General features: G+C 39.8%; 3 protein-coding genes across 4 annotated transcripts; all 3 read left to right on the plus strand.

The window, feature by feature from the left end:
• The first annotated feature begins 35037 nt into the window (after positions 1–35037).
• On the plus strand, positions 35038–42353 carry HOXC13 (homeobox C13). Of its 2 annotated transcripts, XM_084610689.1 has the most exons (3): positions 35038–35759; positions 38273–38487; positions 42165–42353. In XM_084610689.1, exons 1-3 carry the CDS (start codon positions 35105–35107, stop codon positions 42231–42233), a joined length of 939 nt encoding a protein of 312 aa, XP_084466815.1. In that variant the 5' UTR covers positions 35038–35104; the 3' UTR covers positions 42234–42353. The 2 variants fall into 2 exon arrangements, with proteins under 2 accessions (XP_084466815.1, XP_084466816.1); XM_084610690.1 differs by lacking the exon at positions 42165–42353 and having other exon boundaries at positions 38273–39424.
• Positions 42354–47466: 5113 nt separating this feature from the next.
• Positions 47467–49457, plus strand: HOXC12 (homeobox C12; the record flags this gene model as incomplete). Its single annotated transcript, XM_084610700.1, has 2 exons — positions 47467–48031; positions 49219–49457. 2 exons carry the CDS (start codon positions 47467–47469, stop codon positions 49455–49457), a joined length of 804 nt encoding a protein of 267 aa, XP_084466826.1.
• Positions 49458–67913: 18456 nt separating this feature from the next.
• Positions 67914–70603, plus strand: HOXC11 (homeobox C11). The gene is made up of 2 exons (XM_084609845.1): positions 67914–68625; positions 69830–70603. The coding sequence occupies exons 1-2, from the start codon at positions 67950–67952 to the stop codon at positions 70060–70062; spliced, it is 909 nt and encodes a 302-aa protein (XP_084465971.1). The 5' UTR covers positions 67914–67949; the 3' UTR covers positions 70063–70603.
• The last annotated feature ends 1486 nt before the right edge of the window (positions 70604–72089 follow it).

Below are 72089 nucleotides of genomic sequence, written 5' to 3' on the forward strand. Positions count from 1 at the left end.
CAGTGGAATTAGTTTGGATCTGCCTGTCCTTACAATGGTTTGTATGACGTATTAGATTGAGTAGTAGGCTACACGATGAAAGAAATCGTATTTAAGGGGATTGTTTAGTTATTTAGTGCCACCTAAGCGGTCTCCGTGGTTGGCAGGTCCTTAGAGGACATGTCTACTGAGAGGCAATGGGCAGGACCTAGATTTTCCTCACCTGGGACCCTCCCCAGCACTGGATTTTGGAAATTTCTCTTTGGCTATACCCAGCAGCAAGCCCCTGCACCCTTCCCTCCGCCTGGCTCCCCCTGAGCAGAGGCAGCTTGCCAAGCAGAGCGGAGAACCCAATCAAAACAGGAAAGTGTCCCAGCGAGGGAACTGGCGTGGAAGAGCGAGCAGCTTGTTTCTGTGAAAGGGAAAGCGAGGGTCGTGGCCAAGCGGAGTCAGCCTAGAAAGTCGGTGCCAGGATGACTCAATGGTCACTTGGCTCAGAAGCGGCCTTAAATTTTGCGGTACAACCGCTGCCTGCTTCTTGCTATTTGTAGCCTTCTCTGGCTGTCACCTCGGAGCTTCTGAATGGCCAAAGCCGCGCCACTGGGATTGGCCCCCTTCTTCCCTTTTCAGAGATAACTGGGAGTGTATCGCTTCTTCCGACGGTTTTGGTTTGGAAAAGAGCACTTGGCTGGGTTTCTCCCTTCCTGTCTTGTGGTCAGACTTGATTCCCAATAGTCTTCCTTTCTGGCCCTAAAAAGCTTTATTTTTCTGTGGCGCTTTATTCCGCCTCTCCCTCCGTGCAAAGAACAGAGGCCCGACACTGAATTGCCCAGAAACCGCCCTTGAGGTAAACTGAGCATTGAAACTTCTCCCGGGCACGAATAAAACGAGCAGGGTAGGACCTATTGGGTTCGTTTTTCACGTCTCCCAGCCAAGGTACTTTGATTTGGTCGTGGACTCACTCTCGCTTGTCTCATTTCGGAGTGACTCCGCATTGAGGCCAAAGGAGTGACTCTGGAATGATAGGGGAGTAACTGGGATCAGAAGCTGGGTTGAGGTTCGAAAGAACATCGCGGCCAGGCGAGGTATGGAGGTAATGAATGGAGCCTGATCGTCTGTCTTTATAGACTCCACTTAATCTCTCTTTGTTATCCAACCCCAACAGTACCAGCAACAGGCCCCTTTTCCATTAGCACCCGGTGGCAAATCTGCAAAAGCCACTTTCTCCTTTTGCAAAACTGCTCACCGGGCAATGACTTTTGATTAATAATTATGGGCCAAATCGAGTCATCAATTTGGAAGCAAAACTAGGTGAAGGGGGGGCTTTGCTTAGACACAGAGGCTGCGCTATGGCCTGATAATACCTTGCTTTGTGGTAAAAAGAGGAGCGCTTCGCATCGGGCTGTTATTTTCCGGGTTGGAGTGCTTATTTTGTTGAGTTTCTGTCTAACTTAAATTTAGGAGGCAAGAAATTATGTTGAGAAACACTTAAGGGTGGGGGGCGATTCTTCATAAAGAGCTGGAAGTGAAGGGGAAGAGACTTTAAAACAGAATAAATTCACCGGCTAGCCAACTTTAATTGCAATGGGAAAAAGCAATGGGGGGGGGGGGATTGAGGGGGGCCATTTAAATGAGCTACGTTTTTCAAAGAAACATGGCTTCTGGAGTCAGTTTTGGCAGCCTGGAAAGAAAGAGCCACAACAAGTAAAGTGGAACCTTCCCACCCAGAAATAATTTATCCAACATTTCAACTGCATGCGCATCCAAAAGCAATTAAACCAGCCTCATTAAAATTATTTATTGAGCCACCGCTTCATATAGAAGAAAAAGAAAAGTACAGAGCGAAAAGAAAGCTATTTCTCAGCAGGCGAAGGGATAAAAAAAGACACTTAAAAATTAATTAGAGGACAAAATAAGAAATAAAATCAAATAAAAGCCACCAACGCAACCACTGGTTTAAACAAAAAAATCTTTGCGCGCGGGGAGACATAAAATCATAAGGAAATAGAAAAGGCATTAAATGTATTTTAGACTGACCGCGCGATTCTTAAAGGGACAAAATCTTGCTTGGATCTTTTATGAAGCAAACATTGCCCGTGCTTCTGGGTATTTTTCAAGAGTTCCCTGGGTTTCGCGGAGTTTGCGCTTAGGAGCAGAATATTGCCAACGTTTGGGACTCGCTTGAAGAATTATTTACCATGTCTCCTAACCCCGGATATGCTCCTCAAACCCCCGCTTTCCCCTTCCCTCATGAAATCTACAAGGAAATCATTTCCCAGGATTCTAGTCCTGCACTTCTGCCTACGCAGGCAGCATCCCTATGAAAGTCCATGAGAGTTTTTGCCTTAGCAAAAAGAAAAGGAGGATTTGTGGCACCTTAGAGACTAACAAATTTGAAGTGAGCTGTGGCTCACGAAAGCTTATGCTCAAATACATGTGTTAGTCTCTAAAGTGCCACAAGTCCTCCTTTTCTTTTTGCGAATACAGACTAGCACGGCTGCTCCTCTGAAATTTGCCTTAGCAAAGGACCGAAGGCTTGAGTCAACTCTTAGCATTTCCACGTAATTCAGCTAGCGCCCGGTCTATCGACCGTATAAGACGGCAGGGGGCCAGGACTTGTTTCCACTTGATCAACTCAGCGGACCATTGACCTGAAAAAGACCAGCTGAAAGAAAAGAGAAATGTACAGAATCGATACACCATTGTCTTACACGTGCAAGCTAACCACGGAAGCCTTTTTGCTATATTTGGATAGCAACTAGCACAATGGGGTTGGGAGTAGGGCTTCTGGATACTACAAGAAGAAGAAGGAGGAGGAGGAGGACAACTGGTCCTTCACAGAGGAATTTCCAAACACTGATTTTATGTGAACTATGAAATTTACACTCATTTCTCTGTTTGATAAATATATCGGCTAACCCTGGTTCTTCTGTTTCTACATTAGGAACCCAAATTCTCCTGTTTTACATGGCAGTTTCTGTACACTTCATCTTAACACATTTTCTTTAGAAAAGCAACCAAAGGTGGCATGGGAATCACGGGCAAGGAATAGTTTATTCTGATAAGATTCACTTTGGTAAACAACCGAATAAGGATCGACAAGCTTTGCTGCTCAGCGGAATCGCCTTCCATACTGAGTGTGCAAAGCCATTGTGGTGCATTCTGTTGCATTTTGGGGCGGGTACTTTGTGTGCAGTGCAGGGGGTGAAAAGTGGGTTGCTCTACAAATTACGAAGCTTAAACCTTCGCCTTCCTTGGGGTTCTCTTGCTGGTTGTTGTTTTTTTTTTCAAATTATTATGTAGTGCAGTGCTATCCTTTGGCTTTATCGGCATCCCCCCTCACTCCCCCAACACCATGTCACATAAACTCTCTTCGGGATAAAGGGCCACAAGAAGCTACGTTGTTTTAGAAAGGGTGATCGTTCTTTCTTTCTTGAAATTATTTGTAGTATCCAGGTGAAGTCTCATTCGGCAAGGGGAAACCAATGTCAATTCATTCTCCTGCAGCAATTACTAGACGGGGCGGTAGGTTTGTAGACTTTTGGGGGCCAGGTCTCTCCCTCGGCCCTGCCTGCTGCCCCCGCGCACCTCCCCCAGCCCCCAGCTGCCACTCCCCTGCTCCTCCTCCTCTGGGCATCCTGGCCCAGAATAGATCCAAGTCCCGCCCCCGCCCCCCGCCCCCGCCTTGTAAGCCGATATATATACTTTTAAAATAATGTAATAATGCGAGGCTCTGGGGTGGGGCTGGGGATGAAGGGTTTGGGGTGTGGGAGGGGCCCAGGGCTAGGGCAGAGAGTTAGAGTGCAGGGGGGATGAGGGCTCTGGGGTGGGGCTGGGGATGAGGGGTTTGGGGTGTGGGAGGGGCTCAGGGCTAGGGCAGAGGGTTAGGGTGCCGGGGGGATGAGGGCTCTGGGGCAGGGCTGGGGATGAGGAGTTTGGGGTGCAGGCAGGCTGCCCCCGGGCTGGGTCCAGAGAGGAGGACTCCCCCCAGCCCTCTCCCCACCGGCAGCAGTGATCTCCAGGGGAGGGGCCCCTCTTCCCCCCCCCCCGCAGCACACTCACCTTGCACAACTGTCACTGCACCTGCTCCCACGGCCCCCTCGCAGGTCCAGGCAGCCCCCTTGCTTCCCCTGCGGTGGGTGCCGCGGGTGGGGGGCTGCCATCACATGTGCGCCTCCTCCCCTGCAGCTGCCCCTCACTGTAGCCTCACTGCGGGTGGGGGATGGGGCTGCCCCTTGCCCAGCATGCGGCAGGAGCGGTGACTCTGGACAGGGGAGCCCTGTGCTGGTGGAGGGTCCCACTGGAAAAATGAAGGGTCTGAGGCAGAAGGGCAGGGGCAGGGTCAACCTGGGTCAGCCTACCCTGGCACTAATGCGTGGGGGGCGCTAGGACCCTGCAGGCTAGGAGCCAGCGGATCACAGCAAAGAGCTGCAGAGAGCAGCCACCAGCTTGAGGCGGGGGCGCTCCGGGGGAGGAGCACGGGGGTGGCAGTTGGGGGCTGTGGGGGGGCAGCAGGCAGGGCTGAGGGAGAGACCTGGCCCCAAATATTGGTGAAACTGAGTTGCCAGGCCCTGAATATTGCTGGAGCCCGGGCACCATGGGACCATATAACTTCCTGTCCCTGTTACTAGATAAGGTCCTGTTGGCATGAGCTGCTCTGGAAGTGATACCTCTGGGGAACACAAGAGCTAAATAACTAAATAAATATAGCTAGCTAGCTAGATAGATACATAGATAGATAGATCCTGACTTCATGGAACTCAATTGCAAAGAATTGCAAAGCTCCCAATGACCTGAGGGGTGGAGGATCAGAGAGTGCCCAGTTCCCCTAGTTTCTAAACAAAAGCACAAATTCCACATACATAAGCATCAAGAGGGATGTGGGGAGTGGGGGTGGGATTGTGTGTATGTATCCTCTTTTAAGCACGTGGGATGACAGAATCTGTGATGAAAAAGCTACAGGAAAAGGCAAGGAAGGATCTAACCAGGCAAGGTGAAATTGCTCAGCTAAACCACACCAACTGACCCTAGATCCTGCAAACAGGAGTCTGAGCCCACACGACAACTCGGTTCTCAGCAGGGCTCCAGACAGGTGGGTTAGCAGTCTCACTGGATATCTGCCTCATCTATAAACACCCCCGGGGGGCCACCAGGCTAGAGTTCGCCTTATCTGTGGTACCGTGGTGGGTGGGACTCTCCTTCAGCAGGAATGCAGAGGTATCGGAGAAAATATAGGACCACGTTGTCCCTGCCTACCTCACCACTGAAACCAATGAGGGTCTGAGCCAACTCTGTAGTTCATTGGAAAGTCTCCCAATAACTTCTTCCTGTTAGTAGTAGTTAGGATCCTAGCTTCTGCCATGGACCAGGTTGTGCTAGGCCTCTGTCAGTTGGGACTGGAAAGAGAGAAAATTCACCTTGCAAATTTTCCATGATGAGGGCCTGAGTCATTGTTTCATTTGTTATTCTTTGCTTATCAAAACTTGGGAAAAGGGAAATTTGGGGAACATCTTTTTTTCAAATGGGCAAAATGTGATAATCCTTAATAAAGAATGGAAACTGTCTTTTTCTATCAAATTATGCTCAGATCAGGCTATTCTTATTGGTATTGCATCATCAGCCAATGCTTACTCTGGTAAAGAGGGCATCTGCACAGTTTGTGGCCCGATGGGAGCATTTGGCAGTCAGATGTAGCAGCCTGAAGAGTTTTTTGAGAGTATTTGGTTAGGGCTTAAATTCACATCCCTTACTCCTCCAAGGGTGTCTTACTCACAGAAGCAGCTTCATTAGCATTCCTGATAGAGCTGGTTGGGGAAATGATTTTGTTCCTCCACAAACAATGTAGATAAAAAACATTTTTCATCCAAAAACGTCTTTGGAAATCGTTGGATTTGTGTTTGAAACACTGAAACAAAAACGTAAATTGGTTTTGGATAAAAACCCCAAGAGCTTTCAATTACATGAACTTTTTTTTTGCAGAAAAATAATTGTTTAAAAAGACATTTTCTGTCAAAAATGTTTTGATGATAGTTTCCCCAGAAGCTCTGTTTAAATGGGCCAGACAGGCCATCATTGAAGCCAAAGTCCTCATTGAAACTGATGTACCACCAGTGTTTGTACTTAACTCCTCCCTGATTTCACTGCTCGACAACTAGTGGCATGCTCTGGCCCTGTAATATTGACTCCAGTGGAGTCCAGCTTACTCTGATATGCCTAAAAATCACAGAGACAATCTAGCCCAGGAGACCGTTCCTGGGAACAAGACAGGTAGGAACAGTCCATAAACTACACGATTACATTCTTGTACCCTGGCTCTGCCACCGGCCTGCTGGGTGACATGGGGCCTGTTACTGGGGACATGTTACTGCTCTGTGCCTCAGTTTTCCGATCTGTAGAATGGGGATAATGAGGTTTGCCTCAAGCGCTTTGAGATCTATGGATGAAAAAAGCTATATAAGTGAGGTGCTTCTGTAGTAGTAGTAGAAGTAGCAGTAATGAATATAGAAAAATTGATCTTCTCTCCCTTTATTGAAAGTGAAGGACTGGCAAAAACAACTCTTTTGCAGCCCAGTCTTTATTCTCCTTTTGGTCTTTTGTTGCTCAGATTGGATGATTCTGGCCCCCACTGAAGGCTGTCTGAACTTTGATATGGGCTTCAACTAATACCAAGGTTTGATTAAGTGAAGCTGCAAGGTTTCATTCCAGTGTTTATGGCTGCTGATATACAATGTACAATATACAATCCTTTATGCACCACATACAGAAACACACACAGAAACACACAAACACACATGCCATTTGGCACTATGTTGAGGTATTTGAGTATTTTTATTCAACCATCCAGATGTCACTTGTCAGTGTGTGTCTGAAGCTTTAGGCCCATATATTATTATTAATGATTCAATAGATAGAGTGAGTGAGTGAGTGTATGGGGATAGAGTGAGTGAGTGAGTGTATGGGGACAGATAGATAGATAGATAGATAGATAGATAGATAGATAGATAGATAGATAGATAGATAGATAGATAGATAGATAGGACAGGACATCTGAAAATCGTCAGTTGAACACTTTGCTTGGAAATTGTATTTCGCCCCCCCCCCACACACACACTTTTAATTATGAGCACTTCAGGGCAGGGACTGAGCCTTTCCATGTTTCTGTACAGTGCCTAGCACATGTTGGGAGCTGCTGCAATATTAATTAGGATAATTTTCAGAAGGCAGCCCCTAGTGTGACAAGTCCCTGCCCCCAGTACAAGTGAGCCATGGTCCTTCCGTGCAGAGCTGCAGCTCTGGTTAATCTTGGTGGACCTTGGCAGCAATGTGATCTTTGCCTTTGGTTTCTCTACAGATACTCATCTGTGTTTATCACATCTGGAGCTATACATGAGGACATGGTGAATACTGTTTAGGCTTCCGCATGGAACTTCAAGCCTAAATACTATTGCAGTGAGTTAGGCTTGTGGACTCCAATGAGAACCTGGAAGGATCACAGATGCTGAGGTTCTAGGACTGATCCAAAACCCAGTGAAACCAAAGGATGCCTTTCCACTGTCTTTACAGGACTTCGGAGCATTATCCACTAAATGTGGAATCCAGTAACAGGTTATTTCAAATGCACGTTCCCTTTGAATTTGGAAGACGCTTTTTGAATTGTACAGTTGCACTGGGAACAAATGCATATGGCTGGATAATATTGATCTTGAATCTATAAATGTTGGTCATCATGCAGAAATATATGCGGGGCAAGCATAATGGGCACCTAGTTCCCTTGGATTCGTTTGTAAATCCCAGTCACAGGTGCTAAAAGTTGTATTCTGACTCCACTCAGCTGTATATGCATTCTAGAGAATAACTCAGTCTATGTCAGGTACTTATAGGGTCCCCCATTAATATAGGCAAGCCTCATTCCACCCCCTGTGAAGTAAGGAAGCGCGATTATCTAAATTTTATAGATGGACACCAGAGAGACTTGTCATTTGCTTTCAAGAGTCGTGCAAAAATCCTGTGGCCCAGCTGGGAACAAAACCCAGGTCTTTCGCTCATCCCCAGACTAGAGACCTAACCATGGACCCAACCATCTTACCGCCCCGCCTGACCTCACAAGCCGAGATACCAACGTTACGGGGCAGTTTTTTTGTTAATGCAGCCACCTACAGTATTGTCCCACTGTCTTTCCTTCCTCCAGCTTTTTAGACAGGTGCCTACTCAAAGAATCACTAGAAAAGGAGCGAGGTAGGCACAAGGAGAGGGAAAGTGCCTTTTGATTAAAATTGCTCAGGTAGAAATAAAATACAGCAGGAAAGTCACAACAAGGACACGTTTGTATTTCCCATCAGACGTAGGGAGCTACGATCAATAGCCTATTACCTATTCTTTAAAAGACAGGATTCTTTATAAGGCACCGGATTTATTTCCGTCTTCCACCCCCTAGTTCATCCCTATGTGTGGTGTCATGTTGGATACTGTTTAGTTTTTAGTTCTCCCTGTATCACGCTAACGCCATGTCCTGTGATGTTGTGTGGTCTCGGGTTGTGTAGGGGTTGCACTTCAGAGCTGTTGTGTCTGACATTCACCCTGCCGCTCAAGAGAGCAGAAACCGATCATATAAAATCCAGGTATGTGAGCAGATGCCTCCCGTGGACACCTTTAAATAGATTATTTTCTTCGAATGCGGAAGGCAGAGGTGAAGGTCTGAGGCTGCTGAAACCTCTGACTGTCCATTTCCAAGCGGACCGTGTTTGTCCGTTTCAACATTTGATGGGTTCAAGAGGAGCAGAGCCTTCCTCCCGCTCCTAAAGTTCTGCTGGGGGTGGGAGGAGAAAGCAACTTCACAACACCCCCAAGATTTTCTTCGGTGTGTCTTAATATTTTAACCCCTGTCCGCCCTGCTTTGCGAGGTGAGCGACACTACCGCGCGCGTAAAGGCGGGGTGAATTTGTCTGTTAGGTGGCGCTAGGTCTGAAATTTGGAAAGCGCCTGTGTATTTTGGGGGCCTCCTTTCTGGGCGGTCTGGTTTTCGGTTTTCAGGGGGTGCCCAGCCTGGACTAAGTGGACATATTTTATGCCTCCGTTTTGAAGTATGGTCTTCATGGCTCATCCTCATTGGCCCATACCCTCCTTCCCTACTCACGGCCATCACCATAGCCCTCTCTAGGGTGGCTTCATAGTAGCCCCTATGTACAGGTGCCGGCCTTTAGGCTCCGGTTCTCTTCTATCCCAGCAAGGCCAGATAGGACAATTCTACCGCTGTTCCTAAATGGACCCGGGCTGTCAAGCGCGAGAAGCCAGTTCATCCCAGTGGCAAAAACCACTTCATACCTGGTGGCCTTTGAAAATCCCAGCCCTCTGCTTCTCCCAGACCCCCTGTTTCTTGTTAGGCTCCTATGCAAATCCGGAATTAACTTCGCAGCTCCTCAGACTCTCAGATGTTTTGCCATCCCAGTCACCGGCTCACATGTGAGCCGTTTACTCATGTAAGAAGTAAAGGGTATCTTAAAAAAAACCCCACACCCCTCAAACCCTTGGAATCTCGCCTCCCACGACAGCTGTAGCAAATGTTCCGTTTTAATTTGCAAAATGCTTCTGAAGAGTGCGTTTGAAACAAACAAACTAGTGTCTAATGAATCCAATGCCTCTCGGTTTAGAATGAGAAATGGCCTCCCCATTCTTCACTGGGAACATGAAAAAGTCTGGCACAGAGGTTGCCTTTTTATTTGAAACAAAAGTGATGAACGCAGAAAAAGAAATTCGAAGAACAAACAAAGGAGCTGGGGAGCAATCGTGGGTTGCATCAATAAGCGCTTGTCTATCAATAAATATACAAGGCAAATCTAGATTACAAAGTAACCACGCCGATATATGTGTGAGAGCACATGAAGGCAACACAGCTAAAGCTTCTTTTCAAGTTTTACATTAATAAAGTGTGGACTATTGGTATCAGTAAATATGGGAACGATTTAACTACTTTTAGCCCGTACTTTCCCAAAACCCAGTTGCCAAAAATTTCTACTCACAACCACTTTCTTTGCAAGGTTATTCATCCTGTTATGAATGTGGTTACAAATATCTTTCATATTTCAAAAGCAAAACAGGCCAGTTCATGACAAATCCTGAAATTAAGTTTTAAAAAATGGTGAATTCTGCTCGCTCGCTCGCTCTCCATTCAAAAACTCCCAGTGGATCATTGTTTTCCATGAAAATTTGCCTGAATAAGGACCCAGGGTTTCGGCCCACTGAATTTAATGGGAGTGTGAGGTGTGCAAAGAATGCAGGACCGGGTCCAAGGTGGAGACAAGAGAGCAAGGGTGCTGGAATAATTTCTATAGGAGGGTGCTGAGAGCAACTGAACCAAACTGTAAACACTTTATATGATGGAAACCACTCCCAGCCAGGGGGTGTTGCGGCACCCCCAGCGCCCTTACTTCCAGCACCTATGAAAGAGAAACTGCAACAGCTCAGAGGGAAAACTTGAAAGGTAAAAAGAAAAGGAGTACTTGTGGCACCTCAGAGACTAACAAATTTATTTGAGCATGAGCTTTCCTGAGCTACAGCTCACTTCATCTGATGCATTCAGTGGAAAATACAGTGGAGAGATTTTATATACACAGAGAACATGAAACAATGGGTGTTACCATACACACTGTAAGGAGAGTGATCAGGTAAGGTGAGCTGGTAATAGCTCACCTTACTTGATCACTCTCGTTGCAATGTGTATGGTGACACCCATTGTTTCATGGTCTCTGTGCATATAAAATTTCCCCACTGTATTTTCCACTGAATGCATCCCATGAAGTGAGCTGTAGCTCAGGAAAGCTTATGCTCAAATAAATTTGTTAGTCTCTGAGGTGCCACAAGTCCTCCTTTTCTTTTTGCGAATACAGACTAACATGGCTGCTACTCTGAAACCTGTCATTATTTAAAAGTAAAGTTCATGGAACCTAAAAAGTCCTTGCAGGAGATTTCTCTTTTCTTTTTAACTTAATAGTTTATTCCATGATCTTCACATTTCTAACGGATCCCTAAATTTGCTTTCTTGTCTGAAAATGTGAAGGTGTGTATGAAGGGTAGATAAAGATTGGGTAACTAGATGACTAGATAGCGATATAGGTGGGAAGAAACATAAATATGACAAGAAACGAGTTAGTTTATTTTAGAATGGATTTGTGAGTGTGAGTGCAGATAATATAAGCATTAGATCGCTAGATGGATACCTAGCTATACATATGGATATATACCTATATAGGGATACATCTATATATAATTCCTATATATATAGGAATTCCAATATATATATTCCTATGTATATATATATATATATATATATATATATATATATATATAATTAATATAATAAATCGAATATATATATAATCTGTATATAATCTATATCTATATATAGACTGTATATAATCTATAGATACATCTATATATAAGTCCTATATATATTATTAATATAATAAATATATATTATTTAAATGTAATATTATATATGTATAATTCCTATATAGATATATACTATCTAATGTGCTTGTACTCTGTAGATAGATAGATAGATAGATAGATAGATAGATAGATAGATAGATAGATAGATAGATAGATAGATAGATAGATAGATAATATATGAAGTGAGCTGTAGCTCACGAAAGCTTATGCTCAAATAAATGTGTTAGTCTCTAAGGTACTACTTCTTAGGACTCACAAGTACTCCTTTTCTTTTTGCGAATACAGACTAACACGGCTGCTACTCTGAAACCAATATATATAATGTGCAGAGCGTACCTCTCTCTCTCTCTCTCTCTCTCTCTCTCCGGAGTACATGCACATTAGATAGCATACATCTAAGGACTATATATAGATGTATTCCTATATAGATATATATCCATATGTATAGCTAGGTATCCATCTAGCGATCTAATGTTTATATAATCTGCACTCACACTCACAAATCTGTTCTAAAATAAACTAACTACTTTCTTGTAATATCTATCTATCTATCTATCTATCTATCTATCTATCTATCTATCTATCTATCTATCTATCTATCTATCTATCTATCTATCTATCTATCTATCTATCTATCTATGAATGAAGAAACTAGCATGCAAGTTAGGTCATTTTAAGAATGGATTTCTCTGTGCGTATGTATGTATGCAGAGTACTTAAACGTTAGCTTGATGGATAGATATCTATAGAGAGACTGAGGTATTGAAACACATATTTATGAGAAAACACTGGTAAGAAAGTCAGATTATTTTAAAATGAATTTACAGTGTGTGCCGACTACATAAAGACGAGGTTACTAGACAGATAGATAAGTAGATATAGATATGGCTAAACAGATATATGGATACATATACACACATACATAGGACAAGACACTAACACGAGCATTAGATTATTTTGGAATTGAATGTGTCTCTGTATGGTTAGGGTTAGGTGAATACGAAAGTTTATGCGCAGAATCTCTCAGGAGTCTACTTTTCAGTGGTTTGAGGAGCGATTTTGGAACGATGAAATACTTAGAATTGGAATTTTTCACTTGCACTTCTCTGAATCGGTGTCATGATTTCCATTTTATATGGTCCTAAATTTTAATTCTTTGCTTCTTGGTTCTTTTCCCCACAGACAAGACAGCAGCAGGAAACGTAACTTTGCCATCAAAGGGTATATAGTGAGTTATCTTCAAACCAAGACTAATCCGGCCAATGTCTCTGCAGACTACCAAAGAGCTCTGACCAGGCGAAGTTAAAATGAAAGGAATTAACTCTTCTGGTTGGGGGATAGATGGACACTTTTCTAAATAAGTTATTTAAATTCTAAACTTGTTGATGCATTTTCGATGGAGACTCATCGCAATTCTTTCCCTATCTGCAGTTTGCTCTTTAAGAGTCACATATTTAAACGTAATTTGTATGGAGTAGAAAGGCGTACACAATTTAAACTAATTTAAAAGCAAGTATTTCCAATCCTTGGCAGCATATTTGGATTCACTTTTAATGTTCCCAGAGGAAGAAATCTAATTTAAACCATAACCACTTGTAACCACTCTCTTTTGTTATAGGGTGATGTTTTAAAATCCCCCTAACCAAGGTGTTATTTATTTATTTACTTACTTATTTTTCTAACCGAAACCGCAAACAGCTAATTAATGGGCCGATTACTAAATTCATCTAAGTCCAGCGATTTTTTAAAAGCAGAGCTCTCTATTAATTTCATTGGTTATTTCTGCTCCAATTTAGGGTCCGTGATTTTTTTTTTTTAAGATTAAATGCAAAACTTGCCAGGAAACAAAATTAGAAGTCAGTGTTCTTATTTCTACAATGGAGAAAGCGTTGCAATAGAAATTAGGATTCATGTCTTTTTATTCTTGTTTGCTTTTAGTTTTAAGGGTATATCTTAATCCACTTGCTTTGTTGTAGTTGTTGTGATGATGATGACTGATGATGACGTCTTGACTTTCATCAATATTTAGGAAACTTCCAGGAAGTAAAATATGTAGCGATCGTTCTACTATTTTGGGACAAGACACTTAATAGTGACTTATAATGGTGGTCATAGGATCGAATATTCCGCTGGAGTAACAGTTTACAATGACAAGATAGATTCTACATTTTGATATTATTTTTGCTTGTAACATGTATACTTACCTAACAAGACAGATGGGTAGGAACCCATAGAATAGATGCACACATTGCATATAAATAAAGGTCTTTGGTAGCATCACATCTTAATGCACAAGAACATTTGGCAAAAGACCACAGTAAATTACTATAAAGTGTTTTTCCCTAAAATACCACAACATTCCTTACAAATATTAATTTTTCGAAGTTTCCTGATGAAAGCAAGAAGAATGTAGAGATAGGATTGTAATTTTTTAAATAATACCTCTACCGTGCAATGCTTTTTCAGTTCAAACATAGCATGTCTTTTGCAACAGTTTAACATTCTTGTTAAAAGAACTATTTGAAACTTTACTTCCGTGACCATTTTCATATTCCCATATTTTGGGGATTCGGGTTCAAATGTTTTCAGAGGACTATACCAAGTCAATTACTCTTGTTTCATGAGGCATGCCTCAAATAGCTATCTGAACTGAAATGCTTGTTAAAAACATACTTGGCAATTAAAATATTAATGGAGTCTTAAACCTTGTAGAACTGTAGAACTGTGTTCGGATTATTTGTGTGAGTGTATGTCGTCTATCTACCTGTCTGCGAGGTGGCACTGTATCCATTTGCTTGTGCTCTGGAAGAAGCTCCTGGGCGAGCATTGAGGAAAAGAAAATGCAAAGTATGTACGAAATAACAGCAGAAATAACAAAGAGGAATCCACAAGGAAGGTTGGAAGACCCTAGGCCTCCTCTATGAAACACTTCCAAAAAGCGATGCGAATAAGTGGCTACCACAACCAAAAGCAGTCAACAAAAGAACAATTAAGTCATGATGTTACCTCCCTATCTACCCAGACAGCCCCTAAACTATTCTCTGGCAAATCCATTTACCGTGACTTGGGGAATCTGCAGCTGCTTTCCGCACGGAATTGGACTGTGACTCCTTCTTTCACTTTTTCAGCGGCACAAAAATCCCTGTATAACTCCGCACCAAATTCTGCCAGGTATCTCCTATCCCTTACCTGCGCTTGGTCCTCTTGTTAGCTTGGCCTCTCGGCCAGCCACGATCCAGTCCTTACTGTCAATGTCTCTGGTCCTCTTCCAGGTCCAATGAAGAGCAAGCGGTTGCATTCGTGTCTGTAAACCCAGGTGTGGACTGAAGACTGGGTTTGCAGAAGAAAGAGACCCACTGTTCCAAAAAGCAGCTTTGATCTTTTCACGATGACTATTGGTCACTTGCAAGGCAATAAGTTCTTCAAAGAAGGCAGCCCAGCAAGATCTGTCTCTGCTAAAGACAGAGCTATGTCCCGTGGGCTTGCCAGTGTGAGCCTTTAAATTACAAACTCGCGGTCTGGGGCCAGCTTTATAGTTTATCTCCTCGAATTTATCTTTGTCTGGAAAAGTTCTTACACCAGGTGCAAGTTTAATCTATCTATCTATCTATCTATCTATCTATCTATCTATCTATCTATCTATCTATCTATCTATCTATCTATCTATCTATCTATCTATCTATCTATCTATCTATCTATCTTGTTCCTTTTGCTGTTTATTTTGTTTTATTTTGCTGCAGCTTAAAAGGGATGTCATTGACAACCTTTCTATTAATTAAAATACACAAATAATTAGAGAGCAGAAACAGTGGCCCACTAAGACCCCCTCCCCCACAACCTCTTTACCACATAAGAAAAGCCAATTAGCACTTTCTAAAATCTGGCCACTTCATATATATATAGTCCCTCTCCCTCTCCCTCTCTCTCTCTCTCTCTCTCTCTCTCTCTCTCTCTCTCTCTCTCTCAATGAAATGGCTGGATTATATATATATACTATTTACATAACAAGAATAATAATTCACTAAGAACCCAAAGAGGCAGAAATTATATATATAATTTGCATACGTGTGTGATTATCTCACTCCCCCTCTCATTCCCACGAAAACACCACCAGCCTCGTTACCCCCGAGAACTGTTTGCGCTTCCAGATGTGAAATAACTGGCCTGACATTTCGGTAGGACTGCCCCAGAATTCTACGCTGTAGCGAGGCGCTCAGGGCATGTTTTCTCTTCTCTAAAAGTGTGACAGGGTTGACATCAGAAAAGCGGCTACTGGGTGAGGATCCCAGGTGTGCTCCTTGTTCTGCCTCTCTGGGTTCTTAGTGAATTATTATTCTTGTTATGTAAATAGTGTGGACGTTATGGGATTGATCCCACTGAGCCCTCTGATCAGATCCAGCAGAGCATTTACTGGGATTTTCAAAAGAGTTTAAAGGAGCTAGGCAGTCAGCTCCCAATGGGATTCAGGCGCCCGACTCCCTTAAACTTATCTGAAAATCCCAATTTAAAGTAATTGATTTAGCCATCCCATTAAAGCCTATGGAAACACTCACGAGGCCTGGGCCAACTATTCTGCAACACATTCCCCGGTTCATCCGTTGGAGAACCAACCGTTGACATCAGGAGCAAAGATGGCAGGTGGGGACCATAGGACGCCAAAGCAGATTTGGGTACGGCACAGACACATTCTTCCAATAGCTACTGCGCTGAACGGTCTATTCAACCAGGTCATTGAAAGCGCCAAACACCATATCCACGTTTGAGTGCTATATATGGCTATATGGCTCTCCAGGTGCACTGCTCTTATCCACTCCAAAACTGAGTGGTATCCGCGATCAAGAAGCAGTTTAGGACCCAGACTTTGGGCGCGGTGGTTGCAGAACTCCACAATGGAGCGTGGCTTTGTTAGATGTTTGGCACATGTCTCTACCCCGCTCAAGAGAATAGACCATGGACAGCCTCATACATTTCTCTGAAGCAAGTGGACCTGTACGGAGAGTAGGTTGCGGTGCCTTGAGCCTGTGTCTGTGCGTTTATGGAGATAATAGAGAGGAATCTGGATATTGCACTGTTCTTGTTGCCTGTCGGTCCCATGATATTAGCGAGACAAGGTGGGTGGGGTAATATCCTTTACTGGACCAATTTATGTTGGTGAAGGAGACCAGCTTTTCAGCTACACAGAGATCTTCTTCAGATCTGGGAAACCCACTTAAGCCCCCCTTTTTTGCCCTATGACTGCAAGACTGTTAACAGGCAACTTTACCTTGAATGGTTCCTTAGAATAAATGTTAACTACTTACGTTAAATAGCCTGTTCCACCTTGTATTTACCTGTGACTCTCTGAGTACCTTTCCCAGACCCAAAGACGAGCTCTGTGTAGCTTGAAAGCTTGCCTTTTTCACCAGCAAAAGTTGGTCCAGTAAAAGATATTACCTCACTCCTCTTGTTTGTCTGGGAATCTGGATAGTTATTTGTCAAGTCCTTGTTTATTCCATTGTCCAGAGCTTTTTTTTTTAACCCCTGAAATTCACTATAGTTTCCTCTCCTCCTTTCCTCTCCTTTCTCTATGAGTTCAGCCTGGAATTTCCTCCTCAAACACCTGTGTCCTAAGGCACTTAAGGCAGAAGGGACCCAACCACGACAATCTCCTGTCAGGAATAGCTTCCAAGAGGTTGGGGAGGTGATTTCTAACTTCTAGAGATAAACTACAGTTGCCATTTCTGAAAGTGCCTGAATGAGTTAGGAGCATTGATTCAACTAGAAATTGATGAGTTTTATAATCTTGGGAGGTTCTTAGGTGAAGACCTTCATGGTAACATCAGTCAACCAAGCAATGAAATAAAGCCGTAACCATCCATTGTATCATAAAGGAACTAGGCTTGGCAGGAACAGTAGACTAGCTAGCCGTTGCTGTACTTCACATTGCAATACCTAACTGATTTAGGAGACTAAATCTCATTTTTAAAAGATTTAGTCGTTTAAGGCCAAAATCCCATTGGGGATTAGGAAAGGACCATTTTCCATTTTTCTCAGTGGAAGGGGTTCTTTTTGGTTCTCCTTTGGGAGATTCTCCTTTGTTCTAAGGAAGTTGGGGCGGGGGCTGGGGGGATAAGGTGGAATTCTTCATTGTGCTCAATAGAAGATGCAAGATGTTGAATGCTTTTGAGAATCTGGCCATATATGCGTCGGGTGAAGACAATCCATGGGTCATAAACTGCTCATGATCCCTGCCAAACTCTCACTGCTGTTAATAGATATACAATGGATATCAGTGGATATACAATGAATGTCAATGCACATACCTTTGACAAAAGTATAGCTTCTATGACTATATGCAAGGATCTAATCCTCTTTTGGGCTATGCCCTCTCTTCCATCTGTGGAAGCAGCGGAAACTGCATTTTGGAAGAGGGAGGGGACTGGGAGCTGGAAGGGACATATATATTCCCTTTCCACAGCGAAAATGAAGAGGGAGAAATAAAGGGTGCAGAGTTTAGCAAAACAACAGACCATGGAAGTTGCAATTTATCTTTTCATGGTTGATGGGGGAAAAAATCCTACAGTGGTCCTAGTTCACAGGCTACTGCGGGACACAAGGTCCACTCCACACACAGTAGCACTGTGTGTGCAAGTAACAGGGCCAGGGAACCAAGAGAATAGACACACAGAACTCAAGACTGGAAAAGAGCTCTTGGGTCATCAAATCCAGGCCCCTACTATTTCAGGTGACGTAAGCCCCTTCATACATTTATCAGACTGTCTTAAACCTAGCTGGGTCGTTTTCCCCACTCCTCCTATTGCAGGGCTGTTTCAGAACCTCCCCTTTCTGAGGTTAGAATAGAAACCTTCTTCTCATTTCCAGCCCAAATTTATTCCTGTGCAGTTTCATCCCCATTAGTTCTGGTGCCAACATGGTCATTTAGCTTCAAAAACTCTTCCTTCTTCTTGGTGTTCACTCCCTGAAGTATTTAAAGAGAGCAGTCAGATCCCCTCTTCCTTTTGCTAGGCTAAACAAGCCTGAGTTGGTCTCTCCCCTGACGGTCCTGGTAGCTCTTCTCTGCCCCATATACAGCGGTGTGTGCCTATGCCATACACTTGTGGCTGCAAATTCCATTTGATTTCTAAAGGCAGGTAATATATTTCCAGTAGTTCGACCAGATGCGTGTGAGTGGATGGATGGCAGGGGCAGGAGAGGGCAGAGTGCTGGCACCCTGCTTAACCTATTCCAAAATATGAAGTTCCATCCACAACTACAGATAGCTGAATGTTTCTGCTAAACTGTGATGTAGCTAACGGTGTCACAGTCCTATCGCCCGCAACATTAGGCTTCAGAGTAAACAGTCTATGTAAATGAATGGAGACAGTTCATATAGTACCCCCTACAGCCTATCTATTTACGGACCAGCCAGCCCCGCCTAGGTTCACATGCCAAAGACCACCTCCAGGAGCTGAACTAGCCCCTCCGATTTGCACGAAGAGACCGGATCCCATTTAGTCGCATCAATGAAGTGGCCAGATTTTCAGATACTGCTCCCTTTCCCCTTTTCCCCCTCCCCAGTACGGGTGTGGGGGAGGGGTGGAACTCACCATTGTTATCAAAAGTGGGGAAGGGGCGAATTCTCCATTTTCTCAGTGGGGTTGGGGTGGGATGGGACACAATTATTTTCAAAGGTGAAGGAAAGGGGATCTCCATTGTTCTCAGTGGTGTTGGGGGAGGTTGAACTTACCATTGTTTTCAGAGGTGGGGGCGGAGGGAATCTCCATTGTTCTGAATGGGAAGAGGAGGAGGTAGGACTCAACAATATTTTCAAAGATGGGGAAGGGGCGAATTTTCCATTGTTCCTATTGGGGGGTTGTGGAAGTGGAACTCAAAGTTGTTTTCAAAACTGGGGAGAGGTGAGATATTTCTTGTTCTCAGGAGGGGTGGGAAGGATTCTTCGTTGTTCTCAATGTGGAGGATTCTCCATTGTTCTGAAAAGGAAGGAGTGGAAGTGTTCTCCTTTGTCTACAATGGGAGCTGCTGGCAGTAGAGTCCTCTGGAAAATCCAGCCGCTTCATGTAGGTACCTAAAAGGGAGGAGCACTCTTTTCCTGAAAATATGGCCCCTTATGATTTAAAGCCAACGTTTTAAATCTTGTAGAAAAATTATGGAGCTCGCAATGAAGCTGGGGATTGTGCATAGAATCATAGAATATCAGGGTTGGAAGGGACCTCAGGAGGTCATCTTGTCCAACCCCCTGCTCAAAGCAGGACCGATCCCCATGATCCTGGTAGGGTTCTATCTAAGTGTCCAAATTCCCCTGATGTGCAAATGACCAGCGCATCTAATCAGCTGCTTCTAGCTCCTCGGACTTTGCTTTTGCTCCGATTCCTTCCAAGTCGCCATATCCCACTCCAGCCCCCATTGGAACATTAATTAAGTAATTACTAATCTTTTGTGGATCACCTATATGGTGCCCTTTTCCTCTTGTGGTACATACTGGGATCATGACGTAGGTAAAGATGGTCTTTCTGTTCTGTGTTGGTACATTACCTAGCACAATGGGCTCCTCGTCCATGATTGGAGTCCTGGGTGTATAATAATAATAATATTTATAATAAAAAATTAATACTAATTATTAAAGAAAAATACATCGCTAGGAAGATCTGTCTACCACCTAGGCTTTTGCTGCTGAGTTGGTAGAATGCTGTGCAACATAATTTGCGACTTTTTTTGTTCGGCATGCTAGGCCCAGCCTTTGGATCCAGGATGGTCTATTTAATGACAGGTTTCAGAGTAACAGCCGTGTTAGTCTGTATTCGCAAAAAGAAAGGGAGTACTTGTGGCACCTTAGAGACTAACCAATTTATTTGAGCATAAGCTTTCCTGAGCTACAGCTCACTTCATCGGATGCATACTGTGGAAAGTTTAGAAGATCTTATTATATACACACAAAGCATGAAAAAAATACCTCCTCCTACCCCACTCTCCTGCTGGTAATAGCTTATCTAAAGTGACCACTCTCCTTACAATGTGTGATTATCATATACATTGTAAGGAGAGTGGTCACTTTAGATAAGCTATTACCAGCAGGAGAGTGAGTTTGTGTGGGTGTGGGTGGGGTGGGGGGGGGTGAGAAAACCTGGATTTGTGCTGGAAATGGCCCAGCTTGATTATCATACACATTGTAAGGAGAGTGATCACTTTAGATAAGCTATTACCAGCAGGAGAGTGGGGTGGGAGGAGGTATTTTTTTCATGCTTTGTGTGAATATAATAAGATCTTCTAAACTTTCCACAGTATGTATCCGATGAAGTGAGCTGTAGCTCACGAAAGCTTATGCTCAAATAAATTGGTTAGTCTCTAAGGTGCCACAAGTACTCCTTTTCTTTTTGGGGATGGTCTATATGAACCTTTGAGGTTGTAAGCTCAGCTGTTCAGAGGAACAGTATTAAGCCTTAGGATCTGCTTCATAATGAAACCTTTAGCTGGTCCAGTGTCAATGACTTGCTGTTTTACTATGCATACCCCAGGAGGAATTTTGGCTGAATATTAGCAAATGGAAAAACCTGTCAATGTGAAGTAAATAACTAAGAATTCTAGTAAAAGGCTGGCACTTAAAAGAGGCTCTCATCCCGCTGTTAATGGAATCAGAATACAATTCATAAGTCTCTGGATCTGAAGTTTTGCCAATAAACTTTCCCCTCACATACCTGTTAGCTTCACCCTGTCCCCCTTACCTTTACAAAATAATGGAAATGAAATACATTTTTATCATGATTAGTTAATTAGTTAATTCATCAATCCAAACAGGGCCTTTTTGTGCGATCTCATTGTGTAAATGAAACTGGCAAGAGCAGGGAATGTGCCGGACAAACTGTCCCATAAGAAGCTATTTACTAAAGCTCTGAGCGCAGCCAACTTTGCTAGGTATGGCACCGTTTCTGCCTGACGTTTCCTGCTTTTGCCAGTTGCATTTGCACACGGATGGCACAAAAGTTCCGTTTGGATTTCTGAATGCTAAACAAAAACTGCGTTGAGAATATTCGTTGGAATTGGAGCCCACAGACGCAAAACCTTTTTGGTTCAGGGTTACTAGTCGCTGCATTGCTTACGCAGTCCCAACTTCCATTGACTTTCCAAACAATGAGAGATTTCCCTGAATAAGGAATGGAGAGACACAACAGTATATATTCGAGTGTTATGATTTCTGTGGCAAAGGCCTTGACAATTTCCTGACTCTGAGGTTCTGGTGTAGTTTCACTTCTCCCGAATTTTAAGATTTTCAGTATTACCCAAAAGAAGAACACATAAATCCGAAAAAGATCGTGTTATTTCATTCTCTGTACCTTTTCGGCACAGCCTTGATTTCCTATTTGTCTAGTAAATGCACATCTGACTATGCTTCTGGGTTAGTCAGTGATTTTAATCTTTCTTCGGTGATCTTTCTTTTTTTATTATTTTATTCCTGAACAGAAAATCATTTGAATATACTTTTATGTTAATATTCTAAGATTTGAGAGGATTACACTAGACAGAAATAAGAGTCAATATCCCACAAAGAACAGGCAGGTAAATAGGGATAATTGCTCTATAAATTACTTATACAACTTTTCCTGCAGAAAACCCTTTCTGAAATTGAATTAAGTGGAAATCCAGTCATTTTTATATTATAAAACTAATACATAATTCCATTCCCATGTTAATTTGTGAGGTTTTTGTCTTGTTTTATATTTTTCAGAGCTAGACCTTCTCAATAGAGCCCTTTCCTGAACAACATTTGATTTCTTATCAAGGGTATGTCCCTATCCAGCGCTGTAACGTAGAATGTTTGTACGTTAAAAATCCTGTGTATTGAGTTACATTTTGTTTAACTTTATGCCGCTCTGCTCCATTACAAAAATGGATCTAACAGAATATAATGTGATTTAATCTGAGGCATCTGAAAAAAAAATCATCTAGGAATTTTTTTTTTCAAATAATTGACTCCTGGAAAATATATACTTCCTGGAAGAGAAAAGTATCCTAGATTTCAGTCTTTTGCAGAGGTAAAAGGAAGTTATTAACAGATTTAGGGTGTTGGATTCTTTCCCCCCCTTTCACAATTTTATATATATTTTTTTCTGTTTATTTGGCCGCAGCTCAAGACTAAGTCATGATAACAACCTGATTACACTTGCCCTGCAGGAGAAGCAATCTCTGCATTTTAATTACTTCATTGGAGCTTCGTTTAGGTTTAGTTCTGTGTTGACACCAAAACAAATGTCAAGGTTATTTACCCTGCTGCATGTTCCCAACAAACTAAATTGTCGTGTAGATTGCATGGTGAAGATTTTAGTGCGTTAATGGGGACGATTATGTATATTTTATATAGTATTGTAGGTACTATTAGCAAGTGTAATTCAAAATCACCAGAGCTCAGTCTGATGGCTGCTGCATGGTGAAACTGGAGTATTAAATCAAGGGTGGAAAATACACATTTTATCATGAACTCTGCTGTCTAATCTGGGAGTACTCCAGTAAATGGGAAATGTCCGTGTTGTTCCTGGCTGTGGGTATAAATTGTGTTTTTGTTGAACTGAGACTCTGTTTTTTTTCCAGTTTTCTTACTTTTATTGCCATAGTAACGCCTGAAGGCAGGTGGCAAAAAGTATAATTAGCTTATTAATCTACCTCAGTGTGTCATCTATAAAGTAGCTTGTAATGCAGAATGGTTCTTTGCGGTTCCAAATAGCATTGAACTTGTCCAAAATCTCAAGACCTACCTCTCCTCCAAAAAAAAAAAAAACAAAAGACAAAAAAACAACAAAACAACAAAACAAAACAAACAAAAAACCCAAACAAACAAAAACAAACCAAAAAAACCCAAACAAACAAGTTACTAAATCCTTTTATTTCTGCTCGAATGGTAGTTCAATTGTGAATATCTGAAACATTAATATCTGAGCCTAAAATTATTGACATGAGAAACAGAAGCAGATGTTTTTGAAGTGACCTCAGGACAGTCGCTAACACAGTTACATTAAGGAGTGTTGAGTGTGTGTGTTGCTCCGTTTTGTTGATTTTTTTTGGCCAGTTTTGCATAAATATATGTAGATCAGAGAAGACCAATCTCAGATACACTTTATGTATTTATTCGAAATGCTAAAAATGCTAAAATTGCTCTTACCAACAGGCTCTAGGCACTCTTAGCATAATTTAAAAATACAACATCACAGTGTAAAATAACTCATAAGCCCAGCAAGCAATTTGCAAACTCAGCTACTGCTCCCCCGGAATACCCTTACAGTAGACACTGATCTGTCATCTCTTCATGAAGCGACCTCTTCAAAGGGGGAAATGAACTGTATCTTTGTACTCAAGAAAATATTCCTCCCTTCTTACCTCTTTGTTTCTCCCTTGAAGAATAGCATAATACCAACAATAAAATGTTACTTGTCATAGGATATTGGATCTATAGAAAACGACCGCAAAACCTTCCCCTTTCCCGTGGGCGCTTTCTCTAGATTTGTACAAACCACACAGGGTGAAAGCAAGTAAGCAAGTTCTTTGGGACACATTAATTAGATGGGTGATCACATCAGAAGAAAATACAAATATTCTTTGCAGGTTGTGAAAGTAAGCACTCCGAATACCCAGAAACGGGTTTTTCTTTTAAATAAATCTGTTGATCTGAAAAGATTTCTTATTTAGACTTTGAAGCCAGTGTCATAACAAATCTTTTGAAAAGGATCCCCAACACCTGAGCTCTTACTAACTAAGCAAGGAAAGATAAATATACCTATGTAAGATACTGACACTGACAACACTCTTCTCAAGTTGACATTTTACAAGGCGTATTTCTCAGGAAGTAGCGTTTTGTCTAAGCTGCTTAAGTGTCTCCACTTACTTATTGGACTGGAGTTACGTTGGTTATATTAACTAAATAACACACCATCAACTAATTTCACACACCCCCAACCCACTCACATGTTCATGAGTTCTATAAAGTTTCCATCGTGTACTTTCTAGATCTTTATTCATGTTAGGATCAATTACTTTACATGGAAATGTTGTCTCTGCCTTTAGGAAATGAAAGTTAAAATCCCCCCCCCATTCCGTTATATTTTGATTTGAAAAGAGGAATTTAGATCAGATACATTTTGATAATGATATCCTTCCCTTAGGGCCAGGGTCTGATAGCCTTACTCATCTTGAGTAATACTTTTCCCCCTCTTCTGCTTGGGACATTTGATGGAGTGAATCAGAGTGGTGAACAGATTTAAGATAACACTAAGCACTTTTAATTTGTCCCTGAGATATGTCTTAGTTAACCGTTGCACATCATCAGCAATCCACAGAAGTAAATTGAGTTTAACAAAAGCAACATTATTGTGGAAGGATCATTCTTCCTGCAGTGCTGAATTATCATGAGACTAAAGTCCCAGCTGTATATTAACGCTGCAATAAAACAAGTGGGGAATTTGGCTTTATTGTGGATTTTTAAAGGAGAGAACGAAGAAGGAAAAACATTAGAAATCGAAATGGTATATAACTACAGAAAATCTTGCGATATTTTGCAGGAAGATTATATTCGTTAATATAAATTAGACTACTCTTACAAGGTAAGTCACTAAAATTCAACTGGAGAATAAAAACGACATGAGTGTCATTATCTTTGTAACTGCCTTTTTATCTCACCTGTCCATGTCCTTTTCAGATATGAAGGGCAGGAATCTTGAAGACTTGAATTAAATTGTTGGGCGTTTTCATATTGACCCGTTGTGTGTGGGGGGGGGGGGGAGGGGGGGAGGCGAGAGAGAGAGAGAATTTCACCAGACAAACATGCATTCTAAGAGTTTTAAAGTCTTTCTGGGAATTTTCGAATCAAACAATTGGAGATTTCTCTCTCTCTCTCTCTCTCTCTCTCTCTCTCTCTCTCTCTCTCTCTCCATCAAATCTGTCTGCCATTATAAGAAAACAAGTTATTTGGCTCAAAACTGCATTAGAAAGTGACACTTTACCCCACCCTCTGGCCCAGTCGATATCATGCCATCTGACTTACATAACATGATATTTCACCCTAACTAATCAGAAAAGTTCCAAATCTTAGCATAGTGCCAACTCAGTCTATTCCTCTGCAGTTACAAGGCAATAGGACCTCATAAGTAACCCGCCAGGCCTCTTATGCATGTAAGCACACTATGTCCTGTATGCATCACAACAATTCACCTATATATGGAGAAGACTTTTAGGATGCTTTATTATTGTATTTGAGTGCCCAGTGTGTATCCGTAAAGTCCAGATTCCCAGTCATTGTGGCTCTTCCCCGTAGAAAATAGCAAGTGAATAACATAACGTCTTAGTTATCAAGTCAAATTAAAATAATCATAAATATCTGAATACTTGGGGCGGCGGGGGCAGATGGTGGGAGGGATGGCTCTGAAAAGTCCTACTCAAAATAAGATCAAAACACCAGTGAATTGGAAAAACTTTAAATCTGACGGTTGCTAGAATTTTGTTCCTTCATTCATCTGGATATTTTAGAATAAAAAGTATTTAAAAAAGATGTTCTAAACATTTTTCATTCTTTTCAGGTCCAGTGCGTGGGTACGTGTGTGTACACAGAGGCTTTGGAAGTGACAAGAAAAGCATGCAGATAGCTAGCTAGCTATTTTTTTTTAACGTACACGTAGATATTTATACATACATTCACATATATTCTCTCTCTCTCTCTCTCACCCACACACACCTGCATTGAAAGTGAAAAGTGCAAAATGTTTAGAAGATCTTTTTATGTGCTCTGGGAATTATTTTGGGGGAAGTTTTCTGGCCTATGTTATACAGGGGGTTAGACTAAATGACCACAATACTCACTTCTGGCATTGGAATCTATGAAGAAATGGGTTTTATTTTAGAATAATCAGATGAATCTTGGGACAACATTCTAGTAACCCTCCGATTTAACATTTTTCCAGTTTGCTGATGTTTTGAACTTACTTTGAGCCGGACTTATCAAAGCAATCCCCGCCACCGACATCTTTTTTACCCTCCCTCAACAATTATTCAAATATATATGATTATTTTTATTTTACTTCTCGACAATGAAGACGCGTATTCAACTGCCATTTCGTATTGATCAGAGCCACAGTGACAGTGACGGGGAATCTGGACTTTAAGGATACACACTGAACATCCGATAATAACAACAAGAAAGCATCCTGTAAGTGTTCTCCACCTATATTTAAATTGGTGACCCGCATACAGAGCATAGCGTGCTTATACAGGCAAGAAACATAGAGGGTTACTGATGAGTTTCTATGTTGCAGGGGGATAGACTGGGTTGGCAATATGCTAAGATTTGGAGCCATTTATTTAGGATGAAATATCACCTTATATAAATAAGAGGGCATGATAGAAAATAGGCGAAGGGGAGGGGGAATTGTCACTTTTAAAATACAATATTGAGAAAAATACTTTTTTTCTTGTAACTGAAGACAGGAGTATTGAGAACTTTGTGCAAATTTGGGGAGCTGTTAGCAAGTGGTACATTCTTTATATTCACTCCTGGGGAAAAGGAAAATTCTCTCTCTCTCTTTCTCTCTCTTTCTCTCTCTCTCTCTCTCTCTCTCTCTCTGTCGGAGAGAACCATTAAACTTTTCGTACCATGGGTATTTAGTGGTAAAATGTAACTAAGCATGGAACTGTTGCACTGTTTTACTCGTAATAGTTAATATAAAATATTCACGGCGGCTTTTACTTTGTAAAATAAGAATACAACCTCCTAGCTTACCGGGCTTTAGAATCCTATAGTTAACACTGTGTTTATTATCAATATTGCTACTTTCCAAATAAAAAGTCGGGCGTGAGATAAAGAAGATAAAAGCATCTTGTGATTGAACGGTGGAGAATGGGAATAAAGCCTAGAGACAATTATTTGGGGGGGGGGGGGCGGGCTTCCGTGTTAACCCCTGGATGTTCCTGTTTTAGCTTTAGAAGGTCTTACTTTTCGTGCTGTCATTGCTAGATCCTCACCGAAAATTTCTACCACAAAAAAAGTTTCGAGTGAGTGAATAATTTTAGGAGCAGAACTTTCTCCCGTTGCAGAGAGACTTTTCTTTTTTCGCCTATTTTCTGACACATATTTTATATATAACACATAGCAGAGCCCCGCTTTTGCAAACACAGTGGTATATCTCCATTAACTTATATGTTACTTCCCTGCTTTCACCTTAAATGTAAATGAACTCTGGAAATATTTCACACTAGTTGGTTAGTCAATTCTTTAAAAAATAGCCCTAAGATATGTCATTTTCACACCAAGTGAACAAAAATAAAAATGTTTTAGGGGAGGGAACACTCACTCCTACATATTTCTAACACAACTGACTTTGACTAATATTTGATACATTAAGCTGCTGTATAATGAGGAGAACTTGCGTTTTCTTACATTGGACTGGTCCTGGCTTCCAAGCAGTCTTGTCCTTCGAAATGCTTCTTGAACTGTGTTGACATCAGGATGGGGGGCGGGACAAATAAACCAAACCCCAAATCATTGAACCCCCCAGAATCAATAGTTCCTCTAGATTTCTAAAAGCTTGGTTTTAAAATAAAGTAGAAAGTAGTGTCTACTTCTAAAGTGATGTGAGACTGCAAAGGACCGCGAGGTACCCGAATTTCCTTCTCTCCCTCTGAAGAATATGCAGAGAAGATGATGAAAAGTTATAAAATCCCTTTTTGGTGATCGTCTTGTTGACACAAACACGGCCAACAGGGCTCCTTCTCTTTGTCAGTGGTATAGGCTACCGCCTCTTTTAACTTGGAATTGAACTTGGACTTCCGATGAGACAAGGCCCTAAATGGAAGGGGGTATTTTATTTGTCTGCCTCTGAACCATTTCCTACCTGCTTTATCTGAGCTGTGTTAAAAAGAAGACAGGAGGGCGAATGCACAGAATCTGTGTATTTTGGATTTTCCCCGCCCCCCCGGCCTTGCAAATAACCCCTCTTTCCCCACAGTCTTTTGTCCAGTCGATGAGACACCACATATCAAGAGGAGGGTGGAAGGGGTGGGGATAAGTGCAGTTAGTTGTCAGTCTCGGGGGCAAAATGCAGGGAGGTGAAGGTGTTGTCAGGCAGACGCCTGTTGACACTGGGTAGCTCTCCCCTGGACGTGCTCTGTAAGGGCTTCCACACAGCAAGAGCGAAGAAGTGCGCGAAGCTCCATTTGGGAGGCTGTTGTCATGTTGATTGTGATGTGTCAGGTTATTATGACGAAGAGGTATTTTGTTTATTTATCTGTTTTCCCAGGTCGCGCCCAGGAGGTGTAAGGGAAGGGAGGGCGAAGGAGGCAGGGGGGAAATGAAGCCAAAAATAAAAGTCACCCTGAATAAAAATCGCACGATTGGAGATGGAGGAGGAAAAGAAATGGAGACTTGAAGCATTTTCTAGTGGTAGATCTTCCATGACTCAAACTTTTTAAGACGCCCTGCCATTTTAAGCATAGAAACGGTCCTAGGGGGAGGATTTCATGACAGAATATCATATAAGAAGTTGGCAAGGATGATACTTCCGGAAGAAGAAGCACAAAGCGACTTAGATTTTAATAAATATATAAATCCATTGATTCCTAGATAAAACGATTATTTTGAAAGCAAGCTGTCAACCACAAATTACGAGTGACCTATATGAAATCATCTCACTCTGCATCTGCTAAAGCAGGTTGCAAGAGCAGGAGCGGTTCCAAGAAGGAAAGACAGAATCAGATAAGGTTACAGTCAGTCCTGGCCCACTTCCATTCAAACCAGTTTGGCCCAACAAGAAGGAAAGTAATCGCTACCCTATTTCACAAAATTCCCTTCCTCAAATGATGCCAGTCTCTCACTTTTAAAAATAAATTAATGACATTTTATGTATTCTGAGTCTGGCATCTCCAGTCGAAGACAAGATATTTAAAGAGATTGTGGTAGATCGCATGGCTAAGAAACATGTAAGACTGAATTTTGAGGTTATTCTTTTTAAACCTTTGTCAAGCACCTCAAAAGGGTTCTTTTTAATTGTATGCATACTTTGATCACAGCCCTTCCAGAGTTCACAGAGGCTTCTAAACACTGGACACAACAGAAAATTCCCGGATAGTTATATTAATTCAACCAGGAATTGAAAGAAACAAGACTTTTTCCGTTAATTTTCTTGAGAACGTAATGGAACAGAGAACACACCCAAAAGTCTGGAAAGGTATTTCAACTTTGGCTATTATTTATACAAAGCACATTAGAGGAAGCATGGGAAAGCTTTTCTTATAAACCACTGGTAGACTATGAAATGCAATGTCATAGTTTGTTGACTACATTTGATACTCCAGTGGGAAAATTATATACTGATTCCAATTTTTTGCCTACCACATATTCTATTTTCCCCTGTGGCTCAAAACCCTGTGATTATACCACCTCTCTTTTGCCCTAAACACATGATGGAAACGCAAGATCTCCTTCTAAGTCTATGTATATATTTTATTTGACATTATATTAGGTTTCTTAGACATTGACCATAATCCAACTGATTTCTCTGTAATGTAAATAATATATTTGCCATTCTTCATTGCATATATTGTGGATGTATAACTTTCCGAAGCCACAAGGCAAGAACGTTTCCACAGAGCTCTCACAAATCACCAATGTACCTAAGTGCAGGGAGATTTCAAATCTTTCAGATCTCAACACAAAATGTGTGTGTGGTGCGGTGGGGAGGAATCATTTCTTCTTAGCCTTTTTGATCCCAAATTGAAACAAAGACCCTTCATTTTTATTTCTATCACATCAAAACCAATTCGTTTTTCTTGAAGGGATGAATAATTACAGATAGTTTTATGATGAGCTGTTGCTGTTTGTACTTTTCTTATTAGCCATCATTTGCCTTGCCTGAGAAAGCAAATACTTAATTGAGGACCATGTTATATGTAAAAAGAAAAGGAGGACTAGTGGCACCTTAGAGACTAACCAATTTATTTGAGCATAAGCTTTCGTGATCTACAGTTAACTTCATCTGATGCATTCAGTGGAAAATAAATCTCCTCACTGTTTTTTTCACAGCATGCATCCGATGAAGTGAGCTGTCGCTCACGAAAGCTTATGCTCAAATAAATTGGTTAGTCTCTAAGATGCCACTAGTACTCCTTTTCTTTTTGCGAATACAGACTAACAGGGCTGCTACTCTGAAACTTGTTATATGTAGGTGTGTGTGTGTGTTTTCTGTGGGCCTTTTTAGGCTATGGACTCTGTAAAATAGATCATTATTTTCATGAATACTGTAGCCATTGGACAGAAAGTACACTCAAAAATCTGTCTTTTTAAAACTTTTGCAAGTCTTTGCTATTTAATAAGCATAATATATTGAAACATTAAACCCTCTGGTTGAAAACTAAAAGTATACCTAGTTCATCTACAACAGTATGTGTTTATTTCCAGCATATTTCTTTTCGAGGGGAAAATAAATGAAATTCCAAAATTAATGCATAATGGAAGGAATGCTGAACTAAAACAAAACGGGATCAAATCTTGGTATGGAATCATTTGAGGACTAGCTTGAATTCTCAGTTCTTGTAAAGCAGCATTGTACCAGCTAAAAGAATATTATTTATTTTTCTATGGATTGTGAAATTCATCTGGCTATCATTTATTTTCTACTGGTAAAATAATAATAATTAATAATAATAAAAACTCGCCCAGGAGCTCTCCCTAGCACCCCAATACATAAGAAACCAGAGAAGTCTGATCAAAAGAATCGATATTTTTATTAGTGCTTCTTTTCTTTTTTAGGTCCATTTGTACCTACCAGGAATCTCCCTTGTTAAAAAGTACTCGCATCAGAAGTATTCTCCGTCATAAGACATGGTATTTCACCAAAATGTTCAGGGCTCTATAAATAATGAAGATGATATTGTGAGGTCATCAGTCAAGCTGTTTTGATTTTGCAACATTTGTCCCCAGTTTTCGGAACGGAAAATTCTGAAAAATGGAACTGCAGAGCAGTCAAAAAACAGAACAAACAGCAGCCTACCGCCTCATGGGCCACATATCTGCTTTTATTTCTAATTGCTCATTTTTCTTTTGAAGATTTTTTATTTATGGTCAGCACCAGGCTAGGCCATTCCATATTTGGGGGCGTAAATATTACTGAGCAGTTTTAATTTAATTAACCCACTAGAATTTACTCTTGGCGATCAGTCCACAGCTTGCTATTTGAGGCAAATCAGCCCGTTTAAATGAGATAGCACTGAGCAATTGTATGAAATGAAATGCAGCTCCAAAGCCCGGCTAAGGCAGATAAGTGAACACAGGATGATCGACATAAACTGCTTCGGAAAAACCTTACCTCCTTCCCGAAAAGTTTGGCTTTTTCTCTCTCCTGCTTTCTTCTGCAGTTTTCAGAAGTCACTGTTCAATTGGGATATTGTGTTCCTGGACCCTGAGCCGGAGAATTTCTGAGTCCCTTTCATCCCCGCCCTCCAACCTTGTTGTCCTAATTTTCTGTCTGCAAGATGCAATAATAAATTGAATTGTAAAATTCAACGTTTAATTAAATCTATATTTCATGGGAATAGGAATTGTAAATGCCCTTACATAAACCTGGAAAAGATCGCGCAGTTATTTTTATTTATTACTTTGCCCGCTTTACTGAAGAAGTATACCTTAAATCCTTAATATTTATAAACTGGTTTTCTTCTGCGCTTGGTACCCGTTCTGTTCAACAACTGATTTCTCTTAGACTCCCTCGATTATGATACATGATGTATTATACCTCTATTATGTTATTATAGGCATTTATTATAAAATCTTTAAAATTTAATGTTTAATCCTCCTTACACTTCTCATAAACAGGACCTAGGCTACACAATGTTAACTATTTCAGACAATATCAAAAATAAAGGGTTGGAAATGGGTAAGGTCCCTTGGTAAGGCGAATTGGATTTTTGCTGGCACAGAGGGGGAAAAACATTTTTCAGTCTAGGTATAACCTCTTTTTTGCTTTTATATCCATCAACCATCTAAACCAGGGAGGTATTTTCTCCTGGAGATTTCTAGGTGAAGTGAAGTCATTCAATGGAATGTAAAGCGCAGGGATTTTCGTGTGTGTGTATTTAACCTTTCATTTAAAAAAAGTGAACGCTGGTATATTTGCCTATGGTTTTAAAATAGTTTTGATCCTTTTAAGGTGTTGCATCCCCGATTTCTTTTCTAGAGCAAGCAGGCATAATTCCTTTGGACTGATACTTTCTCGGGGACTTTGCAAGTCATTTTAGACGCTATCTGTGAAGTTCATTCTTGTCTGTCTAGACATTAATTAGGAACTGAGTTGTCTATTTTGCCTTGACCTTGGACTTCGACTTTTTTTAAAAAAAAGCTTTAGGCAAGGATTTCTGAAAACTAATGTCCCTTATCGACGACATGGCGTTCCCGTAAGAAAACTGAAAGTTTATTAAAAGCGCAGCTTTCACATCTTCCCCTAAAATGCTACTTTTCTGATTGGTTTGAGTTAGTGGAGTATTTGTTTTTCCACTTACTGTCGATTTTTTTTTAAATGGTGAAAAGACTTCATGTTTTTTTACTAAGGAAAAAATGCTACTGAAAAGACGGGAGTAACTCTCCGAAAATGGGTATTTAAAAAACCCTGCTATTAACATAGTATGTAAGCTATAGAACATATATCTCGAATAAATAATATTTATTTTATACGTGTATTATTGTAATTTTGGTCTTTTAAAATCTTACATACACAATACACAGCTAATTCAGATATGGAATTTTATGTCTCTGCCTGACTGTTTCATTCAGGAACATTCAAATAAGCAACTCCAGAATGCAAAAATCCCTCGGAGGAGAAATACCCTCTTTTAAAAACCTTGAGTAATATTAAAAGTGTTGGATAATGCAGAAAAGCCGGGGCTAGGTGATTAGAGTCCCCATCTTCTAAAAATGGAAAGAAAAACCTCATCCTACTTTCTCCAGGGTCTTTCTTATTCCTATTACACTGAATTACTTCGTGAGGTATTTCTTATCAATTATTTTTGGGGGTGGGGGAAATCAGCATGAGTTTCTTGTTACTTTTTCACACACCTTAAATTCACATTCTTTCCCATCATTACAAGAATGAAGACTGAAATGACCGACTTCCCAGAAATTAAGTTAGGGAACTTTATTCTCCAAGGGCGTGGGAGGGGGACAAGACCACATAAGCATCTTCCCATCAATCTCTCCCCAAGTAATTTGCTCTTCTTCTATTTTGTCTGTTTAATTATAATGCATCTATCTTGGATCCTGTTTACGTTTTATAAACTGAGTTGCATTTATTGTCTTTTATGTTCACACACAAATCAGCACTGGACCATTAGACCTGTTCCCCTTTGCTCCATAACCCACACTGTTGGTGCAATATTTATTACTGAAGTATTAAACATTCATAACAGGATCTAATAATATAATCGCTGCCGATCCCCTTAAAACCTCCCCAGTTTGTTCAGCACGAAAGATTAAGTATTATTAGTTTGGATTAATAGAAGAAACAAGAGGATAAAGCGTCTTGGAGGCAACCATTACTACAACCTTACTTTGTGGTAGCTGGGTTTAATACTAGAAAAACAGCTGCGGGGTGGGGGTGGGGGGGAGAGATAGAAAGGCACCTGGCAAAGAAATTTACAACAGGTTAAACCTCGTAAATCCCATGTTTCTTCCAAAATCAGATATTCTTTTCTAATATTGTTAAAGTGATGATCAACCACATGTATAGTTTGTATACCTTGATTTTGAAGCAAACTGACCAATTATTACTTACCCGGCGCGCGCGCACACACATACACACAAAAAGGGAATGGATGACACACGCGTTACAGTGAAGTCGAGGTCTTTCTTTCACCTAATATCCCAGCGGACAACAACAATAAAAGCGTTTGAAGAATTAAAAATAAAGCCCAAGAAAGTTTACCAGGGAAGGCTGAACTATTAGACCTACCGGTCCTGTTAGTCTATGAGCGATGGGGAGGGAAGGAACAATATTCTACTATTGAGATCAGAGATCCTTTCCCCCTCCTTCATTCCATTTTCCTTATGAGGGTGATGGTGTTTATATATTTTTTCCATTGAGCTCCAACCTAGTAAAGGAGCCGTCTCATTCCTTAGCCCCCAAGGCATGCAAGTAAAGAATGAAACACTTCAGTGAGCTCACATCCACTGGCAGGTTTTATTTTATTATATTTTACTTTTAAAATGTTCCCAGTGGAGCTTTTTTTTTTTAACACACCAAAAAAACAAATCAATAATATATCCCTGAGATTTCTGAGGGCAGTTAGACTAGAACGTCATGTCTAAACCCAGCTCTTTGTGTCGGCCAAATATTGAGTTCCCATTCCCCTTATTTAGTCCTCTCCCTCTTTACAATCAGTGGGTGTCACCCATTGCCTTTAAAGATTTCTGTTTCTGTCCCAGACCCAGCCAATGGGAGCTGCCTCTTCCCTTCCCAAAGCCAGCAGGGACAAGCAGATAGGACTGGCGGAGGAACACGTGACCGGGCCAGATTTTTTGAGAGCTATTTGCAGGTCACGTGGCCCGGAGGATTTCTTAATGAACTGGACCCATCTCTGCGCATGCTCCTGCGTAAACAATATGTGGGGGAAATTAGGTGTCTCTGGTTGGGAAGTCGAGTTTTAAAAAGCGCAGACAGACCATGATATGACGACTTCACTGATCCTGCATCCACGCTGGGCGGATACCTTTATGTACGTGTATGAGGAAAACCCGAATGAAAATAACCAGAATAAAACCCCAGCCATGGAGGCGCTAAGTGGGAACTGCTCAGCGAGCCACTGCAGGGATATAATAACTTTGGGTCGCCATTCCAGCACCATTGGGACTCACCAGGGTTCTGTCTACACGGATATACCCGCTCCAGAAGCTGCCAGGCAGTGCCCTCCTCCACCAACCTCTTCCAACGCCACCCTGGGCTACGGCTACCCCTTTGGAGGCAGCTATTACGGGTGCAGATTGTCTCATTCCCACAACGTGAACTTACAACAAAAACCTTGTTCCTACCACCCAGCAGAAAAGTACCCCGAACCCAGCGGTTCCATCCCCAGCGAAGAACTATCTTCAAGGGCCAAAGAGTTTGCTTTTTACCCCAGCTTTGCCAGCTCCTACCAGGCGGTCCCTGGTTACTTGGACGTGTCAGTTGTGCCAGGTATCAGTGGCCACCCCGAACCGAGGCATGACGCTTTGCTTCCCATGGAAGGATACCAGCACTGGGCTCTTTCCAACGGTTGGGATGGGCAGGTATATTGCTCCAAAGAGCAGTCACAGTCTACCCATCTCTGGAAGTCACCTTTCCCAGGTAGGGTGTTCTGAGCTCCAGCATGTTTGTCTGCTTACTAACCGCCAGGTAAAAATCGCTTTGGAATGCCTTCTATGCAGCGCTATGTGTATGAACATGTACGGGTGAGAAGGTGAAGCAATCACGTTTAAATCAAAATACATACCGTGAGCTTGAGGTTGCTTTAAAAGTAAGCGTGTCCGTTTCCTTTCCTTTCTCGTCTCCCCTGCCTTGCCTCACCCGACGGGGTCTGGAGCTGTTCTTTTATGTTTTTATTTTATTTTATTTTATTTTCCACCCAAGTTTCTGAACGCAGGAAGCGTAAAAGTACCTGCTCACCTCCTAATCTTTCGCTAGAAATGTTAGATGGCGTGTAATGGTTCAGTAAATCATGGTGCAATTACAGAAATCGGCGTCAAGTGACAAATGAATCTTGTTAAGGGAAAGGGGTGAGACAAACAAAACACAGAACAATGATTTCCTCTTCCTCTAGTTAGAAGTCTTGAATGAGATACAGCGTGCAAAGCAACCGGAAAGCTTATGAGTTTGGGAGAATCTCCTCCTTGTTCTCTTGCCGCTTATGAAATTAATATCACCGCCTCTTACAGGGTTCTTTTCTCGCAGTTAATATCAAGGCCTGGCATGGTGATCTGAATGAATGCATTGCAGTAAAGTAGGACTGAAGATTTTGGGTCCCACACCTAAAGAGCATTCATCTTGGAAATATATGGGTTGCTGAATCCGGCTTTATTTCTCAGCAATGGTAACAGAGAGGCCGGATAGGCAGCCAGAAAATAAAGTAAATTAATGTGGCATAATGTGTGTGTGTGTGGGGGGGGGGGGAAGGGGGTTATACCGTACTGAATGAAGGAGGAAGGAGGGAGAATCTCCGAAATCCCTTTTAGAGCTTGTTGGGTTTCAATGGCTCTTTTGGAAACATTGATTAAAATACTTTCTTTTTCCTGTTTAGAACTAAATAAATAAATGAAATCCAAGTAGTGGTAGGGAAATAGCTGGCTAGCAGGTTCTTCTCTTTCCCAGATATAGTATTTTGTGTGAAAACCTGTTGGTAGAGATCCACTTGCCAAACCTGGAGCAAATGGAATCTTTATAGGTAACATTCAGCATCCGATGAAGTGAGCTGTAGCTTACGAAGGCTTATGCTCTAATAAATTTGTTAGTCTCTAAGGTGCACCAAGTCCTCCTGTTCTTTTTACGGATACAGACTAACAGGGCTGCTACTCTGAAACCATTCAGGAGAATGGTCATCTTCTGGATAAAGATATGTGCGTGTTTTTTTTGTTTTTTTGGGGGGGGGAGGGGAGGAGGGATTGCGGTGGAGGCAGAGAGTCTACTCACCTATAAGTGTTTTTCTGGATGTTGGGTTCACTGATCCCCGTTTCATTTGCGGGCAGTACTGATAAATATATGGAGAATTTCCATGGGGTGTGGGGGAGGATTCCTAATACTGTATCTTTGGGCCTTTATAGAAGTCCTTAGTAGATCTTACTGAAGCTGTCATTCTTATAGCAAGCAACAAAGAGAACATCAGTGCAAAATGTTGGAGAAAGATGGTGTTGTGTTGTTGTTTTTTAAAAATCCATTGTTGTCAATTATAACAGTGGACTTTTGATACCTGTCTCAATTCGTGCTCTGGAATTGAGCGGGCTCTGAATCGTCTGCGACTCTTGGATTCGTGTCTTTGTCACCCTTACAGAGATAAGGAGCCTTTTTCATCTCATATCTGGAATTCTTTCCTTAAATGACTGTAGTCTGCACGTGCAAAGCCCGAATACGATTCATTATCGAGGTTTGGCAGTGAACAGCCTTAGAATAAGGCAAAAGTGACTAGACAAGCTTTGCACGCGAATCGCTGGTGTAATCTAAGGGGGTAATATTTCTTAATAGTTTGGGTGCCTCTCAAGAAAGGAGAGAACCAAGATAACTTGTCACCTTTTTTTTTTCTGTTTTAATCTGAGGCTTTTTTTTTTTTTTTTAATGCATCAACCCAACCTGCAAATTAGCAACTGATGCCGAGCAAAGTCCCGGCTTTTTCAGATTGCAAATGGTACCCGCGCTGCAGAAGATGGATTGTACAGAATACACAGCAAGGAGCTGTTTGTTTGTCCAAAGTGCTGCGATCCATCGTGCTGAGCCATAAAAATCATAATTAATGAGAGCACGTACGCTGTCTGGTAGTAATGGTAAAGCGAGATATTAAAGTTTACTGGAGGTTAAAAAAAGAAGAAGAAGGGAGAAACTTTAAAACCACAACTCCAATTTACCTGGTATGAAGGTCCGTTGGATTTGAATTGCAGGATATTTTGTTAAATTAATTGATGCTCCTTGTTTATGTCTGAAATCCCACCTAGACAATATCTCCTGGAATACCAGGATTCTTTCCAGGATGATATTTTGATATGCTACTCAGTGAGTCCGTCCTCCTCCCCCTTTCTGTCTGTCTGTCTTTCTCCTCCGTTCGGACCCAGAGAGTAGAACTATGTAACTGCTTTATCTGTCTCCTCATCTTGCAGATGTGGTACCTCTCCAGCCAGAAGTGAGCAGCTACCGTAGGGGCCGGAAGAAAAGGGTCCCCTACACGAAAATCCAACTGAAAGAACTCGAAAAGGAATATGCAGCCAGCAAGTTCATTACCAAAGAGAAGCGTAGGAGAATTTCGGCTACCACCAACCTTTCTGAACGCCAAGTCACTATCTGGTTCCAGAACCGCAGGGTCAAAGAGAAAAAGGTAGTTAGCAAATCTAAGACACCTCACCTTCACGCTACCTGACAAAGAAATATTTGAGGGGGTGGGGGGAAAAGAGAAAGAAATACGTACGATTATTATCTGATACGTCTGTCTAATAATAACATACATTCGAACTCTTTGGTGATTCAATTGGTCATTTAAAAACGAAAACAAAAACACAGAAATAAACAGCATCTTTAGTTTATTCCTCTGCCCTCTTCTACTGTCCTCCGACTGTGAATATCTAATTGCTCTCAAGCATCCATCGATAATGTTAACCGTGTCTATTAAATGCAAATGTAGATTTGTTATGTTTCAAAGACATGAATCCTGAATGTTATTTTGTAACTCTGTATAATAGCCTACCCCCCCACCCCCACCCCCCGCACCTTCTCCAGTACACAACCTTTCATATCTCTGGCTATTTCACGCACTGATGTCAAATGTATGGAGAGTCTCGCCCCTGTAGCAGAATCCTGTCATGTTATATTAGCTGAATATCCTTTCGCCTCACAGGACCCCCTAAAAATAAGGCTGCTATGCTGCGAAGAGAATATTTTTATTATAATTATTATTCTGTGTCACTTGCAAAAATAACAAATACTAATTTAGGTCACCCAGGAAATGAAAGTGACTTGCTATATAATACATTTTTGAGGGTAAGTTCTCATTGGGGTTTATGTATCTCTGCCATCAAACTAGAATGTCTCTTTTTTTCGAGGACAATATGGAAAGTCCCCCATATTGTCACTGGTTTGGTTGTTCCCCCCGCCCCCTCCATGTAAATCGGCTCATTATCGACAGTGTTCTTTCGATATGTAAAAGCGATCTTTTTTTTTTATGTCTTGTGTATGTATATAATAGTGTGGTGTCCAAATGATATGTACTGAATGCAGATCACATTTCTTTAAAATAAATATCATTTTTGCTTTGAGAATGGATTGCTGCCGAGATGTTATTATGGGTATTTATACATATATGTGTATCTATTTAACTTTTTCAAAGCAAAATCAGAGAGTTCGGGATTTACACCATTGTAACCTCATGCCAAAGTAAACAGCTTGGAAAGAATGACGCCCCAAGGCTAAAACCCGGTAGGGAAACTGTCAGAAGGGTGCATTTTGAAATGTGTATGAAGAGCAGAAGTGCACTAAAGGAGTCAACACCTTGAAGCCAAAATATGGGAATATAAGAAAAGGTGTTATGATGCCTTGTTTCGAAGGAATATGGTATAAGCTTGTTTCAAAGGGGTAAAGGAGTAGTGGTAAATGGGATGAAAAAATATGCTTAAATCAAGCAGAAGGGGTGCCATTTGAGAAGTGGGGGAAGGGAAAAAGGCTCGGATCCTTTTCTTCCTTGGACAACAACTGTATTCCTGTGCCAGGGAGCGGGGGAGATGATGTTTTGAAGAAGCTTGTCACCTAGCTCCACTATGAGAATGCTTTGCTCAAAAGGTGTATTTTGCTAAACCAGTTTGACTCAACCGCGTTCACAGATAAAAATCTAAACCCTGCCTTACTGTTACTAAACAAGTGGCAAGATCGTAATCCGTAGCCTGGCTGCGTTGTTTAATATGCCAGGTAAAAGGCTGCCTTGGAACGTGGTAGACTTTCAGAAGTGAGCTACTTTAAATGAAGAAAGTGTTTTAAAAATATTGTATAGTAATTTGTTTCCATAGGCGGGTCACAATATACCTTAATATTCATTAAAATTAATTACCTCATTAAATTGTCAAAGGAAAAGACAAAAAGTGATGTAACCTAAAACACTATTATTTCTGCTTAAATTTATATTAACTAGTGTATATAGTTACATTTAAAGGGTACGAAAGCCAGAAACATGCAATAGAATGGGATGTGTATATGTATAATGCATAGAATGTATATATACAAAGCATATGTATGTACGTATTAAGATATAGATACCTGATTTATATATATATATCAGCACTTGTTTTAACATAACGAGAGCAACACACACACACGCATATATACCTATGTGTGTGTGCACGAACACTATTTTAATGCATGTGCTGATTACGAAGTACATAATGCATATATACACGGCTTTCATGAAACCCAATATCCTGAAATTCTATCACGTATTTTAAAGTTTCTAAAGGTACCTCCAAATATACTTATGGGCATGGAACATTCCGCAAGCGTTTATGTGTTCACTGGCGTATTTTATAAAGGAGGAGATGGAACAATGCCAATAGGGGTTCTTGAGTTGAAATAAATATTCGGTCATTCTCAGCACTTAAAATCTTCCTCCATCAGGTGTGTGAACGAACAGAGAACAATTTTTCTTAAACATGCGGTCATTCCTGAAATGGTTTTTCCAGGTAGTGAAATAGGCTCTTCCATATCTTTTTCCGACATAATGCCGATATTTTTTCGTGAGGGTGATGGCTTATATAGGAAGGAATAATTTGGAAGGAAATGTGAAGATAGATAGATAGATAGATAGATAGATAGATAGATAGATAGATAGATAGATAGATAGATAGATAGAAGCACTTTGTGTGCGTGTATATATATGTGTGTGTGTGTATATATATATGTATATATATTAATATAAGCGAGGGACATTATATATATAAATGCCTCTCGCTTATCTTAATATAGACACCTATTGAAAATTCACCTCCATTTACCTAGGCCTCAGATGAAATGAGTCTGTATCTAAGCCCTGTTCGGACTTAGGGTTTAACATGGACACACTTTCCAAATTCATCTTTTAAAGCATTTTCTTCAAGGGTGGGTTTGCATTGTATAAAACCACACTAATTTCAGACGCATGTGCACGCGGCTAGATGCTGATATATCATGTAAATACTGATACTGTGCAGATCTATCAAAACACAAACTGGACAGTTCCGGTTCAGACCTGCTGTTCATGGAAAGAAGTGTAGAACTCTATCGCCTTCATTGGAGTTATGAGGCTGGGGGAGAGATTTGTAATTTGTATTTAACCAGGTGGGTTAATTGTTTTTGTGTTGTTAGGGATTCCTGTGAGAAAGTTTCCACTTCTTAAAGTCTTTTTCACCCAAGGGTTCAGTCCCTATTTATTCAGATTGAAAATCTATCTATCTATCTATCTATCTATCTATCTATCTATCTATCTATCTATCTATCTATCTATCTATCTATCTATCTATCTATCTATCTATCTATCTAATTTTTTTCCTATCTAATTTTGCCGAATGAGTTAAGGAGACCGGTTTTGGAGGCTGATAGAACGAAAACGAAGTCATTTTTAAGTGCCTCTTACATTCCTCGCGACCCCACAGGCTGGATTTTCTCCCCCCCCCCTTTTTTTTTCTTGCAACAATAAGAGTAATCGGTGAATCAGGGCAGCTCGTTACCTTCTTACAAGGTAATTAAGTATGAAAGAAAGAAAGAAAGAAAGAAAGAAAGAAAGAAAGAAAGAAAGAAAGAAAGAAAGAAAGAAAGAAAGAAAGAAAGAAAGAAAGAAAGAAAGAAAGAAAGAAAGAAAGAAAGACGCAGGTCCTTCACTATTTTCTGTGATAAACATCAGCGAAGTTGTGTCTTAAACCCATGTCTGGTGTAAATTTTCAAACACGCACACGCTCTCAGCTTTCAACACTTGCCTCTTTCTTTCAGATGTCAAACTTCCGAGGTATCTTTGATTATTGTATTTATTTATTTTTGAAGGAACCCGGATCAGAAGGCCATGACGTCAGCTCTGGATTACCCTTGACCGTGACTAGGCGGTCTGTTTGACCTTGACATCATGAGTTTCGTGCATATTAATCAGGAAGACCACAGCCTTGATCTTCTGGCAACCAGTCAGCAGTCAGAGTTCTCTAAGTATCCCCTTTTTCTGTTTACAGATAAAAAAAAGGTGTCATTTGAAGTCTAGACAGACGGGCTAATGACCAACAATAAAAGCATGAAAAGGAAGTTTCACAAGTTTTGTCTTTTCTTTCCTTTGTATCAAGTAGTTTGAATAACTTCTTAACCAAGGTCTTTATAGCGAAATGCTCCTTATTTCCCACCCTTTTCCTCCATTTTCAGTTTTCATAGTTCTGGCTCACTCACTTTTGAAGAATAAATTGCTAGTCTTGAGGGAAAATGCGGTTTCACATCATTGAGTTGTATGTGGAGGTAAGTGTAATTGTCAGTGGGTTGAATGATGATAAATGTATATCTGGAACATGGAAAATTTCCAGTCTTTGTTGAGATATTTTTAATAGTAAAAGAAGAAAACAAAAGGAATTGCCCTCTGTATTTGTCAAGTAATTCTTTTTAAAGTATCTATCTATCTATCTATCTATCTATCTATCTATCTATCTATCTATCTATCTATCTATCTTCCACAAACTTCTTGTTTTCTGCTCATTTAGAAATATGAGATGACTCTTGTATATGTTTTAGCACAGTATCAATGGGTTTTGAAGCCAATGTGTTTATTCGCCTTTAGGAAATATACATAGAAAAGTTAATATATTTATTGTGATGCACTTTGAATGAAAATTACTGTCCTGTGGGCATCTCAAACTTTTTTGGATGACAATAACACCATAAGAAGATTTAATAAACCTGTTCTAGCCCTAACTTCTCCACCAACCGTCACCCACCCACATGAAGAGTAAAGAACATAAAATATGTTTGTAAACATTCTGCACGCTCTGAAACAGAGTTTATCTTGAATCCTTGCATATTAAGTTGCTTGTTGATACAGGGTCCACGCCTTGAAATGACAGTATGCAGCGCCAATTGTTGTTTGTGAGAAAAGTTGAGTGTCATGAGCAAAATAAACTTTTCTGAAGTTACCTTACAGAGGATGTAGGCATCAGTTTACATTAATCCGGCAGGAGGATGATATCCTCTGCTGGCAGTGTTGGGGAAAATGGAGTAGCATCATAAGCATTTAACCTTTAAGTGCACTGAGAAGACTAGAGCGATGTAGGTTTTCTTATTCGTTTAACCTGATTTTTTGAAATCAGAACAAACACAAATATTTTGCACATTAAATCAAATCAAATCAAAGGACAGCTGACTCTGGACATTTTCACACAGATACATCGAACAATCTTCGACCTTTTGATTCCCCGCTCCCCCTTTCACCACTCTGTGTTCCAGTTTACTACCCTATTCCTTAAAAAATACTTTCCCTACCAGAAATAGCCAATTCCAGTCATTTAGATTATATGTAGGGATTGAAATAAGGAAAGTCCTATAGACTTACCTTAGTCAGTGCATATTTTATTCCTCTTTCAATTTATTTTTCTAAATTCTGTCTTCCGGCCAGGTAACTAACTTTTCATTGATTAAATCCAAACTCCTTAAAAATCCAGCATGTTTTGCGAGAAATTCAGCTAGGAAGATAAAGTAGTTACTAGAAATGTCTAATCAAAAAGACACTTTTTTATTTCACTCTTGTTAAAAAATATAACAAAATATGCAACTTATTGCAATATCTTTGGGATAGAACATTTCCAAGAGCGAATTAAGTTTATTTATGTTTTCTTGGGGAAAAGTGAGGGATATAGCCTTAGTTCTTTAAACTTAAAACGTAAATATCTTGGTGGGAGCCATAATTAATTTTTAAAACACTGATCCAGGGGAAACAAAAGAGTATATTCAAATGAAGGGTGCAGTTGAGATAAACCCTGTGGAATATTCAGAGAAGAAATCACAAGGCAGTGTGAGGGAAATGACATTTCACAAACTACACACATTAGGGCAGAACTGTTTTGAAATCGGAGACCTGCTAAGGATAATAAAATATTAATAAATAAGAGAACTTGGAGGACTGTGCATGGGGAGAGGAGTGTAGCCAAAAGTTAAGGCTTTTTCTGCCTCTTCTTTCCACTTGCAGTGACTGATGCTCTTTCGAGACATTAATTTGCATAACATGTAGATCCTATTTACTACACTAGACAGTGACCTTGAACTGCCTGGGTGCGATTTCACTTTGCTTCCCTCCTACCCCCCCCCCTCCAAGTAGCTATTACTAATTTATAGTTAGGTTGCATGTGCCTTAATATAAAAGGGAACCTTTTCTACTTCCTTGCTCGGATGAGTTTGTCTGTGAGGAAGAAGGGAAATATTATAAATAGATGAAAATGATTAATTATTTGTGTCTAGGTCTCTATCTGCAGTGGGGTTGATTTTAAAGAGGTGAGGCCTAGTGACGCCTCACTAAAGGTAAAACAACTTTCTGAACGCTTTTGGGGTGCTTAGTGCTGATATTGTTATTTATTAAAGGAGGTAGAAATAAAATAAAATAAAATAAAATAAGCATGGTTTCATCTGAAAATTCATCATGGTGTCTTTAGGGAAGACTCAGATATACCTGGTACACGGAGTTGCAGCTTTCTTAAATTAGTGATATATATTAATTAAGAAATATTAAACTGGTATTCAGAATGTTTTATTTTAAGCACTACGGTATGTAATTACATTGCTTTGCAACAGCCGTCGGAGTGAATTTTAAAAGCTTAATCATTAGTTTTTAACTGAAAATGTATCTTTCATGGAAAGAGATCGTGGTAGAAATACAACAGCTTTAATAAATAATCTCTAAGTATTTCTTTTCTGTTGATCTGTCTAATAACTGTAAAAGGGACGCTGACTCTGCAACTACAAAACGATACAATTAAGAAATCTGCTCATGTTTCCAAATGAAGGCCATTAAGGGAATATATTTATGCTTCCCGCTGTATATATGCTAACTCGTTTCCTAATGTGGAAGTCCAGCGAAGAGTTAACAGAGTGTTTTAAATAATTTTTCTGAATGCACTGATCTCACTAGTAACAAAATTCCCTTAGGTGAGATTCTGGAGCGCAGGTTTGGATTCACTCGATGCAAAGCCCAGTATGGACACTGTAGTCTGCTTTTTGACACTTCGCATTGGAGGGTGCCGTACAATGTTCAAATCACAGAGATAGAAGGATGACTGAAGATGCATCGGCGGCTAAATGAGAACAAAGCCATGTTCCTTACGTGCACCGCCTTATAGCGAATTTCGCTGAAAAAGGCCAAGAAATAAGAACGAGTTTTCTTTAAAAAACAAACCAAAAAAAAAAAAAAAGAAGCCGATCCATATGGCGACCTACCCAGATCACATGCCCATCATCGTATAAACGATTATTTTCCACGGTTGCAAAGCGTTCAAAATGTGTTCTCAATCGAGCACAATGTACTTGGAAAAAAATCAAGCAGCTTTTTAGCCGTACCTGGAAAATAATTCCTGGAAAGCGGAAAAATGTACTCAACTTTCACTCCAGTGAAACAAATCCTGTAGCAGAATTTATCGCTGCGTATACCATGTAAAAGTGAGGGACTGCATATACGCACACATATTCACCTATTACATTTACATGTGTATATATGACACGTGCAGGGTGGTTTTTGAACATTTTTGGAGCTTACCATTTAATACAATTACCAAAGCAATTGTTTGATGTTTGATTAAGATGTAATTTTTCTGCATAGCTGGGAGAACTGTCAGTTTAGCTTTAGCATTTTCCCGGGGGAAAATGACTTTGTATTCTAGTAGCCTCTCAAATATAAAAAGCAAAGGAGTACTTGTGGCACCTTAGAGACTAACAAATTTTCTTTTTGCGGATACAGGCTAACACGGCTGCGACTCTGAAACCTCTCAAATATAAGATACTTATTTTGTGCTCCATGGAATCTCAAAAATTCGGGGTCTGCCGTTCAACTCCTATGTGTTTAACATTTCTACCACCTCCCACGTTAGTTCATTAGAAGCCTTTTTACCTATACAGGAAATTTAACGGTAGTTTTCCAAGTCAACTTGGTGTCAGTGCTCTTGGAAGTTGCGAGCAAGGAAAATCCCAAAGACATCCAAGAAATCCTGTATGTAGTTTTTTCTTTAAAAAACAACAACCCCAAACCCTTCTCGATCTCTAAAGCGTCTTTTCTTTGCCTCTTCCTGGGTCCGGGTTCCCTTACAATGGACTTTTTAAAATAGTAATTTATTTCCCAATGTATTTATTATGCACTGAGATACCCCAACAATGTTTGTCCTGTATCTCTTGGAAGCAGCTTTTTCATACAACCGAGTGAAGAAGACCTTAGTTGTCACGAATACCCAATAGGTCGTTATAAGAGGGCTAAGAACCGGATTTCTTTTTTTCGTGTATTTCTTTATTTACTGAGTGCAGGGGTGGGAGTTGGCAATAAAGAAGTTTTCTTTGCAGAAATGAAGGCAGAGGAGAGCGATATTTTCCTCTTCCTCTTTTGTCTTGCTTATTTGGCAGGGATCATTAACAAAAGCGAGTGGGGAATGAGGAAATTATGGGCTTGTGATTCCTGAATTTAGGATTGTCCCTAGCAGGGATGGAACTCGCCTTTCCCCGGTACCGAACGCCGGGCAGGAAACATTCCTATTGTTCCAGATAAAACTCTAAAATATCTACCGGGCTGCAAATATGTTAAAACTCTTTCATCCCATCAACTGTAAATATGACCCTGTTGCGGTTCCAATCATTCGTCTCCTTAAAGAGCCCGTAAACTTTATATGACACAACATCTAATAGTAATTTATTGGGAGATATTGTAAATTTCAACGGTTTTAGTTAATAAAGGGGCTAATTAATGAGAAAATTGCTTAATTTTGCCAGCCGTTGGAGGGACCCTAACTACAGCTGGGGGAAGGGTGTCATTTATATATATTGATATGGTGTCTATGTACATTTTTACAATACATGGGGTTTCTCAGGCCAGTGCTCAAACCCGTTGCTTTATTTTATAAAATGTTTTATGATTATATTTTCTTTAAAAAAAAAAAGGCGTATAAAAACGAAAGGCAGAACTTAATGTTTTGTTTTGCCTCCGACTGCCAAGGGTGGGTGGCACCTATCTCCAACGCGAGTTGGCGCCCACGTGACCCCACTCCGACCAATGGGGTGGACCTTTAGGTTTAACTATGTTTAATGTCAGATAGCAATAAGCTAGAAGCTCCTGGTCAGGCCCGCGGAAATGGGCGAGCATAATCTCCTTAATCCTGGGTTTGTGGGACCTTTGGTGAACATCCACACGGGAGACACCTTCTACTTCCCCAATTTCAGAGCTTCCGGAGGACAGCTGCCTGGCTTGCCGTCTCTCTCCTACCCGAGAAGGGACAATGTTTGTTCTTTGCCCTGGGCATCCACAGAGCCCTGCAACGGATACCCCCAGCCCTATCTCAGCAGCCCCGTGTCCATTAACCCTTCTTTCAGCAGAGCGTGCGACCTAGCTAGAGTGGAGGAGAGTAAATGCTACTACAGGGAGGCTTGCTCCGAGACTGCCAGCCTCAAGAGGGAGGAAAGGGTCAGGGACAATGCTTTGATGCCACTTGAACCTGGGATTCCCAATGGAATGAGCGGTAATTTCAGCAAATATGACTATCCGGCTGCTGAGACTGTGTCCCACGATCCCCCTTCTTGTCAGTCCTTGGAGTCAGACTCCAGCTCATCCTTACTCAATGAAGGGAATAAGGGCTCGTCCAGCGAACCAACTACAATGGTCTCGCCTATCAACCAAGGAAGCAATCTGACCACCGGTGGTAAGGAAAAGCAAAGCAAAGGAATATGTGTGTGTTGTTAGCTGTGATTCTTATGATGTATTGTAAGGCTCTTCTTCTAAGGTCCACTCTTGTGGATATAATTCATGGAATTAGCAATGGAATCAGCATGCCTATATGTGCAGAGACCACTAGGGGTAGCACTCAAATGCCTAATGTTTTATTGGGTGCTGCTTCTTTTAAAAGAAAAGCCTATAAACATGTAAATATCCCATAAAATAGATAGTGATTGCACAGATAGCCCCGAATATGCTCGTTGAGATTGAGTACATCATTCGCCCTTGCATAAAATGTTTTAAGGCTTGGGAAAGGTGTGCAGTGGGGTGGCTGCCCGAGAGCTGAAAAACTAAGTACAAAGGTGATGCTTAAAAAAGGCAGAGCTGGGTACATTGAAGTTGTCATGTCAGGCGAAAGGATACCACATCCAACACGCTGATTTCTACCTGTTGGCTTTCCCCTTATTGATTTTTCCCTTTTAAAATTTGGAAGGCGCCATAAAAATACCCCTAACCCCCCGCGGCATCGAGGAGCCATAAAAATACCTATAATGGTGTCTTCCATTATGTATATTCTCTTCTGCAGGGAAGCAGTTTCAACAAAGTTTAGCTGATTTCCATATCGTAGGTTGCTTCTTGATCTATCATGTATCCAAAAAGTAGAACCATGCGTGATTTAGCTTGTAACTAAAATATAGATCTATGTATCAGTATTGTATGCAAAAGTTAGCAATATGTGCCTCTCACGTATCTAAGACACAGATCTATGTATCAATTTTGTATATAAGAATACATCGATGTATACACTGTACCAATTAGATAAAAGAAATAACTCTTAGTTAAATATCTTGCACCCAATATGTAGATTTATGGGGCAGTCTGAAATACATATATGCATCTAATATATAGATCTATATGTCAACCCTAAGTAAGAAATAGTTCTGTGTGCCTATCTATGCATCAGTCAGATCTATCAAGTATTGCAGACCAAGATTTATGAACCTCTCTTGCGTGAGATACCTCTGCCTTGTACCCTCTGATGTTGCTATGAGGTGAGCGTTACAAACTGTGAATGCAGACGAGGGGCAGGGAAGTGCGGGAAAGATCCTATCTTGGAAGCCGACTTTGTTTCTTCCAGTGTATTAAATTCTCCTTTCAATCACACGTCCTTAGGTGCTCCTTGGTACCCGATGCATACAAGGTCCCGGAAAAAGCGAAAGCCTTATTCCAAGCTCCAGCTAGCAGAGCTGGAAGGGGAGTTTATGGTCAACGAATTCATTACCCGCCAAAGAAGGAGGGAGCTCTCAGACCGATTAAACCTAAGTGATCAGCAGGTGAAGATCTGGTTCCAGAACCGACGCATGAAAAAGAAAAGACTGCTTCTGAGGGAGCAAGCTCTTTCTTTCTTTTAAAGTTCAAAAAGCGTCCATGTTGGTTAACCTCATAGACTTTCTAGTGTTCATCCTAGCTGATGGTCCCGGGACTTTACCTGATCACTCATAATTTTCTTTAAAAAACAAAAACAAATCAGCGGGCATATATAAATATGAGAATATGCATCTCCTTCACTGGAACTGTTGGGAAAGACCCGATGTGAATGCGCAGCTCCCCAAACCCACCCATCAGCCAGAGTTGGTTTCTATGGTCTAAAAGATTGTCAGCAGCACTGTGTATAATCTGAGTGTGATGTTGAGTACGACCCACTATCCTTTCATTGACAAGCCGAACAGGTATGGTTTCCCTCCAAGCAATAAGGTTTGTTGGGTTGTGTGCGATATTTCCCCCCGACCCCCGACTGCTCTGGTTTTGTGGTTGGTACCTATTCCAGACAGCATCGAAGATCAGTCTTAGAACCAAGTCACCATCCTGTATTGTAACGAGGTTCTAGTGCTGGGTGTTAATTCTCTGGAGTGGATGGATGTGGCTCCTTAATTCAGCTCCCGCCCGTTCTTAGGGTGAACGGTTCTCCAGTGGTGCATATTTCCAGACCCATTTTCACTACAAGTGGAGGGTTCTCGGCGAGCAAAATAACTGGTTTGCTCAGAATCTGTAGGAAGAAGACAGAGGGAAAGAATGTATAGCAATGTGTAGCTGGTTGTCCCTGAGCTGGGAACTTAGCTCGGATACATGGCGCTTCTTGCATGGTGCTTTGCTCAGAATAAAAGGGATGATATTAGAACGAGTCCAGGCCCCGCACCCACCCACCCCGCCATACGCTACCCCAAAAATCCTTCGAAGCAAAATGGAATTTACTTCCAAATTAAACTGGAAGATTCCCTCTGAAACCAAAACCAAACGCGTTTTCTGCGCTGCCCCCAATTGTATTCTTATTAGCGGCCACTTCAAGTCATTGTGTGTGCTTAAACATAACTCCGCTGCAGGAGTATTCGTGCCGTTTCGCAGTGCTTATTGACTGCGGCATAGAAAAGAAAATACCCTTTTGTGGCATTCAGTGATGGCGTCAATTAAGCTAAAAAATATACTTCTTCCTATAGCTGTCTTTAAACATTAACTTCATCGCTTGGTTTTTATTTTAGAAATGAAGGAGCAGGTTGTTGGGTTTTTTAAAGATGACTTCTAGTCAAGTAGGCAGAAAAACACAAAAATCAGTGGCTGCTTTCCCTCGGAAACAGACATCCAGAGCAGCGATAGTGACACATTCAATTTTCCAACACCCGCAGTTCTTCCTTAACTCAGACAATCCCCACATTTATGGGGGTGAGGTCTTTTTATTTAGGAAAAATGTGGAGGAGACTCGGTCATTTCCCTCCTTCCCACACCATTCATACCTCTTAGGCCTCGTGTGCTACTCCTTCACCGAGGGGCTAGCTGAATATTGTGTGAGTTTTTTTGGGGGGGGGTTGCGTTTTTTTGGGGGAAAGTAGGTGTGTTCCGATTTACTGCAGAAAAATAATCTTTAGTTTCATCATAATGTGTGTGTTCCATCAGCTTTGTACGGAGTCCACAGCTTTCTTGGAAAGAAATGTAGCTGCAGGGCTGGGGCAGATATTTCCTACCCTTCTGCCAGCAAAGCAATATTTAGAGAGGGTGGGGGACACTAGTTACTCGGGTTAAGATAAAAGGGGACGCTGTAGCTTAGAGTTTTGCCACTACACGATTTGCTTCATTCGTTTTATATAGGATGGATTAATTTTATTACAAAGCAACGTTCTCTGGGAAGCCTAAATTATTACCACGTGCTGCCGGTTCTCTGCGTTCATGGTCATGACCGAACAGTGGTGGCAAAGAATGCCTTTATTTACGAGCTGCAAAGGGCGCATTCTAGTCCTTAAAAATGCCTCCCGGTTTGAAAGCTGGCCTTTTCTTCAGCTTTATTTCCCATGTCTGTGCCAAAAAACCCCCACAAAAAACAAAACAAAACAAAACAAAAAATCCAACACAGTCAGGAGAACCTAGCCCTCCACTCACCTCCCAGCACCTTCACCCCACTGTACCCCGAATATGTCACCCCTTTATATGACGACCCGTTTTCAACTCCTCACACGTACACACCTTATACACAAAAGGGTTTAAAGAGAAAGACGCAGCCTCATGCAATCCTGTGCAATAAATACTATGTGCAATGAAAAGCGGGCGAAATGTGGAGGAATTCTACCTATTTGAAAGGGTAACTGGAGGATCCCAAAGGACATATCCCCAGCCCTGTAGTGTCCATTTATGACATTTAATTTGAACACGATACTCTTTAAAACCGCATTATCCCTAAATGATATATAAAGACATACAATGGATCTTATGTGCAAAAGGGTATTTTCGATCAAACTGAGGACCCTGATCCGCGGGCATGTAATGTGATGCCTTGGAGTTTTGCTAAATGTAGAGGCACCAAAAGTATCAATCAATATGTGCTTGATTTATTAACTAAAGAATAGCTCACCATTTCTGTCCCTTACAAACCCAGGACAAGTTAATTCACTGACTAGGAGAAAAGTTTCATTTTGAGGGCTGTAGAGACTGAAAGGAACTAGGGTGACAGGTCATAATGCAGAGCTATATTTAAATATCAAAAATCATTTTTGTAATTCTTTGCCCACGAGGGAGAGCATTTGCTGTCTATACAGAAGGAGAGGACTTACTATATGCGATGAAACACATTGGACAAGCCACCAGCAAGAAGTTGATACTTGACAATTGTCCCCATGACATGTGTCTGGTTACAAAGGCGATGTTCATCGCCACTCAATGGGTTTAAAAAGAAATCACGTGATTACATATGTTAAAAGATATAACATATATGCAATATTCTCTTTCAGCTTGCTATAAAATATTATTCGGTGAGACCTTTTGTTTGTCCTGTGTTAGTTCCCTGTGTATGTGGCGCAGCTTTCTGCTTGTATCTCTCGTCTAGTTTATTGCGGTTGTTAATGTGCATCGTTTGCAATATAGTTCATATGTGATGTTTCTTACCTCAAGCTATAATATGTAGGGCCTATGCAAATGTCTGTCATAGCACGTTCTGGCTTTATATAGTCAAGTAAAAAATTGCTTCACAATAATAATTAAAAAACGAATGTATTATTATGTGATTTCTGATAATAAATAAAATTACCCAAACATCTAGTTGGTGATTTACTGCTTACTATTAAAATTAGTATTAACCAGGAAGGTTAATAAAAGAGTAACAAAAATATATTAGCCAGCACTGTCTTCTGTGGATTGTAGATCATCTTTTCGTAAAAAATAATTAAATGAATGTGTAAAATACGTTGTAAAGGAGAGAAATATAGCTTCTTGCGTTACTCTAAATATAATTAGAAACATCCTGGGGAAATAAGGAGTATACTTTAAACTCAGAATTAGTATTTTAATGAGAATATATTTGTGTCCATAGCATTAATTGGAAGCAGATTGAACTGGGATGCTTTCTTTAAAAAACTGGACTGTTTGTATATCAAATAATAAGCGCGTTCTTTTGTCTCTTTGCGGGGGAAAAGGACTTCAGAATAAATATGTCTCTGAAAGCGATTCTTTAACGATTTGACATATTTATATATATATATATAGCTACACAAGGTGAACTTTGAATATAGTTGTATATTAGTTTAAAATATGAATTAAATGGGAGAGGAAGTTCTTAACATGGAAATATTTTAGAAATATTTTATAATCTTGAATTATTATTTTTAATTATTATATTAATATTAAAGGTGATCTGATTGTGCTTTCTTCATAACTGTAGGACCTGAGCAAAAAAAGCAATTTAATAAAAAAAACCCCATCAGGCTAATTATAATACATTAGGTTATGATTTTATGTGTATCTCTAGAAACCAAGATTTATATTTAATGGATTTGTAGACATTTCTTTTCTTCGGAATAAAGATAAAGTTTAGCTGCGGTGAGTGAAATGCATAAAACGCCTTTTAAAAGATCGATAAATGATATTCCCCACCCCCCACCCTCACACACAATTCCTGTAGGAAACCCACCAATGGGGGTAATAGGAGGTTATAGAATTGGCTTTGTTGACCACCCTCCCACCCCCGAAATCTATGTCTGTGATTGCTTAGCATAGCCTACCCTCTCTTGGAACAGAATGGAGAGACACCCCATTGAATCACAGCGTGAGGCAGGTAGAATAAGATTTACTGTGAAGGCAAATCAGTGGACATAGCAAACAATAATTAATTGTACTGGGTTTAATACAGTTTCCACACTTCCTAATAGCGTGCGTATTGACGCATATAAGCAGGGTGTGTGTGTGTGTGTGTGTCTTCCAGTAACAGTGCTATGTTAAAAACTATAGAGATTTTTTTTTTGGGGGGGGGTCTTTATTTTTCTCTAAGGTACCTTGATTTGGCCCTGGAGTAAGGGTGTGTGTGTGAAAAATAAATAATCAGGCATTATTTTCCCTCATATTTAAGAGCATAAGACCAGCACAATCTTACTATCCTTAGTGCATCCTGCAAACATCCCAGCAAAATCTGTCAGAAATTTCCCTGAATAAGGATTGGGTTTGGAAAACATGGGTATGAAAAAAAAAATATTAGTTTTAAAAGTCCAAACGATTTGCCCTGTATATATGTCTCTATAGATGCATACGTGGTTCATGTCAACACAAACAAATACACTTTCCTGTTGACGTTTTTGGAAGTGTAAGTGTGTTTTAGTGTATGTTAGGTACATACAAACCCTTTACACATAACCTACTTTCCTGGTAATTTCTTTGGCAGAGAAGGAGAGAAAACAAACAAACAAAAAAGCACGGTGTGTGTATGTGTGTGTATGCTCTCCCAAAGAAATGAGAAGGAATGTGGATTATGGCCATCAGGTCTGAATTGTGGATAGTGGCATACATTGTATAGAAAATTGTGATTTGGTTAATCCTAAGAAGGAATAGTTAGATTTCAAAGGACATTTAAATATTCACCAAAATAGATTAAAACGTATTTATTACCGGTGAGTGTGTAGGACAAATCGTTCCTTCGCCCTAAAATTCTGTATTACTTCTGCGGTTCTTCTTCTGCTTTTTTTGAGTCAGGGATGTATTTCACAGCTTTTGCTTTAAAACGAATTCATTATGAGAGGGAAAATTCCTCGTCTCTTTAACTGCAAAGAATAATTCAGCTTCTAATAAATAACGTATATGCTATATTTCAATAGTACAGATACGGCAAAATTCTTCTGTGTAGGTTCAAATGAGGTTCATTCACGGTCAAATATTTTCAGCCTATATTCGATGTGAGGAAGATAATGTGCAAAATATGCTATGCTGTTTTCATTGCTGTGCAGAAGAAATGTCCAATTTCAATTGTTTATTACATTTTTTCCCCACTGAGACTTACATCAAAGCAATAAAGGATTATTCACAAGATCCATGGGCGGAATAAGATGAGATGGGACTCCTAAGAAATGACTTTGAACACACAGTGCTAAGAAGTTTCAAAGAAAGTGAAGGAAAGGTATATTTGCACCTCGATAGAATAGCTTAATCCTTATTTCTAAATGCCTAGAAGCCTAATTGAAAATGTAACATTATTAATTTGCCCTTGTGTTACATCATACTTGTTCTAAGACAAAATTATAAGAGGACTGTTATTATAAGGCAAACTAGTCAGAATTGCACATGCAGGGGAAATAAAACATGCATGCAAAACAGATACACCGTAGACCACAAGTTAATGATTTGATTTTGTTTTATTAATCGCCATTCTCTCCCTCCCCCCAATTCCCCCCAATTCCCCGCCCCCCATAAATAAACAAATACACAAACTATACCACCTCCGCTGCTGGAAAAAATATATACAGTCTAGCTTGCTGTATGCTTAGCCTTTTAAATAAATTTCACAATGGTGTTTCCGGAGCATTCATAGCCACCGCTACTTTGAAGTGGAAAAGACATCTGAAATATTGTACCTCGTACTACCCAGGCGCATGGGCTGTCTTTCCATTTTGATAAATGGGCTATCGCCTGGGGGTCAGCGAGCCTTGGTCATGGACTTAACGTAGAATCTGTGACATATCTGTCTGTCTCATGGTCGGCGTTTGCCTTCCTCCTAATCAATTTCTGCAGCCAGAGCCAAATATTCCCATGCTCTTCTGATATTTTTATTTATTTATTTGTGGTGGTGATGGCGGTGGGGGGAACCCTGGGTTCTGGTAAGACGGTCAAAAACAAGGTAGACTTGCCATTTTTGCCACGTGGAGAGATCACGCACTTCACTCCCCTATTTCTACTTCAGCGATATTTACTGTGCCATACCATAGACCTGGTTTGGCAGCAGGTAAGGCAGTGCCAGTCGTGATAATACTGTGATATTTTACAGCCCAGAGAGGGACAATTGCTGCATTGCTCCCTTTCTAAGCCTCCATTTAATGCAGGCCCACACAATGGGTGCTTGAACTAGGGGTGCCGGGAGTGCTGCCGCATCCTCTCTCACGGCTTGAAGTGATTTCCAGGGTTTGCAGTTTGGTTCAATGGCTCTCGGTACCCGCGCTATACAAGTTGTTCGAGCACCCCTTGCCCACACATAAACACATGAATAGATATTCAGCTCATAACACTGCGTACAAAAATAATATTCTGGGCTCCCTTCCAACATTTTAGAGACGTTTGTGTCCATGCATGTAAATGAATTAAGATTTTCCTAGGCTGCTATTGTTAAGAGGCTGTTAATTAATTTAAGCATATCACCAGGGCATATCTATTTTGAAGGGATGTTGTTTCGGGGACTGTTATTATTACTCTTATTAAATTCATTTTACACTCCACCCTTCTTCCAGTGTGCCTGGGCTAACAGTGACCCTGAGTGCCAATGCTTTAAAAATTTTCATGACATATCTCTTCACACTGTCCTTCTTCATATTAACAGGGACTATTTTAAGTAACAAGCTCCGTTGTCATTAATATGCCAATGAATGAATACTAAAGGATGTCTTTTATTTATGGGTATGGGTCCATAAATATAAAATAAAGACAGAATGGGAATAATTAGAAGTGTTTACCAACATATGCCACCGACTCTCCTCCAAACCCTTCCATAGCCTTGGAGAGGAAAATGAAATACATTGCAAGTCATTAGTTTTAAGCCAATCATTTCAAATGGAAACTTATAGGTAAAGCCTAATGAACTGCTGGGGAAAAAAAGTATTTTCTTTTATTACTTGGTAGGTACCAAGCAAACACAGCAATATTTCACTTTTGAAATAATAAATTAATTACTGTATCTGTAGCTACTAACTACAATGCCTCCAAGGATGACTGAATTTAAACGAGATATATGTATCCAGTCTCACTGGTGTTGTTAACAAGAGTGATAATAAAGATGAAAAGGATAAGAATGATAGAAAGATCAGTAGATTTGTATTCCTTGCAGGAGGGTTTTTACGGGTTTTCTACTGGATGAATCTTTGTAGCTCTCTGTAAAGTTCTTTTTTTTTTTAAGCCTGGCTTCATTAAATAACTTTATTTTTATTCTGAAAAAGAAATAAACCATCAAAATCTGAATCTTTCCGAATAAATCCCTTTTCTAACCAGCCTTCTTTTCACCGTTGGGAGAAAAAGATTTTATGAGCTGATTACTTTTAATATAAAAATGACTATTTTTGGAAACAAAGCATCTTGTGCTTTTGGAACTCGAGGAATTTAAATGGGTTTTTGGAGCTAAGTTTTTATTGTGCTAGGAAAAGGCAGAAATCTTATTTTCCATCCTCAGTCAAAATAAATTACCCTTTAAGTTTTATTTATGTCTAGGTGAAATAACTGAGTATGTGTTGAAAATCCTCATCTCCTTGTTAAATAGTTTTGTTTTTAATTTTATAACTGAGTTAGCAATGCATTACCACATACAAACTGTCTGGCTATCTCATTATATTAACCATAGCCAAAACTAAACCTCTTACTGGAAAAGGAAATGTGTTAATAATAGTATTTTGTGCCAATACGCCTATTTACCTTCTCAAATGTACATGCTTAACTGAGATATGTTGATAATTATAGGATATGTGGAAATTCATTTTATTTTTATGATTAACTATTAAACTATTATGAGGTGATAGGAATCTCTGCTAAAGGAAATCATTTCAAAATTAGGTGCGGAAAAACAGTTTGAAACCAAAGGTAACAAAGAGCAAAGTCCCCCAGACCGCAGATCCAGTTAAAAAAAGTATTGCAGAAGAACATTTATTTGATCAAACTGTTTTCTAATCCATACAACGAAGAAATATTCTTTCTCTGATATATCTTTGACATGTGGTATATAGACTTGGACCTTAGTTCTTTCATATAAAATAAGATCTTATAAACACACACGTATGTAAATGCGTGGTGTGTTTGAAAATGTGTGTATATATATCTGTATATAAATGCATATAATATCTGAATATATAAAATGCATATTTATCTGTATATCTATAATGTCTGTATATGTCTGTATATTTTAAATATGTATATATGTATATGTCCTTTAAGAATTTATGTGCACATAATATATATATGGTGGGTATTAATGCAAGGGTAAAGATACATTTACTTTGCACATATATGTCCAGCTCCGTGTGAGTGTGTATGTGTTTCATACTTGGGTTCCTAGCATTAGCCATCTAAATCAATACTTAGGCACCTACTGAAGTGTCTTGTTTTCCGAGCTCCTGAACTCTGACTAGTGCTCATTTAAGTCAGTGGGAACTAAGAAAATCGAATCACTTACTTAGGTACCTTAAGTGTCTGGTTTTAGGGACTCAAGTTTGAAAAATTCTACCCATATATCTTCGTATGTAAAGTGAGCTCTAAAAATACACCACTTATTATTTCATGTTCCCTCCTAAAACGAGGATTGTACTGGGTATTTATCACTGATTGTGTGTGTTTGTTTGTGTGTGTGTGTGAGAGAGAGAGAGAGAGATTATCTCTTTATCCAGCGGTTGTGAGTGAGATAAAGCAGGCATTTCTTTCTCTCACACACAAAGGGAGTCACACACACAGAGACACATATATATACATACACATATGGATATATACTTCATTTCTAAGGTATTTGGAAGGTTAATCATAAAGACCAGAACCTGTATTTTCTCAAGTTCTAAAAAAAATTGCGGGCCACTGTTTTCTGGAGAAACATAAACCCAACAGATTATTTGAAAAACTAACAGGAATTTAGTCTCGATAACATTTTGTGGTATCTTCCAAATAAAATGAAATATTCTGGGCGGGTTTTGTTCTGTTGGTTTGTTTCTTTTTTCCTGATTCGGACTGGCAAGTAACCTACATGCCTCTTTTCACCTCTTAAAAACATTCTATGTGCAGTACCTTTTCCCAGTCAGACATAGGTTTGAGTTCAGTTAAAAAGTTCAGTAAGTCCTCTAGGAATATAGAAGCATAAACATACGACATACTGGAATCAAGCTTGGCTTTTCTTTTTAAAGAGAGAAAGAGAAAGAGAAAGAGAAAGGGAAAGGGAAAGAGAAAGAGAAAGAGAAAGAAAGACAGGGGGTGGAGAGAAAGAGTGAATTTGCGGTGCCTTACCGCACGAAGCCGGATTTGTAAACAAATCGCTAATGAGACTAGACATGCCGGAGAGTTTGCCTTTAGGATACACGAGGAACCTTTTGTTGGTTTTCCAAGCGCAGAACAGACGTTTTTATTATTTTTTTCGCCCTCCTTTGTCCCCCTCTTGTTGAAGCCGGAGAATTTTGCACCCCGTTTGCTTGCTGCGAAATCTCAGCCAAGATCTTTGAGCCATTCTGCGAGGGCTTTCCTGCTCGGTGCTAATCTTTTTCTCGGATGACTTCTGTTTACAACTGTCTGTCTGGGTGGGCGGGGGGGCGCCATTTACAAAGTGAAGGTCAAGTTAGCATCCTACCTTATATGGCATACAGCGGTCCTCCATTTTCGTGTCTTTGTCAGAACACGGCTCAATGGCAATGGCATTTCTTGTTCTAAGTATACATGTTGCTTTCTTTAAAAAAGACCCCTCTTTAATTTTTGGGTGCCGGGGGAAGGGGTGTCTCTCAGGCGCGGATGAAGATGAAGATGGGGGAAAGACTGTGGGAATGCGACCAGACTTCTTCATGACGATCGCTGGTTTTGGACAATTTCCCCCTCCTGTTTCCCCCCACCCTGGGATTATAGACTTCAAACAAGATCTCTCTCTCTCTCTCTCTCTCTCTCTCTCTCTCTCTCTCTTTCTCTCTCTCTCTCTCTTCCCCCAGCAAGATGCAAACACTTCTTCCATGGAGGAAATTAAACGTCATAAAGAAAAGTCCAGTTAGGCTTTAATGTTTGAATATGACCATTTTCTCCAGAACACAGTGAAGTTCACTCGGTAAGGAGAAGGGCGGTGGTGGGGTGGCTACGAATGTCTTGCCTCAAAAATAGCCAAAACAACAACAACAACAACAACAACAACAAAAAGAAAGAAAGAAAAAAAAGATGTTTTAACTTGTAATAATAATTAAATAGGGGAGGACGGTGGGAATCTACCGAGTTCATAGACGATAATTCGAACTCAGGCAAAGGAAAACCTGGAAATGGGGACACTTAAAAAAAGTGTAGTGTAATGCGGGAGTTTGCCTGACCCCAGCAGCTGGTTTTATGCTGCAAATTTAGCTTGTTATAGTTAGAGGTCCTGTACATAAAGAGGTGGTAAAGGTGCATGTTCCATACTTAAAATACAGGTTACATCCCAGACTCTTAACGCTAGCTACGGGCTAGGCGGTGAACAAAATGCGATCATAGTGAAATAAAATCGATAAGTCTTCCATGGATCTTCTGTTTCTCAAAAGTATATGCCTCTCCCCCCTCCTCCATCCGGAACTGTTTTCAGGGTGTGCAAAAATGAGTACATTTCCCCTTCCAAAAAAAAAAAAAAAAAAAAAAAGGTATGATCCATACAGTGTTCTATGAAAAATGTCAGGACTCAGAGACAGGGAGCTTATCCTTGAAGGAAAACATGGATAGAGCCCATTGTGCTTATTTACAACCGCTATATTCAACATCTTAAGTTAGCCAAGTGAAACCCAGACTTCCAAACTTTTATTTCCTATCTTCCTTTTAGCTAAAGTGGCTGGGAATTCAGGCCAAGAGATGTTTGGAGCGGAAAGGGATTCATTCACAGAAATGTGGAAAGATCCCTCAGACATTTTTGCTTTTTTGTAAATAAACCTTTGATGGGAGGGAAAACGCGAGCAGGCTCTAGTCCATTAGATAAATGAATAGATCTCGCAATGACCGTTTCAAAAGCCACTTAATCTATGCAATGTGTGTCTGCATTTTCAGACCAATGCCAGATGTGCATCTCCAGCTTTATATACAGTTCTTGTTTTCCAGAACTCACTATAATATATTGTTTATTTGGGCTTGTGTGTTTGGGAGGGTTACCGGCGACAGCGGGTTGCTTCTCCTCAGCTGTATTTTGCAAAAGGGAGACTCAACAACAGCGGGAAATGTGTTCATATATTTAATACTCTTAGCTTCCAAGAGGACTCAGCGACACTCCCCAGGATACCAGCCCATGAGCTATTTTTCTGTGATCCCCTTTTTTCCTGGCCTCTCATGCCTTAGACCTTACACTCGTAGTAAAAAATATGCCCAACACTCAGCTCTCAAAGCATAAGGTAGGATAAAACACTTAATAATTTCCATCGAAGAATGAGCGCTCTCATCATCAATATCTCCATAGCTACACTTATTCTTTGGATAGATAGATAGATAGATAGATAGATAGATAGATAGATAGATAGATAGGCAGTCATGCTATGTATGTGTATGTGTTTATATGTGCATGTGTCTATATACTATATAATTATAATATATGCTCTAAGATATTTGTGTATGTATATATAGAGAGATAAATACTTAGTTGTATATAATTAGATATGAGTATATAACTTTATATATAGTTATATATGTGTTTGTGTATGTTATGTGTGTAGATAGATAGATAGATCATTTACACAACCCACATATGGAGTAGAGTGAAGAGAAAAGATATGAGTCTTTCCTCCTCCATTTTTTATCCATAATTTACCTTCTCTCGAGTATTACTTGAACATGAAGTATTAAAGACACATATATTATTACTTGAGAAATACGGGCACACCGCCTTGAAAATATATACATATTCCTAGAGGATGAAGTCGGTAACCATAACAAAGCACTCAAACTTTGTCCCCCATCGAGAAAAAGGATATGACTATTATCTATCATGCTTCAGCTAAACATCAGAAACTATTAAGAGTGGCAATGGTTGAAATGACTAAGAAAATGAACTTTTTAAAGAGCTCAGAATTTGGGTTACGTTTGCATTTAAGTATGTAATCCTAAATATCTCAGTTTATCCCTGTGTGCTGTCAATATGAAAATAAGAGATAAATAAAGGACTTTGAATATTCTAAACATGCATATTTCTACACGGGCTCAAGTTTTATATCTAAAGAATACACATACAGAGAGACAAAGAGAGAAATGTGACGCCACGATAAAAAATATTCTCAAGAAACACTCATCCTTTATAACTGGAATATATATATAATAAATGTCACCACAGAGCTAGCCCAAATATTTTATTTCATTTTATTCTGATAAATGTGTTTTTTGAAGTAAGGTTTCAGTGCCGACGCTGATGTAGACTGAGAACTATTGAAGTCTATCCCATAAAATGTTGAGATTCTACTTTGATCAATGGGAGCCTGAGAGAAATATATCTCCGTACTAGCTGTAGTGAAAGATATGCAGGAACCCCAAAATATAAAAATGGATTTTTAAAAAAATTATTTCCTATAAACCCATTGATTAAATACCACTCCAGCTCGTGCGTGCACGTTTTTACCGGAGCATTCTTGCGGATTATCCGCCGCACCTTTAATTTTCTATTTTCAATAATATGGTATTTTGCTAAGAAAATGAGATTCCAGCAGAATTCAAATGTTCTGTGTCACATTATCCGACTTTTTTAGGAAGTTCCGTACATTTCAAAGTTACTTACATGGAGCATTTGATAAATTAACCATTTCTGGACCCTCTATGTCGGTATTTTATATATCTTTATTTTTATTTACGCAGGTCATTTTTAGCAGTTTTGTGTGTGTGTGTGGGGGGGGGAATTGTGTTGGTTAACGGCGCTATTTGCGTTTTCAGAGCCTCATGACTACTGTATTTTCCAACGAGAATATGAAAGAGTTTAGCCTATTGTGAAGTTTCACTGAAATTCATTAAGCCAGAATATGTCATATGCATTTGTAGCCGTCAGGGAAATTTAGTTCTGCAAGGGAGAAGAATATTTTCATCACTGAGTCCTACACAGTCAACATAGCTCAATGCTTCTTAGCACCCAGGAAAGGAGACATGCATTGAATTGGATTTCTGGGGGGGGGGGGGAACAAAGTATGCACCGCACAATGAGTGTTAGGTATATTACTTAATTACTGCTCAAAATGAACTATTCCTTGGGCCTCGTTGGAGTCCTTTCTATATGAATTTGACACCCCTACCACATTTCTACCATACAATATCTGCTTTGCCTGTGGTTAGGAAGCATAGTTTATCTGCTTTTATCTTTATTGAGTCCACATGATTTTGAACTTGCAGATCAGGTCTACAGAGATCTAAGTCCTTTTTCCCTTTGAATTGTTCACAGCTTATATAGATTTCTTTAGTAGGCTGGCTTATATCCAATTAAATTTATCTTTGCCATTTGGGGACAATAATATTTTCCAAGAGCTTCCCACTTGTAGCTATTGTCTCCAGCTTCAGATTTCCTGGAGACACATGCGGTCTATAGTAATCTGTTTACTGGCCTGGATTTGTACACTTTTTTTTTTTTGAAGTCTATGAGTCTTGTTTTTAGGAAGTAATTGTAGTTCTGTATTGGGGGAGCGGGGGTGGAGGGAAGGAATCAGCTTTAGAACATCTGACAGGCCAAAGTCATTAGGCATCAGAAGTCTGAGCTTATTTAGCATAAACAAATCACATATCTGTGAAGCTGCCTGAAGGTACATCGACCAGCGAAATGATTTACACTCACTTTTAATGCATTTGCAGACAGATCGGGAATGCATACAGTTCTGAAAATGCTACTTTTCCAAATCCGTGAGCCAAAGTAAATTGTGATCAGCCGCCTGTACTAGGTAAAGATGCAATGTATAAATAATGCATCAGATAGCTTGAGATCACAACTCCTTTTAAACGCTTGAAATGCTACAGTAAGTGCCTATGGTTAAAATGGTAAGTCAAATCAGTATAAATAATATTTTATTTTCTCTTTTCCAGTCAGTGGATTCCATACTCCATGACTCCAGCAAAGAGCTCTTTATGATGACAAGTGCAAAAAAGTTTTATCCAGTGATAACTGGAATGTTGATACGATTTTACACTGTATAAAATACATTAATTTGGGGGGAGGAGGGGAAGGAAAATCAGAATTTCCCAGTGGAAAAAAATGGATGTTTTTTTTAAGAATAGCTCAAGTGCTGGGTTATCCTAAATCAAAATATGACTTAAGAAGTTTATATGTATACAGTAAACAACTTTCACAGCTAAAAAGTTTTATTTTTCTACCTTTCTTACTTAGGTTTGGCTCGTTCAGTCAAAATTACCCGGAGTTTACTTAAAGTTCATTTTAGCAACACAGAGCACAACTTAGAAGTCTTGTGAAATGCCCATTTGCCTGTTGAAAACACTGATAAATGTGCAAAGTATAGTCTTTATGTCAGGCAAATTAGTAGTCAGTCAAGGCAAAATGTGTTGGGTTTTTAAACACTTAATTCTTACAATGGAATCGAATTGCATTTAGATGCTTGTATACAACAAATTAGCCCGCTAGCTAGAGGAAAGGAGGTGGACGTTTCGCGGTCTCTGCTGCGTTTTCGTTTACTATGCTGATGTGAGGAAACAAAATACACTCCAAATATTGCTTCTAAGTAGGCAGTTCAGTTCATCCTAACCTCAAGATAGTATTCGAGCAACTTCCCTTGGAAAAATAAACGTATTTCCTCTCCTCCCCAGCCCCTTAGGTTGTCTGTATGTGTGCTTTGTTTATTTTATTTTATTTTATTTTATTTTATTTTATTTTATTTTATTTTATTGCAGACTTGGCTGTGAAATGAACTCGATTAAAGTTCAGGGTCCCTACAGTTGATTACCCTGAAACTCATTTGACTTTTTTTTTAAAAAGAGTCTGCAGTCTTCATTCTGGCTTTTATGGTAGTCACTTTGGTGGTCAAATTCAAGTGCTATGACTCCACAGCTGTCTCTTCTTTGTGTTTCCTTGCAGGAAGTCGGCAAATCCTGCCCTTTAAACTGGGTTTAAAAAACAAAATGGCAACGGGACTTGTTTTAGAGATATTTACCTACGAAGAGCAATAAATTATTCACACACCTATAGGAAGGAGCTCATGTGTTATACCACACATATGTTTTAGCGACGACACTTAGGATTTCTTCTCCTCCCCCACCCCATGTCTTCTTTTTATTCAAATAAAATGGAGACGAAATAATCTCTAAACGTAATGTCTAAACCCCGAAGATGAAATCTGTATTTTTACTAGGAGAGTTTTCCATTTCAACGTTCCGTTTTGCCCCATGAAGATTGCAAAGAGGAGGGAATTGGAAGAAAAATAATTGCACTCATAAACAATAGCTTAACATTATTAGTTTGTAGTTAGCATTAATATTGGCCCATAAAAAGATCACTGACACTTTAATTAAAAGTTTTGCCCAAAATTACACCAAAGACATAAAATGGGGGCAGATTACAAAACCAAGACACATATCTGGACCTCATGAGTTCTTTACTTTGTATTTATCAGCCAAGGGTGCATTAGAGAAAAAATACATCCCATTTTGAGATGATATATGTACACACACAGATCCCGAGATCAGTTATAAAAAGAGGTTTTTGAAGAGTTTTGGATAGAAAAACACCAACCTTGAGAAAAATTCAAATATGTGTAAAAAAATATATGCTCTGTTGCATGACGACTGTCAACATTGTTTAAATAAGGAAGAGCATGTATTCTTAGCATAAGAAGCCACCAAGGGATCAGTAATACAGCAATTGAAATCGAGACATACTACAATGTGCTACAGTTTTGAAAGCTACATTGCAGTGTCCAATGTGTTTTTTTCTTTGTTTCTTAAGTGCTCAGATCTTAGCTCCGCTGCAAGACACAGACCTACCAATTTATTTCCTATCATTAAAATGAACTTTTCAAAGGCATGTTGCTTATTAATGTCATTCTGCTTCTCTATTATTGGTTTTTTAATATATATCAGCGTCCACTTCCTTCTAGCAGCTTGTGGAAGATGTAGTTGTCTTTTCACTTTCTGTTAATATTGCGTCGAAATGAACCTACCTGCTGACTAAAATGGAAAGAAAAAAAAATTAGACCAGCGAAAATGAAAATTGAGAATAAAAATATCTGGGTTAAATGACTGCAGCTCCGAGCTGTACAATTTATAACTTGCGTTTCTTGTGCTGTAATTTATTATTACTTGGATGGAGTTGTTGATAGTTTTCAAGATGAAATGCTTAGCAAAACAAAAACAGGCAGAAAAATCATGTATACCCTTCTTCTCCTTCCTAATAATATTGTTTACTGATAGCTCATGTGTCTGTGCTTTGGTTATTTCTTGTTGTTGTTCGAATTTACTGCGACACTCTTTGACAAGATATCACTAATAAAGACATTTTACTCTGTGATGGTGTGTTAGTTTTGTTAGAAGGTATTTAACCTGTCTCCAAAGAGATCCCACGATGGAGTTTAGTGGGGGAGGGGGACCTCTATGTAAACAGCTGAATTTTTATTTATTCTTTCTTTAACTGAACAATAGCAAAAGAGAAAATAAAGAAAATTAACCAGGTGGTGTCCTGTAATTAAAAGAAGGGGAGGGGTGACACAAGGGACTGCATTATTTTCACAGATCGTGGAAAACACAAACATCTCTGCATTTGAAATAGAAATACTATTAACATCATTTTTCATCACAGTCCCCAGACAAATTATTTGCAACCCAGGTGAAAAGAAAGAGAAGTAAACAATCAGAGTAGTTGTCACAGGGTAATTTGGTGTTAGAAGAGTTTTAAGTATGCCAGATATGCAAGATACATCTTGGAAATACTAGCAATCCACAGTGTCACTCAATATTCTCTGTAAGTCCTACAGGTATCCCTTTCCATATTATTTAAAGAAGAACTTTTAGACAGACAATTGGTTGAAAAACTCGTAAAATGTCTGATAGCACTTTATAGCACAAGTATTCATTCCATCTCAAAACACTGGGAAATATAGACAAGCATGAAGCTCTTGGGGCACAAAATTCAAGACAAATGACTTTAATAAGAATCTCTATTTTTTTAATTCAGTTGGAGGAATAAAGGATGCTAGTAATTCTGTATGTACATTCATTGATTGACAATAAACACTTGCTTTAAATATTTAATATGCCACTCTTACATAATAAATATTTAACAAAACATTAAAGGAGGTTTTCGAATATTTATTAGGCACTGACTTATTTCATTTGCTCTATTCCCTGATATATTACAAATTCGATATCAAAAGTCATTAAGACAGCCTTGAAATGGCTCTGTTTTAGTCTCAGGTAACTTTAAAGTTTGAAACTTTACACACACTGGTATTGCTTAAAGGTACACACTGGTATTGTTTCTCTGCAGTATATGCCACGTTGGTTTATGTACAGTTGGTTTGCACATAGAACAATGTAATTAGCTAATGTTAGAAGCTTGCTAATTAGCCACTTCCCTCCTTCCCTCCCAAATTATATATTCAACTATAATTTTAAAAGCCCAATGGCACAGAGATATGTGTATGCCCCACTGTAGCAAGATTTTGAGAAATGTTTGAAAACTTACTTATGAATCTTCAGCGCATTCCCTGGGCTTTTTATTGAGCTTACTTAAAGACTTTACATTGTCACGCCTAAAATGTGACTAGCGTGGAAAGAAAAGAAAAGAAAAAAAAACCGTGGAAAAATACAGTTAAAATATCTCTAAGACCCTCCCTCAGCTCCCACTCGCTCCCAACAGCCCCCACTTCATATCCGAATCCTCGTGAAAAATAGAAAGCAGAATCCAAACCGGGAAGGAAAAAAAAAAAAAACTTCACAAGCCATCCCTTGTATTTGCCCTTTGCTTTGAATGCTTACAAGGGGTGTGCCTTGAAGAAAATGAATACAAAGCTGCAATTGATTTTCATAATGTTTCTGCGGTGTTTGAAAACCAATCGTTTGAACCTCTGAGATCTTACCTAAGTGAACCACTCCTACACATCTAAGTGCTCCAAACTGATATATGACAATATCTACTTTGGATCACGTGCTCCTTAGAGCGACTAAGACGGATAGCGCGTCATCTCGCCTTCCCAAATTTTTCCCCCTCTGCACATCGGATCCAAAACATCTATCTATAGAGCAAGAAACGGAGAAAGATGTTTAACTCAGTGAATCTAGGAAACTTCTGTTCTCAATCGCGTAAAGAGAGGAGTGCTGACTTTGGAGACAGAGCAGGTTGCGCTTCCAATCTCTACCTCCCTAGCTGCACCTATTACGTCCCAGAATTTTCAACTGTGTCATCTTTCTTGCCACAGGCCCCCTCTCGCCAAATCTCCTACCCTTATTCCACTAACCTCTCGCAAGTGCAACCAGTTCGAGAGGTCTCCTATGGTCTAGACCCCTCTAGTAAATGGCACCATAGAAGCAATTACGCATCGTGTTATTCCGCGGAAGATCTGATGCATAGAGAGTGTATCCCGCCTTCCACCATGACCGAAATGCTAATGAAAAACGAAAGCGTGTACAGCCACCACCATCCCAGCTCTAACCATCCTGCATCTACGGGATTCTACTCCAGCATGAACAAAAACAGTGTCCTGCCCCAGGGCTTTGATCGGTTCTTCGAAAATGCCTACTGCGGGACAGAGAACCCGCCTGAGAACTGTCTGCAGAAAAGCGAGAGCAAACTGGAATCCGACTCCCAGCCCAGTGCACTATCATCCCGCGGAGAGCAAGGCATAGACCCGGAAGACGAAGAGGAAAACACAAATCCAGGGTCTTCAGCTTCGTCTTCTTCTGTCAACAAGGAAGGAAGCAAAAGCAGCAACTCGAGTAGGTAGAGCAGTAAATGGAAAGGTTAAGGGACTAGCCCGGTGTTTTGTCGGTCAAATTTTATGTGGAGTTTTATAAGCATTCAAAGGATTTTATTATAACCTACAAAGCTCTTTCTTCCAACGAGAAGAATTTTTACGATGGGAAAGCTCTTTGAAAAAATGGAGATGTTAGGCGCAGACACAGTATCTTAGAGTCTGTGAAATTTTAAAAGCACACCATCGTGGCAAATATTAACTTTGATCATGAACTTACACGAGCATTTTAAAAGGATTTGGTCCCGGGTTGCTCAGGGTAAAAGCCAATTGGGCAGAACACTGCTGTAGCTTCCTGTGCTTGCTTTTAGGCACTAAGATGCATGTAGAGTGAATTTTTAAAAATTAAAAGTATATGTTGGGTCTTGCTTTTCTCTCTCTCTTTTGATAAGGGGATGTGGAGCTAAATGCAAACTGTGCAACATTTTAATTCAATCCTGAGTCTCTATTTTATTTATTTTTTTAATCGCAACGATTCTTCGCAAAGCCTAGTGGAATTTCTGTCTTTTGTCATTAAGGTCAGATAAAAAAAATCACTACATTGCTAAGAAAACTTAGAGGCTTATTTTAAATTCTGAAGCCAAGCAACTTTTAAACTTAGCGATCACGGTGAGATTTTTCTCTCTCCCCCCCTTTTGCTGTTTGGTTTCATGATGAAAACAATGCATCCCCTTTTGTTGCTCAGAGGCTAAATTCCTTTTTACTTTGATTATTTTGGAGTGTGTGGATGCTGGTACTGAAGTTAATCAAAAACTTATGAGGAACATAATGTCTAGTTCCTACAGTTCCAACATTGCTCATGCTGTTTCTATACAGATAACAGATTTGCAGCTTGAACGTATGTTTTTCAACAGCTACAGTTTCTTTAAAGCCTGCTTAAATTGCTGAGTACAATCCCTAATTATGCTTAAAAATATGTCTATCACAAAATCCTGTGCAGAGGTAGTGTTTTTAGAACATAAGTAGGGCACAATCCTTAAAACCATATATAACCTCCCCTCTGCATTATATTAACAGTGGGCAAATATAACAGTGGCGAAATATATTATCTCATGAATCTATAAATATGTATATATATATATATATGCATATATATGGAGTCAGAACTAGAGTTGAGTCTATGTGTTGCATTTGCTTAGTATTTACATTCCCTTCTGTTTTTTCCTAAGGTGCTCCCCGTACAAGGAAGAAGAGATGTCCCTATTCGAAATTCCAGATCAGAGAGCTAGAGAGAGAATTTTTCTTCAATGTCTATATAAACAAAGAAAAAAGGCTTCAGTTGTCTAGGATGCTAAATCTCACTGATCGACAGGTTAAAATTTGGTTTCAGAACAGAAGAATGAAAGAAAAAAAATTAAGCAGAGACCGCCTGCAGTATTTTTCTGGAAATCCCTTATTGTGAACACATCTTTTCCCAGTCCTCTGCTGGTGAAGTAGATCTGTACTAAGAAGGAACTCTGAAAGCATGGGTTGTGGTCTGAGTCTACAAGCAACCTCAAAGTTTAAACCTTTTCGTTACTTACATTTGTATGTATGGAACAGTTCTAAGTAACGCAAGGAGTTCAGATATCTAAACGTTTAAAGGACTGGAAAACCATGGACTTTTTATTTAACGTTTTGTCTGAACAACTGGGATTTTTTTTCATTTAGTCATCCTTGTCCATTTGAATAAATCGCAGTGCTGTGTTATAATTATCATGGTGATGATTTTAATATGCAGTTAACATGCTACCACAGACGCGGCCAAAACCTCCCTCTATGGTTCATTTAGATACCTTGATTTGGGAGTGTGTGTGTGTGTGCGTGCGTATGTGTATGTACACATATACATAGGAGTGTGCGTATCCACACCGACCATTTGTGTTCTCTTGCTATCCATGCCAAGAACTGTTGTCGAAACCTAATTTAAATATTCTGTTCCGTTGCAGTAAGAATGGGTTCATTTCAAGCCCCTCCATATATATATATATATATATATATATATATATATATATATATATCTATGCAGTCCCACTTTTACATTTTTGGGGTGTTGGGGGGGAGGGAGGGAGGGGTGTATGGACGAGAATATATTTGCAATAACTGTCTCTAAGTGGTTTGTAAATACATTTCGTAATGCATTTTTTCCCGGATCTGGAAGAACAACAACAGCAAACAACAACAATAATAAACGATCTTTGTGTATGTAAAGTAAATTCCCGGGAAACTCTGTGAAATTCTGTGGTAAATAAAGATATCGCAAGCTGTTCTACATTATGATTTTATTTGACCATTTTATTAGTACTTCCCCTCTTTAAAACCTCATTGCGGTCGGTGCGGTAGGGACTTGCCAATAGAACTTTTAATACCTAAATGGTTAGGACATCAAATATATATATTTGATACTATCGCCATATATAATCATCCATGTTCATCTGGCTCAGTGCAATGTGCCATTGTCCAAATTCATATGACTCCTGTACTTTAAAGTTTACATTTGTTGTGGAGTTCATTGTATTCCTCACCGAATTTAAATATTTATTGGAATTTCTTGGCCGAATAATACAACCGTGTATTTGGTTCCATGTGTCTTGCTCTGTTTTTCCGGATGTAATTAATCTTCTGCACCGTATATTTGACTTTTGTAAGTGAGTGCAACTCTAATTACACAATCGAAGGTGCTGTGTTTCCATGAAGTCAAATATAAGCTATCTTATACGTACAATGCACAAATGCAAAGTCAAGTACTTAAAATCCCGGTTAAGGAAAACAAGTTCAACTCCCAAGCTTTTGGTACAGAAGTGTACTTTTATGTTTACACAAAGCCTTTCCCCTCTCCTGAGCGGACTAAAGAGCCACAATTTGGTTTAAAGGAAAAAGAAATACAGAAAACGCCTGCAGTGGTTTGATGCATGTATGTTGTGTATATAAAATAACTCGGAGTGGGGGGGTGTTGTTTTGTTTTGTTGCTTTTCAGCCTGAATTCTCATATCTCTTGATGTGGAGTTTTGTATGAGTAGGAGTGAGGGAGAAGAAAAAAGAAAAAGAAAGAACAAAAGAACATCCTCAAAGAAACAACACATTATATTCCCATACATTGACAATGTTCTTGTAAAATTCTCATAATTGCTTTTAAATACAGCCCCATACTTTGATGGTGGCTTCTTATTTTATGTGACAGCGGTAGGGGAAATTGCAAGCCACAAATATGTGCTTCGCTTGCATACACAAAAAGAATAAATGAGAAACAACTTTTGTTTTCGTGATAGACCCATCCTCGTTACGCCATGATATAATTTGAATGGGTGATGTTCATAGACATGTTTCTCATTAAATGAGATGGTAAAAAAATAATAAAAAAGCCAGATAGCAAAGAGCTTCTTTGAATTTATGTTTAAAACGTGGAAATGTTTAAGGAGGTATCCCCATGGCCTAAAATCATGCCAGCCC

The sequence above is a fragment of the Lepidochelys olivacea genome (assembly GCF_965140295.1).
Source record: "Lepidochelys olivacea isolate rLepOli2 genome assembly, chromosome: 20".
Taxonomy (NCBI): domain Eukaryota; kingdom Metazoa; phylum Chordata; order Testudines; family Cheloniidae; genus Lepidochelys; species Lepidochelys olivacea.

What these genes read in the sequence shown, in the direction of transcription:
- HOXC11 (XM_084609845.1), top strand. Translation starts at nt 67,950, where the DNA reads ATGTTTAACTCAGTGAATCTAGGAAACTTCTGTTCTCAATCGCGTAAA. An exon ending in AAGCAAAAGCAGCAACTCGA is followed by an intron (nt 68,626 to 69,829) that starts GTAGGTAGAGCA and finishes TTTTTTCCTAAG; the next exon opens with GTGCTCCCCGTACAAGGAAG.
- HOXC13 (XM_084610689.1), top strand. Translation starts at nt 35,105, where the DNA reads ATGACGACTTCACTGATCCTGCATCCACGCTGGGCGGATACCTTTATG. An exon ending in CTGGAAGTCACCTTTCCCAG is followed by an intron (nt 35,760 to 38,272) that starts GTAGGGTGTTCT and finishes CTCATCTTGCAG; the next exon opens with ATGTGGTACCTCTCCAGCCA. An exon ending in GCAGGGTCAAAGAGAAAAAG is followed by an intron (nt 38,488 to 42,164) that starts GTAGTTAGCAAA and finishes TTATTTTTGAAG; the next exon opens with GAACCCGGATCAGAAGGCCA.